The following is a 72,089-nucleotide window of genomic DNA, read 5'->3' as shown; positions in this document are numbered from 1 at the left end:
GTGATCACACAGTGAAGGTCAGTGTTATTCTTTTCTTGAAATTATAAACAGGAGCAGGTTATCTCCTATGAGGTAGGCTTGCAAGCATTTTCATTAATAACAAAAACCAGAAGATGTTAAGCAGGGGCGTGAAACAAGGTGTTAAACATTTACACTTTTCCTCCCACAACAAATTTTCTAGTGCCTCTTTTTTTCCAAAGTTACACCAAACATCACTGATAACAAGCTTAGACGCTAGAGAAGTAGGCTAATACGCATTTTACAGAGTAAAACATTATCTACATATATACACTGGGAAGAATTAGGCTCAATTAACTTCAAGCACTGCTTGCCAGCCTTCCTGCAACCAAGGCATAATATTTTTAAAATGACATATTTTAAGTTTGTGGATTTGAAGAAACATGTACCTCAGGCAAACATGCACAGAAAGTAGAGCACAACATCTCATCAGATTAGAGGACTCTATTACTGACTCCAATCACGTCTTCCTTCTGCTATGCCTTTTCTTAAGATAAACACCTGTGTTCCAGTCATAATGAGCCAAACAATTCCTAAATGTGACTTTATTCAAATCAAAGATGGTCTACAAAGAAGTTCAAGCTACTAGCATCATTTTTATGAGAATGTTTGATTCTTCAAGAGCCATATGACATATGAATGCGATGAACAGATCACAGAAAAACATTTTTTGTTAGTACATAAACACTGTGATTAGGAGTAAACTATTTATAATTTTCTTCCAAGCATTTCCAAACAAGTTTTACTGACAGAAGAGAATGAAGATGTAAAGATGAAAATTTCTTCTGAAATCATGTTAGGACTTAATATTTCTAATTTTCTCCTTGCTATTTATGAACAGAATTACATCTGTGAAAAATAACAAATTCATATTACATACTGCTTTCAGATCCTTCAGACTGAATTCTCTCAGGCATCCTACACTGCTTTGCTCAACATCACTGCAGTACACCGACAGCCCTGAGAAGACCAATTTTGTATATAATGGCACAGAGCAGTCAGTTAATTTTTTTTAATTGGGCACTAAATATCCCCATAGCTAGTTGTATCAGGATTAAAGGACTGAGGTTGGACATTCATCCCATAATGGTACACACACACAGCTTGACTTGTGTGGCATGCTGCTTAGCTGTTAGTGAGATATACCATCAATGCACTCCAGCTGCATAAGCCAATTCCATTTCAACACTATCAAGCAAATCCATTTTCACTGTCTTTGCATAAAGCAATGAGGGTGTCAGTTAATGTAAGATGTATTTCTGATTATTTCCTAAGAATACACATTACTGATTATCTTGGATAATATTTTCCTGCATTGCTTTATCAAAAGGTACTTGTCTGAATTGCAACTACCTATCATGCAAGGAATTACTTTATTTATTTACATTCATGTGATCACTGTTATGACTACATACACATATATAACGCATAAGTGCTTTTTTCAGCATAAAGGACACTATTAAATGTTATATATGTTACATGAAATACTTAATAATTGTGCTTTGTAGATGCTACAGAGCTGTTTTCCTTTCCCTAAGCAGAATCAAAAAGCTTAAATATATACTTACAAATACAGTACTGCTAATGCTTTTAAACAAATACTGTATAGCACAAAATATCTGCTGTTGGCTTCAGATGCAAGGATGAAGCCATTTTGCTTTTGTTTAAGATTGTTAAAGCTCGGGCTTACAAACGTAACCAGTTTTAAAATAATTAACTAATTTCCTAAAGGTCAATCCTGCCAAATGCTACTACACCGTTCCTGAGAATGTTAAGCTCGAGACATTTTTAAAGGACTGCACGAGAAAGCTTTATTACTGAGAAGTAATGCTTGGATGCTACTGTGATAATTTGTGAAACACATACACAGAAACACATCCATTCACAGTGTTTATACATTAAATTTTCACAGTGAAAGCACTACCACCTTGGAAACAATAGGGAGGCCAGTTCAAGTTTCACCTATTCCTGTGTTAGGCACATGCGTTATCACACAATCTTTTATCGCAGAGATACTGCAGGCCTCTGCTTCTGGCAGAACCCTTTCCTGCCTTTCCCACCTCACTGCAGTTTAATTTTTCTTGCTTACGTATTTCAAAGCTCAGGTACTCGTGCATCCTACTCTGAACACTACAGCTCATCTCAATCCACTTTCTTTGCCCAGACAGCCCCAGCTCAAGCTGTCCCTACAGTTATTTCCCTCTTCTAACATGGATTTAAATCTAACCTCACTAACTTCTGTGTAAATAGGATACTGACTGTATGGTAAGTGGAGATGGACAGCTTCTTCCTTCTGATACCCAAATTTCAGAAAAGAAGCTGCAGATATTCATGGATAGTTGTCCTTGTTCTCATTCGACTTCCTACCTAAGTGGAGCTGAGATACAGAAAGTTCAGTTTCTCCATTTATTACAGGCAGTAGGAAATTGCTCAGGTATGTCTGAGATCATAACCTCTATGCCCCTACGTTGCCTCAGCCAGAAGTAGGAAGTCTGTCTCTAAAAATAATGCCTGAACATTTAGTTGCTTCTACTGTTTCTCAAAGAAAAATAAATACACAAATAAAATCAACACTGCACCTCACCTCCCCAGTTTTGCACTATTGGTTTTGAACCCTGAAATTCTGATGCTGGCCTCTACCATTAAAATGATGGGAGTAGGTTTGTATTTTGGATATGAAGCACTATTTCAGCCCTCTGCGAGGCTGGAGGAAGATAAGAGAAAATATTAGATGAATGATCAATAATCCCTCCCTTCTTATTTATATTGCAGTAGAAGCACTTTACAGCCTTAGTCATGGGGGACTGACTGGCCTCCTACTGACACATGTCAATACATTTCAGTTTTAGAGTTGTAAGATTTGCCACATCCACATTCTCATATATGTAAAAACTTCTGATGATTTACCAGCAATCCACCACCACTCTCTCAAAGCACAATTAAAACCAAATGTTTTAAAAAACAAACAAAAAAAAAAAAAAAAAAAAAAAAAACACCACCACCAACAACAACAAAAACAGATTCTCACTTAACTTAGCTGGTACCTCAGAAGTTGTGTTACCCTGGACTAGGCATTGCTTTAGTAGGCAATTCCTAAATGTGGAAATCAGAATCATTGATGTTGGAACAGACCTCCAAGATCATCTAGTCCAACCACTGATGTCCAAATGCACTGTCCTTTGGGTCTAAAAAGTTCTAGTTCAACAGCAGATGCTAATAATCTTTTATTTTTAACCCCTAAATTCTGTTCTATTTTTGGAATAGGCAACTGTAAAAACACAAAGTTAATTCAATTCCAATTGCTATCACAAGAGACATTTCTAGACATAAACACAAGGCAAGGCTGTTTGTGCCCACTGCTGTTATTAGCATATGCTAGCATATTACCTACTGCTTGGAAGTGCCGAGTAACCTGTCATGCTGTGTACAATGCACAGGTGTACAAAACTAGGCTTTCTGCATATGATTCAAGTTCCTCTTCAAATTCTTTACTGTATATTCTGTATAAACCATATGCTATAGTTTACTGAGGAACAATGGATAGTTGCCAGAAGTGATAACTATAATTAAAAATTGTTAAATCAAAACTGTATAATACATTGTCTAAATATTCTCCCAGTGCATAATTTGAGATGTTTTCCAAAACCTAGATGCTGAGCCAAATCTGTAGCTTGATTCCATTCTCTGAAGATTAGAGTTTCGTGTTAACGTGTTTAGTTTGTCTACCAGACCAAGCAGCATGGCAGAAAAGGTAAATAACATGCATATTGTACAGATTTCTATTAATAACCTCACAGTTATAAATTAGGATTAGTTTTAAAGCAGCTGTGAAGATTTTCCATCACCGTTTGAGTCCTCTCACTGAAGGTTATTGTACAGATGCTTCACTGGAACACATTTAGCTATTGCCTCATGAAAAGTGTGGATAAGTACAGAGGGAAATAGTAAGAAATAAACAATGTATGGTCAGCAAGCCTGGTCTGTGAAATAGCTTACAGACCAGCTCAAAGCTTAATTGTGAATTAGTCCAGTTATGCAATATGGGGTTTTAAAGTTGGGCACCCCAACCATTTTGCAGCATTTTAAAAGTTTCTCTCTCAAGAGAGAAGCAGAGATCCAATCACTAATATTACTTTATTTCAGAGAAACTCTGTACTTTATTTCTGTACATTCTACTTTGAAAGAAGAGGGAGTATCCCACCTGAGACCGATAGTAACCAATGTTCTAATTAGTTAGGATTCTTTCATTGAAAATAGTTTTTCATTTTGAAAATGTCGTTTCTTTAGAAATCAAAGCTTCTTTTCAGAAGTGCATTACTTCCAAATAATTAAGGTCTGGCATGGATTAACTCAGAGTCTGATTAGCTGAGGGTCTAATGATTAAGGCACTTCCTGAGGATGTGGAAGATCCAGGTTCAAACCTGGTCTGCCTGATTCAGACTAGGAATTTAAAACCCTGTCTTTCAGAACCCCAGCAAGTAGTTCACCTTTTGGTACAGGAGGCCAACCCTTCCTGTATAAAAGGGTAATTTTTTTTTTTTTTGGTACAAAATAAAACTATGCCAATAGTAACCATTTGGATAGATTCATCCCTAGCCTTTCGTAGGCAACTGTAGCCTATTAAAAAACTTACGATAAGGCATCCATACGGTATGTATAAAGCTGTCACAAGATTCAGTTGCCTACATATGGGACTCCAGTGCCTTTTCAAATACTTTGGTATCCAAGACATGTTTCCTGCAAATATAACACAGACTTGCAGACCTAGAAGATGACCTGTGCCCATTGGGAATGGCAATGCGAGTCAGATGTGGAAGTTTAAGGCATCTCCAATGGCACTAGTTGCCTGCATTTAGTCAGCTAAATCCCACCCCATTCCCTATGCAACTCTGATTCAGGCAAGCCAGAAGCTTGAAGGTGCACTGCTTGTGTCCTCTATGACTGGAGTTAGTAAGTTGAATACAAGCTGTTCTGAGTGAGCCTTCTCTCAAATTCTTGTAGTCTCAGCTAATCAGTTAGAAAAACACTTTTTTTTTTTTTTTGAAATGCTGAAAACAACCATGGGACTATCAATCTGTTGGGTCAAGTAGATCTGGAGATTAGTGGTCTATATTGGTCTTCTAGCTTGGCTTTGTATAGACAAGGAGATTTAATAGCAATGCTCTGTTTCAGGGTAAGCTATTAAATAACGTTGAGGGAAGTTCTAAAGGAGAAATCAAACCTCTGTGCTGCAGATTTGTAAGTTTTCTAGTGCATCCAAAACACGTCTGGCTTTCAGGCCGCATGCATGCACTAATAACTGTGTTTCATTGCCTGACTGGCATCTCCACTCATCTTTCTCCAGGACAAAATTATCTAAATCAGTCTGGCCTTGAGGACAGAACTGCTGAGAGCTCTCTATGGGAATCTATGGTATAGATTACTACCATTTGTGTCATTCTATTTAATTTGCTATTTTTTTTCCTTACAACATGTGGGTAATAATCACAGCAAATTGATTCCCCTGAGCTACTACGACAATTAAAGCTATTTGGTTATTGCCACCTGCTTACTGTTCCCATTAATGTAATTTTCACTGCATTATTTTTTCCTTCCTTCCTGTTTCTCACCATAGTAAATTCTTTGCCCAGTCTTTTTACATTGCAATTAGTGTTAAAATGGTGTTGAGGACATCTTTTCATAAAGCTGATCATTCACATTATCATATACTGCTCTTCCTATGCAAATTTAGTTCTGAGAATTTTTGAAATTTAGTGGTTTTTAATACATATACTATTTAAGGAAAACAGGCACTTAATGACACCTACTTTTTAATAAGAATCTGTGCAGTTTTGCTGTTATTTAAATCTTGTAAGCAATGGTTTCCCCTTATCTTCATTATATTTACTAAATCACCTGCTACATGAAATATAGACATAGGAGAGTAAAATAGATACTGTGTTTGTGTGTGTTATTGCTGTCTTGTCAGGTATTTAACCTTTTCTTTCTTGGAGTATTTTTCCTTGCTCACCTATTTCTCTATTTGGCTATTGGATTTTTCCAATCTGCATTCTCAGCCAAACAATATGATATATATGACTTGTGTTGTAATCTTTCTTTTTTTACAAGATCAAAGCAACCAGCAATTTTTGGGGAGAAGAACAGCAGAAAGCAAGATAAAATCACGGACCAAATAAATAAAGATTGAAAGGGCAAGGATGAAATGAAGGCTTCGGTCCCAATTTTGTTAAGAAAATTTCAAGTTTTATTCTATACAGCAGGTGAAATAAGGGGAGATCGATCTATAACTGATTACATCTTCTAAAATGCAGTCCAGTAACACTTGGTCTTTCATTAACCTCCTTTAACTGCTATGTTGCTTTAAGTCAGATGCATTTTATGTAGCCTTGTTTCTCTGTACTGAACTACCAAGATGGTGAGGTTGCACACTGCAAGAACCTGGTGCTTCATTCTCCTGGTCACAAATAGCCAAATAACTTACTGACCAATTCTGACAGATTGAATAACTCGTTGCTGCATAAATACGAGCTAATAGTGTTTGTCATATTGCCGGTAGCAGTAAATGATAATAATAAATAAATAAAAACCATGAAAATAGCTTTGATTTTATTCGTTGTTATTATTCATTTCTCAGGCAGGCAAGGCAAGCTTGAACATGAAAAAACATAGACCTACAGCGTAAGCACAAATGTAGATCTAAGTAAACATCCTATAAACTGAATGTGGTTTTAGGCCACAAATTGCACCTGCAATAGGGAGAACAGACTCCAGTCCAATTCCAGGTACGTTCCTCAACAAACAGCAGAAAACTGATGTGTAAAAGAAGCAGGAGTCAACAACAAAAAAGTTCCTAATTTAGGAACAAATCTTAACCCTTTTTTATTGTTTGTTTGCTTTGATTATCTAATATGCTGGTAGATTTTAAACCAGGATAGAATTTCGAGACTTTGCAGATCATTTAAAAGCTTAAGGGATTATCAAACCAGTCATTTAAAATGACATTTTCACTGTGCAAATATTTGTCTATTAAATAGGCTGTATGGCACAAGACCTGATCAGCCTTGGCAGTATTACAGGTTCTTCATACACTGCAAACCCCACTGTTTCCTCATAAAGCTGTCAAGTCTCAGTTTAATGAAACATATATAAACTCAATGATGTTAGCCATGTCTCAGCAAGCTAATTCATTTTTTTTTTTCTTCTTCCCTTTCCTGTTCAGCTCCCCCTTATTAGGACTTTTATCAATTTATCCTTTTCGGAGCACCCCAGCAGGTCTGCTGCTGGCGCTGGGATATGAAATCAAAGAACCCATTTAGGTTTTGAACAGGCAAAACATTTACATATATAAAAATATCCTATCAGACCATCATTACATTAACTCACAGAGGATGGAAGATTAGGGAGCTTGAGTAAGAAGCATCTCTATAATGACCCTAGAACTGCTCCTTGAATTCCCATGAATTCTTCTATGCCTTCACTACTGTTGTCTGAGATGCATTCCTTCCCTGTGTTTGTAATTAGAGTTGTAATTTATTTCTTTTTCATACATACCACCAGACTTAGGGTCGGAAGGATGCCGAAGGTATAAACAGCTTTCAATAGTTTTGAGTAGAAACTCATTATTGTCAGTTTTAGGAAAAGCAAGTTATTTACCTGGTTTTGTGATATCCAGATCAGAATAGAGATTGCCACCATCTCCATTCTTTTCATCAGAAAAGAACATTTCTACCATAACTTTGCTTATTTGTATCCACCACTTTTTTCCAAACAAACAACCAAGTATCTTGTTATCACCACACAATATGTGATGCTCGCCCTCTGAAAACTTGTGACATTCTGCAATATTTCTTGCTGTTTCTGAACTGTCCCAAATCATGAAGGGGTTCTATAGAGTATTTCTACCAATGAACAAAATAGCTTATATCTGCCATTAATTACTTACAATAAAAAACAAAAACAAACAAACAAACAAAAAAAACCACCTTTTTCTGCACACAGAACAGCAAATAACCATCTGTAAACATTTTCCTGAGTTTCTGACTAAACATACTGATTGTTTCTGCCCAGTCCCATTCTCCACCCCATATTTGTTTTCCACAAATATTCTCACAAGCAGTTTATCTGGCACAAATTCTTTCTGAAACAAGCATCTTTAAGTGGCTATTGCAGAACAGATTTGAAAACCCAATTGCTAGTATTTGCAGTGGAAACATGATTTCAAACAAACAAGTTCATTCAACTGAAAAACATAAATACACTACATTTCAGTCATACAATGAAAACTTGAAAATTTGTGCACTGAATTTATGACAAATGCATTAAATTGTTTCCTTGAAGATTTCAAACAGACACATTTAAACATCTGAGGTACAATCAGTCTATTCCCAGAACAATTTGTAAGAAAATTTAAAAAAAAAAAAAAAAAAAAAAAAAAACAAACCCACGACACACAATAGATTAATTTTGTCAGGTTATTTATCCAGTCCCATTTCTGATTCTAGTTGAGTTTAAATACATCTGTAGCAAGTTTTGAAGTATAGGTAGAAAGTTTATCCAAAAGAAATTTGCATGCTATTTTTTTTTTTTTTCTGTGGCCCACTTGAACAAATGGCACTAGTCCACAGAGAGCAAATAAAAAACAAGCTGCATACTGAGGCCAAAATGAGAACCTGGATGGTCTAGCGCTATAGGTATCAGGTAAGAGGGCTAGTAGTAATGTTCAGAGAGAATTGAAATTCATCTTGCTTTTCTGACAGAAGCATTATATTTGAGCACAAATAAAATAAATAAATTAAAAAAAAAAAAAAAAAAAAAAAAAAGAGCTAGCAATAAGCCTTCCCTCATTTTCCTTTACTCTTTAGGAGGTTACTTTGATGGGAATTAGACAGCCCCCTGCAGGAAGCTCTTTAGTTCTTGTTAAGTCTTCTCACAGCATGTTTGGTGAAAAAAAAGGCTTGTGTTTGATGCTGTTCATCACTCTAGCTGCTGATTTTCTCAGGTTAAGAAACATCAGTCTGTTTGCACCACTTTCAAGGGCTGCCAAAGTGAAGATCTCATATGGGTTCCAAGTTTCTTGCTGCTGTGTTACAGCACATCCCCTTAGGCAAGCGTGCGTGTCAAGGCTGAACAAGTTTCACACATCAAATGCTCATTTGAGGATCTTTAGTAGGTGAAACTGCTCTTTCTAAAAGTGATTGCGTATGCTTGTGCTAACATTGATTTAACTGCATTTCTAGATTGTATTTGGAAATCATAAATGAGATCTTTTCCCCTTTTGAATGTGCTGTTATGACAAGCGCGACAGGATCTGCTCCTAACTCCTGCCCTGCAATACAGGCAGAATAGGACATTCTCTCCCCCATTTTTCCCCCAGTGTCTACAATGAATAGGAGTGCAGGTATGCCCAATGTACAAATTAATAATTTAACACTACAATGCAATGCTTCACTAAGCATTAACATGAACCTTTACATGCCATTCTTTCCTATGCTATATAATAGCATGTCAGCATTTTGTCCCCTGCAATCTGCTGAGGTATAAGCAGGAGCCAGGAATCCAAGCTGCCATTCCCCTGCCTATTTCAGTAAGCCACACTTCCTCCTGCTCAAGCTGTAACTGTGTTTACCTCTCAGTTCTTCCCTCCAGCTTTTCCTGTATGGAGTCAACTGAGTTTGTTCCCTGACCTCTTCTTCACTTGGTCTCTGGTTATAAGTCTGTTCAAATAAAATGAGTCTCTTGAAGACTGTAATTACCAAATGAACCTTTGCCTCTTTGCTACTTTTACTTCCTTTCACACTTCTGAAAATTACGGGGAGCTGATAAAGTCTGAATCACTTTTATTGCTTATCAGGGGTTAAAAAAATATTTCACAGTTAATAAGACTATCACCTCCTTTTGGTTCCCTATTTCTCTCCCTTTACTCAAGCTGTCTTTGTATTAGGTGAAAAGCTATTCTAAAGCTGTCCTTTATGTCTACCAGATCCTATTATGTCTACGCACAAAGGCAGAACTTTAGTGAACCTGGATCTCTTCCCTTCCTGTTCAAGGTCTGCTCTACTGTTGTTACTGAATTTGGTATGTTATCATTGTACACGCATATATAGGAGTGATTTCCTGCTGGGAAGGGCTTATCACATCTCCTCCTGGCAAAGTCAATGGAAGGCTTTTCTTTAGCACACCTTTATGAAGGCTTTGCCTGCAAGGCCCCAAGGATCCCAGCTTCGTGTTTGCAATGGCTGCACATGCAGTTAATTAGGGCACTGCGACATCTGTGCAGTGTCCATCTGGCAGAAAAAGATTTAACCACAACGTACTAACTTTCAGCAGTGCCCTCAGCTCCTGTACTGAGAAACATTTCAATCTCGTCGTGGCTTAGAAGGCACTTTCCTCAACCCCTAACCTTTCCACTGGATGAATTTATACAACATAACTGAAAGAGTAGCCTTCAAGTATCTGCTCATCTCTGCTCATAAGCACAGCTATATCTCTTCCAATATCTGCAATTCAGCAACATTTTGATCCATGGTTATCCTCAGCACCCAAATGTTAAGTAGCATTAAGAATCTGAGTCAGAAACATCAGTCTTCAGTGGCTTTGTGACCAGCTGGTCTCATATGTCTCATATTTTTCTCTGGAGAACTTTTGGTTCAGTGTTTCATCTTTCTGTTTGTTCCAATCAACTAATACAAAAACAGAACATGATCTAGCATGCAGGCACAGGTCACTGTCATTGGCCAGATCTATCTACCTGATGACTAATTAATTCCTTCTATTTATGTATGCCTGGGAAATAAACATATTTTGTGATGAAGTAGGTATTATCACCAATACAAAGAAAATACTACACGAAAGCCCATGGACCCCCCATGAATACATACTGATTTCACACACATTTTCCACACATTTCTATTGGCTCTGCTTGAGACCACATATTAAAACCCACCAATCTTCCCAGTACAGACTGATGAAAGCCTCAGCAGAAACAGCTGCATTTCACATGTGGTTTAAGTTAATGTCTCATCCTGAAAGTTTAACTCTAGCTGGCCATGCTGCTTTTCTAATATTCACAATCCTCTTTAGCTTCACATTAGAAGCAAGGCACTCCCTCCCAAAAGCACAGAAGAATACAGTGAGGTTGGTAGCACTTCATTTCTGGAGTGTCCAAACCCACTTTTTTTTTTATTGCACATAACATGAAAAGTCATCTATGTTTGATATCCTGTAAACACATAAAACAGTCACATAGCACTTTTAAACAGCATAAACAAACACAGATCTGTCCACACAGTAATATTTCTTTTCAATAAAAATGAAGCATTACCAAAGCTAAGTAGGACTACATATTTTTCAGCTGAAGTCTACTATTAAAAAGAAAAAGGAGCAACAAAATATATCTTATAGTCATTCTTCCTAAATAGGCCAGAAGAAAAAAAAATAAATCCCAGTTATTTACTAGAAGCTGGAACATAAACAATAGCCCATCGTAACCCAGGCAGTCCCTAACGTTGCAAACCCAAGTACAGAAGGCCCTTCTTCCACCACCGCCCCCAACTTAGAATTACGTTAACGACCAGTAATAAACAATTTTACACTGCTGAGCCTACATGTGTGTGTGTGTATATATATATAGTCTCTCCCACACGAGCAATTAATAGATATAGACACCTACTATTTTTTCTTGGTAATACACACTTCAGATCATGGGATTCTTCTCTGCAGGTGACCTCACTGCAAGTCGTGCTAGCATCTTGCAGAATAAAACACAGTAGTGTTCAAGCAGTAACACAGGTTTATGTGCATGGCAGTACACAACACTCTGTGGTTTGGCCAATGCATTGATCACAGGAAAAAGCTTACAACAGACCTTCTTGAATATGCTCATTGTTAAGTTTAATGCAGTGATGTTGAGCAGACTCTCAGGAGAACCAGTCCACCACCAATGGCAGCAACAAGAGTCCCTGCATCAAGATTATCTACTCCAGTTTCTTCAGCCCTATAACTTCATTTGTTTAGCGGGAAGCCCTCCCAGTCTCTATTTGCAAGAGCAGGGACAAGAACCATCAAATGCCGTTCATGATTTTAGCTATATTCTTTTCAAGCTGAAATGACAGGTCTTATCACGTGAGAGAAGCTGACTTTCCAGTGAGCACAACACGCCCATCACACCTAATGCGTAAGAGTTCATTTCAGAAAAGTTGCAAAACTTTTCTTCCCTAATATTGTCAATAATATGATAAAACAAATTCCTAAACTGAGTGCAGATGAACAGTGGAATCAGAGGATAAGAAAGCATTTCCCAACTTTATAAAGCCCCCAGAAGACAGAAGCACCAGCCCACAGCACTGTCAAACACATTCCACAGAGCAGGGCTCAGTCAGACAATTAATAAGAACATGTTTCATTGCACATTAATCTGTGCAATACAGGCACCCACCATTACTAGAGCTCTCCTAGTATTTGCAGATAGCCAGCCATCTTATATGAGTGCTTTACAAATCCTAAGAAAATATAGAAGCAACTTCAGGTTAAATATTGTACAAGTTGTAATAACAGCAAGCAGATAATGAGAGCAGAAGGAAGCCTAGTCTCAAAACTTCTCTACTACAATCATACTGATGCCTGCTTATGTGGGTTTTGGTTCTTTGTCCTTACTCTCTCAAAGAACTGGTGCAAGCCACTCCATTGAACACCATGTGCTGGTGTATGTTGTACCTCTGCTAGAAGGGTCTGACAGTACAGTGACTCCAGAAAGCTTTCTGTAGTACAGACTGAACCCTTCATAAAGTTCAAAACTACTTCAAGAATCATGATGGGAAGTGGTTACAGTACTCCAGATTGCCTGGGTATTTTCAAATTTATTTGCCATTAAATCAGAAAATACTTAGTGAAAAATGTGATTTCCTCCCATGCCCTTTCTCACCCCATTCTTCCCACCAACTTACCTCCCCCTGGTCCCAGCAGCTGTCCATTTGGGCAAGTCTCTAGGCACAGAGCAGAATTGCAGGCAAACCAGGCAGTGCTTCCCCATGATTCTCTATGAGCTCCTGACAAATCTGCCACCTGTCTTTGATAACCTTGATGGCTTTTTTATTCCACTAATTTGCCAAAGTTTTTTTGAGTGTTTTGTAGTCGATAGAGTGAATGGATAACACAAGTGGCAAAAGGTCACAGCTGACAGTTACTTGACTCCTTGATGAGCAGAGAAAAAGAACTTAAGAAAAACATTTTATTTTTTTCTCTGTCCCTTCTCTACTGTGGAAGAATGGATTAGGTCAGGCTCATAACATCTTCCCCTTCTCCCTTCCCATAAAGGTGTGTAATAACTGAAGGCAGTCAACCTTAAAGCCCAGGAAAACAGAATACCTGATTCACAACCCAGGAGTACTTACGCATACTAAAACTAACACTGTTGCACACAGTGGAATTGCACTAGGATTAAACCAGCAGAGCCCCAAGGTCAGCCAGTACCACCACACTATGAGACACATTTCCCTGGAAACCAAGAATAGGACAGGTCATTTCCCTAAGCTGTCAAAATCTACTTTATTGCTCTTTTAACAGACAAAACAACAAACAAAAAGAAAAAAAGTACTGTGACTAAGCCTTCCCAATGGACTTTTGCAAGCAAAAGAAGGAAGGCAAAAAGAGGAAGAGGTCACAAAAGTGCATGTAATTAACATAATCAGTGTAGGAGTGGTATCAGCAAATTAAAAATAGAGAGTCTGTATCACCCAGACTGCATGCCCAGGGCAGTACTATGAAGAACAACAAGATATGAGAAGTGCCCTTTGGACAAAAGAAGGTGAGATGACAGGATTTCCAGCCAACAAAGAATGTATACATATAGTTTATCCAAAAATCCTTCAATTGGATTTCAATCATTAATAGCTGACATCAACATTTTGCATATATGGTATGCACAGGTAAATTCTAAGGACATTCAAAGTGTCCCCCCCATCCCCCCCTCCCGTTATCTTACTTGCATATTGCCATTTCCAGAGGCAATATTCTGTGGGGATAATTCAGAGATCTCTCAAAAGACAGTGACTAAATTCCTACTTCTTCCAAGGCTGCATTACTTCTGTCCCTCACAGCCATTTGGTAAAGCAAAGTTTTGGGATGAAGAGTAACCCCAGACTTGGAAACAAGGCAAATGATTTATCAATATATATGAGCACCATGGACTTATCACGTGGAGTCATTTGCAATACTAAAAACATTTAGAACCAAGCAAGACTTCACTGATTTATTTTCCTTTCTTATTTATTTCTGCCTAGCCATTGATGAGCTATCTGAAGAACACTATTATGTATTTTTAGTTGTTGTTGTACAAAGACTTAATGGCATTTACTTTGTAAACTAGAGTTATTGGAATTGTGAAGTTGTGTTTACACTATATCCACTCATTACAATATACTGCAAAGCATGATTCCTTTGTTTGAAATGAGCCCTTGAAAACTATCAAAAGGAACTCTTTAGAAAATCTTAACCTCTGCAGAAATCTAGTGCAAAGAAAAATTCTAAAAATATCTGAAAAACTCTTCTCTCCTGTGCTATTTTCCATAGTAAATCAAAAAACTTTGTCAAAGAGGAAAACAGAACTAACGTATATCATTAAAAAGTGACCAGATGCCTTCACAGGACTCATGAAAATCAAGGCTCACTGAGAAAGGTAAGTTTCAAGAAACTTTGCATTTTCCAGGAGATGGCAAGGAGAAAAAAATTGCATCCAAATAGGAGAGAATCACTTCAGCAGTTAGTTTTGACTTCTTGAGCTTAGCTTCAGCTGTGGTGCTGTCTCCACCTGCACACCCTCTGCCCATTGCTCTGGGAGCCCCACTAAACTCAAGGCCAGGCCCCCTCCTTGCTTGGACTACACCACAGGTGTAACTGTGCACATACCCACCACTTTTGGGCCCATCAAGTGCGAGGTTATGGCAGAGCAAAGATGACTTTTCCCTCGAAGTTGTGATCTCCCCCGAGGCATGGCTGGTAGGATTTAAAACAACCCCTGTATTCTTGGTTTACCACATCAGAAACAAATTAAATTAGCAGCTCAATAAGCTTGGTTATAAACTGTACTTGCTGAACCTTTCTTGTCACAGTGGCAGAGGCCTCCGGGAGAGCCAGCTGAGTAATGCTTCAGCCCTCCTTGCTGACCGCTCTGCACCCATCAAATATGGGAGGTACTCCCTCCGCCAGCAGTAAGACAAATTTCCCTTTGCCCACTTTACTCCATAGGATGGATAGCTGTTCCCATTCTTTCCAATCTGCCAAAAATCTAAAATTTCACCTCTGCATTTTCATATTTGTTCTTATTCAAAAATTCACTAAAGAACAGTATTATTGCAGACAGTACTGCTAATGATTTCACCTGCAAAGTCACCTTTCCACTTCCATCATAGAGAAAGACTTCTCTCGGCCACCCAAAAGCTTTGTATTCAGTTTTGTCACACATCCCGAATCTGTGAGCAAGCTGCAAAATTCAAAACCTAAACATACAGCCTTGAACCACAACATTTTGTGTTTTCCAAGGTCCCATAGACTGGGAAATAAGCCAGTCCTCATTACTATCATGTCAGAGGCCAAGTTTGGGAGACCGAAGGATTAAAAGAGAGCCGAGTTCCTTTATTAGCCTGACTTCTATGAGAAAGAGAAGGTCTCTGGTCCTGGCAGGATACCCAGCACCAGAGCACGCAGTGCATGGCAGCCTGGGGATGGAGCCGCTTCCTCCCCCTTCTCCCTGCACAGCAAAGACAACAAACTCCCTCCCGCTTTGCGTATTGCAATCTACCATTTCAAACAGAGTCCTTTGCTTTTTATCCTAAAGTGGCACTTGTTAAAGGAGCTGTGACCACTCAGGCTATTTCCTTTGAGGATGATAACACTGCTGCAGAAGCTTCATTATTATGCTAATCGAGCACAGTCTGAGCAGCTTTCATAACTGCCACATTAAATCATCCACCAAGGGGAGGCCTCAAGAGCCATTTACATTGCACTGTATGCATATTAATGAAGGCACTAGCTGCAGAATTGTTTTTGAAGCAATACTCAGGTAGAAAGGGGGAAAAAAAAAAAAAAAAAGGACATTATTTTGAATGTCAGAAAAGCTAGAGATGGTTAAACTTCACAAAGGTTTTGCAAGTTCAGTGGTGAGGTTTGGTTCTGATGTCTGCAATTAGGGCTGAATAAAACAACAGAGCAGAAAAGTGCAGCAGCTGCAGTTGTGAAAGGGGTCTCTGTGACAGACTGCAATGGCTCCAAAATATCTGTGCTGTACAATGCACACTCTCGGTCCTCAGCCATATAAATAGAGGAGTCCTTGCCTTATTCCCTCCTCCTCCTGCTCCATCCCCTCCTCTTGTCTCAGGACACACCACTTGTGATACACCCAGAGAAGATAATGCTACTAGGAAATGAGATAAAGAACAGTACCTAATAGCATGCCTTCAGAATAATTCAAACACATCCATCAAGACCAAAGGAATAAAAGCAAACAAGTGACATTTAGAGTGATCTTGGGCTGACAGCTGAATACAGATACACTTTTCCCAAAAGATAAACCACCTGGAAGCCACCACAGATGAAGGTGGATGATACAGGCAGACAGGTTAGGCTGAAGAAATAGCAGGAGCAATAATCACAGCAGTTCACCTGCCCTGACACAGTCACATTGCTTTTTTTCACATGTTATAGAAAATGTGCATTCTGAAGAGGCAGTGTAAAGGCAGAGCAGTGGCATTAGTTGCAAGAATGGAGAGCTTTTCCCACTCCTTTAAGAAAACTACATAAAGAAAAACGCTCTATGGAAAATGAGGATGATGCTGGCATTGTTACTGAAACAAAGTCATGACTTTTTTTTTTATCAGATCTATCATAGCTTTGTTTAGACAGGTAGACATATTTTAAAATGATTTATAGGTGAATATTATGTGCAGTGAGGAAAGAGCACACACTTTGGAAATCTGGCATCCCAGGAAATGTTTTATTTTATGATTCAAGCCATGCACTCTCTTCCATCACCATATTCTGTAATATCAACAATCCACTTCCCTATCTCCCTCCTGCTTCTCTCTTACTCTCTTCCCCAGACACCTACTCCCCAGGCCCAAACAATGCTTGACAGCAATCTTTCATGTCTTCAGAACATCACCTTCAAGCACTCTCTCCCTCCCCACCTCTTTGTTCCAAAGGGATTAGATAAGAGAAATGCAGCATTTACAAGAGCAAGAATTCACCTGGAACCAGTAAAGAACAACCTTTCTGCACGGGTATGAAGTGTTTAACCACAGTCTCAGCTGAAACCCAAGAACATTTCAACAAGATACCTTTTTTTGAATGACGAGACATTTGTGTGTTATTGCTGTAATGGCCACAGTAAACCTTGCATATTACATATGTGCAAAAGGTTGATACAAAGCCAATAACACGACCTTCCAAGTAAGTCTTCACAAGCCCTAACTGGCTAAGAAAAGAGTAGAACTACCAAAAGTCTGCAACATTTTCCTCTGTCTTAAGAGCAAAGAATGACTTGAGGTGGAGGGTACCTTCAAAATAATGATGTACCAAAAAGGCAAAGCTCTGTACCAACTTATTACAGTGCTGAAGAAAAGAAGACACTTTGCTGTATCCCTATCTTCCCCACCATAAAAGAAACTATTCTGTACTCCAATCTTTAATTGGCTTTTAAAGAGCCACAAATGTCTCTTCCTTATCTTATTTTCCAGTTTAATTTTTTTTTTCTTCCCAACTGATTTTTTTGTACAACGTATCACTCAGAAATAATGCTCACGTTCTCATAATAGCTTCCCTCCCTACAGAAAGCTATAATGTTTCAGTTTGCCATTTTTGAGATTTTTCCTTTAAATCCTACCTTTGCTATCTCAGTTCCAGCGCTTGTATTGTGAGCACCATATCATCACAAGGAACTCGACAGATCTAAGTCTGAATGGACTCTTGAATATTTCAATGCTATTTTAGATTTTGGGTCTCACTAGGTTAAACTAAATAATAGGGTATAATCCTAAAGCAGAGTAATTTGAGATTTGCCAAACCCAGTCTGCTATAGATGCTTTTCTAAACAAATTAGGCAGATAAACTGGCACATGGATATTATAACATCCATCATTCATGACTCTCTTAGGATATTTTAAAATACCAAACAAAAATACGGGAATCTAGTCTATGCTTCCTTCCCCCTCCCCAGAAAAGATAAGACAATATTTACAGGTATCCTATCATTCAAAAAGCAGTATTTATCTGATCCTATGCTGGGACAGAACAATATAATGCAATTACATAAATACACTCACAAAATTAATGAAAATATAACCTTCATTCTAATATGATATACAATTATAGATTTTTGTACTCCTAAAACATGCCAACAAAACATAAGCAATGTTTTGAGTGACTGCAATGTCAAGAGCTTAGCTTAGCAAATGGATAAAATATGTAGCATTTAAGGTTTCTAATCTCAAACCATGTACATACACTGCATTTTGCTTGCTTTTTGCATGCCTTACTATCATTTCTGCACAATTAGCTGTTCAGCTTCAAGAGCTTCTCAGTACAGACTGACTCCTTCTATATGTTTATATAGTATCTCTCAATAGCACAACGGGGCTCACTCCTTAATGAGGTCTTTGCGAACTACACTGCTGTTACTGCTGCTGTTAATGATCATGCATATCATTTGCACGTAGCAAAGAGGCACATGGTTGCATCGGATACATGAATACTTTACATGTGATAATTTCACAAGCTAATTTTCTTTCATTACATAAGCAAGGCAAATGTGTATTGGAAATATATTTGCTTAGCTGCTCTATGAAAGGAATTATTTTGTGTTGTAAGCAAATTAAGGAATCCCAGCCTTTGAAATATGAACAAATGGCAAGAAGAGACAGGAATTCCATTAGCTAATAAGAAAAAGAGTGAACTCAGCTAGGTAAAGTTAATATTCAGGATTCCAGCATTCGGTAGATATCCAGAGAGCTCTGGATGGTTTTGATTTTATAAAAAAGTCATTAAAGTCTTCATTCCTGATCTTTGAAAGCCTAACATTAAATTAAGCCTATATATGTGGTTTTGCTGGAGGGGTAGGATGGGAATAGTACTACTGTATGTATTTGCAAATATATTATCGACATAGAGTACATTCCCCACTTTTGATATCCAAGGATTCAACTTCATTGCTAGTCTGTGAATCACAAGTTCCAAAACCACTGTCTATTTCATTTTAAGCACTCTTATCCAAACCATTCAATGTCTATTAGATTACTGCAATGTGAGGCTGTGCCCTGTATAATTTCCAATGTCTGTTTTAAAAATAATTTATATCCTTCCACTTCCCAGAGTTGTTCTGCATCCCATTACTGCATCTTCCTGGAGGGATTTCTCTGCAAAGTGGAGTTAGGACAGATTTTGCTGTTGTCACTGCAAAGTTACTCTCTCAGGCACCACAACCACTGGAGTTAACTCAGCTAGCTGGAAACATCATCACAGAGGATTCAGGGGAGGCCACTGCCAGTGGCCCACCAGACTGGACAGTAAATATCCAAGACAACATGAGTCCATGGGTAAGGCTGAACATCCACTGGGTCCTGCTTTCTTTCATGAGACTATATGACAGCAGTAGGGCCAAGATATTCTCTGGAAGCTACTTTTGATTCTCAGTTAGACTAACCACTTGGTGGTTAAGACAGAAAAAAAGGAACTCTATCCTTTATTACAGGAAAACCATTCAAACTTTTCAAGACTGTAGGTGACAGTTTTGGAGCTCCAATTCCATAGCAGTTCATATTTCAGATATCAGCCACCCTCATGTCTGGCAGGCAATGGTGGGAGAGGATAAACCTCCCCTTTCAGTCTGGGGACATCAGTCATTAAAAGCCAACAAAGACACTAGCCCCTTGAAGCTGAAAATCTGCAAGTTGCTCTCTCTGACGGAGGCTGCTGGGGATGCCACAGGCAGAAAGGCAGCCTTGGAGGAGGAAATTGTTCTCCTTTCTTACTATCTGTAGCTCAAGGCCATCAACTAGACATCTTGAGAGGAATATATAGACTGTGTTTACCTTAAAATACAACCCTTCTTGTAGCTCTCTAGTTTGGTGCTTCCAGATAGAATGTTGGGGGTTGTTTGTTTAAATGATGTAGTTCAAATTGACTGTTTCCTTCTATCACTAATTAATCATCAGAGCAAATCAGTTGGCACCTAGACTTCTTGAATGTCGTGTAAATGCTGAGCATGACATTGGCAATGTTCAAAGGAAAATCTGTATATATACATGGAGCAAACCAAATACCCGGGTTAGAGAAACGGGCATGTGTGTAACAACACTTCCCAATTTTGAAAAGTGAGTTATTTCTCTGCAGGGACAGCTTAATACAATAGAGTGCATAGACCTGGACCTCTGCCAGCACCTGTCTGTTTGGGAATTTCATCCACTTAAATAAGCTGCTGCTCTCTGGATCTCAATTAACCAGACAAGCTGGTGCAATTGCAGAGAACTCAAAAATAAGAGAGAGAAGATTTCACAGATTCTCCATCTGTAGGCCTTCTGTAAGCATGACACATACAAATAGAACTTAATATTGTAGGTGACATCCTTAAAATTATGACTTACACTGAGGCAACGAGAAGCTAGTAGAGAAACATCAGCATGAGGCCCCAGAACAAATGTTATTTTTCATGGCTTACTTCAATCATTGTCATCAGAAGTCAGCATCTATACAGTGCACCTTATTGATACAACAGCTCTAGTGGAATCTGAGGTCTGCCAGAACTGCTAACTGCTCCAGGACTTAACCCCAGCTCCAAGTGGGCAGAAGGGTTCACCAGCATGAATCTAATTATAGGATAGAGCCCTACATTTATACAATGACAATTTGACTAGCAGAATATAGCTACATCAAAAGGCTTGGACAGCACAGTAAATCATGAGAACCTAATTCTCACTTCGGAAGAGTCTTGTATGACTGTAAAGGAATGGAACCAATAGCTCCTAAAACAAAAAAACAAACAAACAAAAACAATAAAACCCCACAGCATTGGTGAGGTAATCGTATTTTTTCCCACATATTTTCCAACCTCACTATAGAATTCCAGAGCAGAGATGAAAGTTGCCAGTAAATTCTTTCAGCTCACACAAATAACCAAGAGATTCCTACTTAATGTTACTAGATTGTTCACATTTAGTTTTTAATAATGACATAAAACACTGCTGCTCTTCTCCATAAAGCAGCCTGTCATTTACCAGACTCTTTATCTGTCTGATCTATTGGGAACGTATGCTCTTAGAATGGGGTCTTTCAGAGTGCGTTGGTAGTACTCCCTGAACAATGAAGCTGTTAACCAAGTTGTGGCTTTTAGGCTTCATCATCATAATGCAGTATTTGTGTTTTCTTTACAGTGTATTTTTAGGAAACTGTTGTCAAAAATTGATATTGCTTGCAGTGATAGCAAAATTAATATAATATTTTTTACATTTTCCGTCTGGTGATAAACAAGAAATTTTGAATCTATTTTGTAATCTTTTGTTTGTTTGAATCTATTTTGTAATCTATTTTAATGAATGTCAAAAATACATTTTTTTTTTTTTTTTTTAAGAATATCTAAGAGGTGGCAGGGAGGACTGAGGATTTTAAAAGTGCAAATCAGTGTGTTATACACTTTTTTTTTTTTTTCCAAAGCAAGTTACTGCAAATAAGAGAAAAAACATCTGGTGATTTACACTGCTCATAAAACAATTCATGTCATTTTTACTACACCAATCACTTTCCAACATACTTAGAAGATGACTGAAGACGTTTTAACCAGGTGTAAATTTACTGGTAAAATAACCATAAATGGAAGATACATATAAGCTTGGACCTACTACTACTGTCAGGAGAGTTTAATCAACTCCTACTGATTCCTTGGACTCTTATCTATAGGAAACCACAACTCATAAAAGACATGCAAACGTGGAAGACAGTATCAGTGTGAAAGGTAAACAAATAAGCATCAAAGCCAAACTGGCATATAATAAGAATATAATAACTACAAGACTGAAGATGGCAAGACAAAATAATTGCAGATTCCATACCCCAATACTGCTTTATTTGATAGGTTTATTCTTGACCCAATAATTTTTAATCTAGGCAACTTTCTCTACTATGCTGATTATTATAAGATGGGTATTAAAAAGACATATATGATACTGTACAGAACACAGATTTAGTTTGCAAGGCACTATAAATACTTTGCAATGGCTAGTCCAGTTCAGATCTTTGCCCAGATTTCACATTTATTTTCCAAGGACTTGATTATAAAAATTCAGTCTGGGGGTGGAATTAAGCATGAAAAGTTTAAGTTAACAAAAATAAAACTTAGCTAAGTTTTAAGTAACTTTCTCACTTGTGACAGGAACTAGGGGCAATCACATTCACTGGCAGTGCTGCCCCCACCATACTAATACCTGTTTCAAGACACAAGACACGTATCAGAAAAGATCTTTAAATATATCTTTAAAGAGAGATGAACTTCCTTAAAGAGTAGTACTGTATTCATTCTCTCTTGCGGTTTGTTCCAAATTAATATACATTCAATGTTAATATTATTACACATGATATTATATTAATACACATTCAACATTCATACACCATGGCTGTACACTTATACTCATCCCATGGAAGCAGGTCACATTAGATTATTGTGCTCAATGACATGACATAACCTGATTCACGCTGTAGATCTTCACTGGTAGACTGCGGTCAGGGTTAAATAAATTGTATCAGTATTATTTGTGTGATCAATTGACTGCGAGGTCTAATATGGCTAAAGTACAACAGAATATGTGAATGTTCCAGACATAGGGCATTTCTTTGAAATCAATGACTGCTTGAAAGGTTTGATAAGTAGAGGCTTTGGGCTATTAATACCAGCTGGTCATTAAGTCCACACAAATTGTTATAGCCTTTATAACCTTTTCTTATCTAAAGAAAACAATTAAACACTTTAATTACATTAGAGGGATGACAGAAGATAATTGGAGTTATCAGGAAATTATGTAGTCCTGTTAATGTAAGTTACTATGTCATATCCATTGCTTACCAATGTACTTACCATCTAGATAAAGTAAAAGTAACTCTTCAATTAGGCCCATATCCAAACCACATAGAATGGAAAAATACAAACTAAGTAACACAAAGCCAAACGAAATATGGTATTAAACTAGTATTTTATAATCTTCTAAGAATAGATCTGTAGAGAGGACACAGTGAGGGAGTCTGTATTTAAAAGATGCAGTTACCACATGTGGAACATATTCAATTTCTATACCTTTATTTTAAAATAGTGAAGTACATAGAAGCATAGGGAAATTTGTTTTTATTGCTTCATTGATCTAGCACCTCTTATGTAAAAATAGTAGTACCAGTAGAGGACAGCCTACCAACAGAATGCTCTTTGTATTATTTAATAAAATGTTATCCTCTTTAGATCTTTTCTGGGGATGTGTATCTTAGAAAACTCCTACTTCTGAAACATGGGGACCCCTCCTCTATATTTTAGTAATTAATTCTTTATAGGAATCAGGTTATTATAGAGAAATTTGCACAGGACTACGACTGGGTCTAAAGGGGTACTTTTTACAGTGTGATTTCTGACTGTTTCCGCTATGAAGAAAATGTGTAGGAAGGTACTCCTTCACATTTTGCTGCCATTCTTTTCCTGCATAAACTGATGAGGCTGAACAGCAGGCACAACAGCAGTTGCAATATTTCCCAGGGAATTCCTGGTCATGATGTGCCAGCATATTGGACTTTGAAGATTTACTGTTTTGCTATTAAGGGAAATATGTAAGAAAATATTTACAAGTGGTCATTAGGGCTAAATGATATCCTTATCCTGTGCAGGTACACAGGGAATTAAAGAACTTCCATAATGAGAACAGATGTAAGGCTGTGAGCTTACGCAGGAATAGTCAGCTGGACAAGGGAAGGATGAAGAATTATATGGCAAATACAAAAAATGGGCTATGGTTTGTAGAAAGTGGAATGTGAATCGCCCTTAACACAGACAGTTGCACTGGGATATATAAACAGAAACATGCTGAAATAATGTTATCTAGCCTTTTCTCACCTTTCTGAGGTTTCAGATATATATTTCACCTGACTCTGTCTAGGTTTTGTCCTTGTACTAAAAAAAAAAAGGACACGAGATTGATGTTCCATAGTGTCTAGATGATCCACATGATCCAAAAGGAAAGACTGGTCTGCAAGAGCTGCAAGAGCCAATTTATGCAGAGAACAGGTTACATTATCAATTACAGAAGTGATACAAATGAGATTGCCATGTCTACTGTAGACAAAATTTAATCTATACTGATAAAACCTCAGGTTGAACTGAAACATGGGAACAGATTGTGAAGATGTCTGACAGAGTGTGAAAGCAGCAGCAGGCACAGATGATCCTGCTTTGAAGGGAGACAGGAACAGCACTAGGTGATCACAATACTACCCACATGACTTAATGACATTTTTTTTCCCCTATAGAATTCCACTTCAGTTCCCCATTGTATTGCTAGGAACTGAATGCCTACAAGTTTTTATATTTTTTCAGATTACCCAGACATTTACCCCATCTTTTCTAAGTTTGCCATTTCACACAGATTGCATAAACAGGTTTGTTTCCACTGACTTCAGAGGACTTAATTGCCATTTGTACAGATATAAACCCAGCCAGAGTTAGATCTAAAGGGCTTCATTTATTTTTCCACAGAACTTGGCACATTGCTTGTAAACATAACAGCTCCATCTATTACAGCAGAGTGAATTCAACTGCCCTGATACCCGGAGTTTCTTCCTACAGATAGGCACACATGTAGCTAGTTGTAGTAATATTACATGCCATGAGAAGTCAGAACTGTTGGCCTGGTTTTAGGTGAGTAGTTCACAAAAGAGCTATAATCCATGAATTAAAAATTCTCTGCTCCATACCTTTAGGAAGTTTGGTTATGGCTGCACAGTCTCAGATGGTTGCATTCAAAAATAGTCACAAGCTGTTCACGAGGCAAATGCTAAATAAATCTTTAGAGCAAAGCTGCTACTGTGGAAAAAATCTCATGTCTATCGGAGAGTTCTAAATTTACCCTAATATTCCAACCTTAGTCCACTCATAACAAGCGTTGCCTGCATGTCAAGCATCGCTTCACCCTGATAATCTGCTCACTTGCTTTTTAGATTATTTTCCCCCAGGATACATCATCTGTACAGTGTTGTTTTTTTTGTGTGTGTGTTTTTTTTTTTTTTCCACACGGTCTCTGTGCAAATGTGGTCTTGGGGATGAATCCACCATATTAAACAACTGCAACCAGTTCTGGTCTACATGACAAGATATACTGGACAAAGTGGTGCTATATGGGAAGAATTATTTGAATGTCTAAAAGGTTATAGCTCACTAGGGAAAGTAGGAAAGCAGACAATGACCACAGTATCATTGATGATATTGAGAAAGCAAGACAGTATTAAAATCATCTCCTTATCACGGCTGTCTGTTCTTAAACCAGCCATTAAAAATACTCAATATGGGTGTTTAATAAAACATACAGCTTCCAGACTCCTTTTTGTTAACAGGTTTTGGTGTTTCTGCCCAAATCATACTTTTGGCCTCAGATATGGCCTTATACTACTATCCAGCTTTGCAAAGGGATGGTTTATCAGGACTCAATGCACACATACAGGACCCTGTATAAATTCCACTTAATTTAATGAAGAAACTCAGAGCATATTCACAGGATATTTTATGAAACTGACTGTGCTGCATGTTGGAAAATCAAATCTGATGTTCACAGAAGGGCAGGCTGAGAACTGTGTCTTAATCTTACACATTTTGTTTTTATTTGCAAGGAAAAACATCCTGCATGCAAAGCATCTACAGGAAGAACTGCTTAAATTAATGGTAACAAATCAGACACTAAAATAAAAGTGAAATAGTGCAGTCAATAGAGCACCTATAGTCATGGCAGACAGCATATCGGGACTTTTTGCTATTTTTAAGACTATTTAAAACACCAGCTTTCAGACATTTTTGTTTTATAACGCATCTCAGGAAAATATGTTTCATATGAATTAATGGTTATTAAACCACTGCTACAACACTTCAGTTTGCGTCAGCATTTTCACAGTGAACCCTGTAGTGCTAGATCTGTAACTTGTCCATAAAAATTTGCCCAAGGCAGGAACCTGACATAAAAGCTAACATAGGTACAATATTTTAAGCTGGGGAGGACTAGCCATTTTAAAGTTATAGAAATAAAATTAATGATAACTGAGTTTAGTCACTTTCTTAAATCATTAAATGCATAACGAATACCCAGTGTAATAAAACAACTATTCATAATGTCATCATACTCTTCAGTGATATTTTAAGACATGCTCATTATGTAAACATGGCATCTCCATCATTTAAGGTGGTCTTGTAGTTATTTTCAAATCTTCAGCCAGTTGCTTCTCAAATAGACGTACAGAACACACACCTTTCATGTGGAGGTGTTAGTATTTCCACTTGCACACAGAGACTTGACAAAAATCAGGAAATGTGTGTCAAGGAGAAAAATCAACTTTCCACCCTAAATCCTCAGCCTTTACACCAATCAGAAGAAAAAAAAAATAAAATCTAATCTCTCCATCAGAATGAATTTGCACTCAGGAGCTGAGTGCATTTTTTTTTTCCTCTCTCTTTCAGATTTTTAAGACCAGCAATAGCAACAATCACCTCTGTAATACCTGGTCTAGAAGCCAGTTCAAAAAATATTCTAAGATCAATTCCACATCATCATAGGCATCCTTTCAGCAATAACATTACAGAATTTAAATGGAGATTATTCTGAGCCCACATCTTTTAGAAGAGCATGAGCACTGGTGATTGTGCTATGAACCTGAACTGAATGTTGATATGCAGCGAATATATTTGTGTTTTGTCTGGGAGGGACTGTGTATCTTAATGACAATAAAAGCAGTTAGAAAATCAGTTTGCTTCCTCATTCCACAGTTTATGACTTTGAAGGGAAAAATATCATCTCCTAAAAAAATTTGCAAAACACACCAAACTAAAATATGAAAAAGACTATTCTATTAATGGAGAGATGCTAGCACATTGTTAAATGACTAACATCAGGAAGAAAAGGAGAAAAGAACATCATACAAAGCTGTTCCATTAATCTCAATAAAGGTAGAAAACCTTGAAATCTACCAAATCCAGTCTTGAAGTCAACTTTAGCAGAGGGTTCTGGACCCATTAACTGGACCCATTAACAAAGTAAAGTTACTTTTGTAATTCTAATGTGTGCAGTCTAGGTTGCAATAGTTTTGATACTGGCCATTTAGATAAGGCAAAAGAGGATGCTTTAATAATAATGTACCTATAAAAATAATATTGCTATTGAAGTGTTTTAGAACATACAACAACATGAAGAGTACACTAATGTATATTGTTCAAAAAAATAATCAAGACAAAGTAAATTGTTGGGGATGTAAGTGGTTCTCTATTGTGCCTTAACAATTTTTTCTTTTTTTTTTGCTTTAAGTATTAAAGTATCACTTCAGTAAAACTACCACATCACATCCAATATCTATCGTGCAGATATAAAAATATCTATATTATTAATTACCTTAAAAAGTGATTTTTTTTTTCTCATTTCCTTCATCTTTCAAGCAACAGAAATTTCACATTTTAAATTAGCATAGTCAAAAGATATTAAGTCTGCCATGGAGAGGCATGAAGATACCTTTCTAAACTTCCAGTCCTCATTTATATGTTAGTTTCTTACATCATTGGAAAATCACTGTACATTGTAATATAATGGAGTAACCTATATATAGTCTCATTCTATACAATTATAAGCTCAGACTCCATTCTCCTTGATCCTCCCCTTCAGCAGAAAGATGAATTGAGGCTCAATTAGAAAGGTGCCCCTAGAGACAAGACACACAGAGATCCTTTCAGACACTTAGAACAGCTGATGCATACATTTATTTTCTCAGTAGTCGGGGGTGGTACTGTCTTTTATCATTTTTTGAGAGGCCTAGGAAATTGTAGTTTTAAACAGCCAAATTAATCAATGTACTGACAACTCTTTCTATCAAGCCTTCTCTTCACTTATCTAAGTTCATTTCCAGATATTAAAATCTAATTTTAGTATGAACATCAACCTCAGAGCTCTTCTGGGACACCAAAAGCCACTGTGGCAACATCCCATCAATACTGCATTTCTAGCCCATGAACCTGAATCAGTCTATGAAAAGAAAATACTTGCTGGTTAAGACAGACTGGGAAACAACATGCCTTGGAGGAGGAAGGGGAGGCACTTGGCGTTATTGAGAGGGAACAGCTTTACAGTAACATTTCCTAATCTTGGGGAGTGCTTAGATACCATGACGCTGTATGCCATAAGACCAATATGGGACCTAACCAGAGATGTGTATATGCAGGTATGTTTGTCATTTATTTCTACATATTAAACTTTTCTCACATTCTTTTTTGAGTATTATTTTGGATACTTGTAAAGACTTCTCTTGAAGTCTAAATGCTTATTTTTGAAGATGTCTATGATGAGGCTTCCCAAGGAATATCCTGAAGAGAATCCCTATCTTCTAGAGCATTTCTGAGGGTAGTTCACTCAAATTCTGTTGCCAGTTTCTGTTCATCTACAAAACCTCTTTATTTTAGCAATGACATTGTTTGTGAGGTTTTGTACCTTGAGCCCTCTCAGCACGAAGCAGCTGGAGAGGGAGTAAGAATCTCACCTTTGATCAGTAACACAGATCAGCTCTGATGGATGCCTTTAGGTTCAGGTTTCTCACCAGGCTTGGCCCAGGATCACCTGACAGATTATCTCTTGTTAAATCACTCCAATTTGCAACAGGACATTCATCTTCTTGGTCACTCCTGACACTGCTGCGTGCATCAGACCCCAGTAAACATTGCCACTGCACCAAAACTACTGAAACATGAGATTCCAGAGAGCTCAGTAATCAATGCAAAGTGACTACACTAAGAAAACTTCCATTTTTCTCTGAACGTCTTTACTGCCATATTGCTCTATAGCAGCCACATTCATACTTCGGTACTGGTCTTGCAATTCCTTGTGTATGGCTGGTTTAGGACAACCCGTGACATGATTGATAAAATCCCACCTTACAGCAAAATAGATTCCAAATAATCATGGAATCACAGAATATCCCCAGTTGGAGGGGACCCACAAGGATCATCAAGTCCAACTCCTGGTTTCACACAGGACCACACTGATATCATACCATGTGCCTGAGAGCACTGTCCAAATGCTGCTCAACCTCCAGCAGGCTCGGTGCCATGACTACTGCCCAGGGGAGCCTGTGCCAGTGCCCAACCACCCTCTGGGTGCAGAACCTTTTCGTAACACCCAACCTGACCCTCCCCTGTCCCAGCTCCATGCCGTTCCCCCGGGTCCTGTTGCTGTCCCCAGAGAGCAGAGCTTAGCGCCCATCCCTCCACTCCCCCGGTGAGGGAGCTGCAGGCCGCCATGAGGCCTCCCCTCAGCCTGCTCTGCTCTGGACTGAACAAACCAAGGGACCTCAGCCGCTCCTCATTGTTCTTACCCTCCAGATCCTTCACCATCCTTGTAGCCCTCCTGTGGATGCTACCTCATAGTTTTGAGTCTTGTTTTGGGCACCACAGCATAAACTGCACACAGTGCTCAAGAGGAGGCCACCCCAGCACAGCACAGGGCAGAATAGAGCAGGAAAGCAGGCCAAGGGGCGCCGCGCCATGCCTGCTCAGCTCGCTGCCGTGCCTCTGGTAAACGTCCCTGCCGATAAGCAAGGCAGCATATGGCCCCGGTGCTGGGTGCTGGAACCACAATGCCTGCATGGCAGAGGCCTCCATGTGTAGCACTTAGGCCAGAGGTGGTTCAAACAGTCTGTGATCATTTGCAAAGCTGTTCTTGTCAAAATACTTCAGATAAAAAAGTCTGAACATTCACAGCAGAATTTACTTTGTCGTGCTGAACTGTTACAGTACTCAAGTGAGTGTGGGAAAAAAAAAAAAAAAAAAAAAAAAAGGTAAGATGGAAACGGATCCTGAAATAAACTGTGATTCTCTGTCAGAGTCAATACTACAGGAAAAAAACGAACAGACAAAAACCTTCCTGCAGTCTCAAAGGATACAACAAATGGAAACAATTCCACAGGAGGTTCCACAGAATTTTATTTCCACTGAACCATACGTTGCAGCAGCCTCGCCCTCCCCTGTGCATTCAGGATCAGAAACTTTGTGCAAATTGAAGGCATATAAATCAAATCTTAAAACCAGCCAGTCCCTAGGTTGCTTGGCTCACTGAGGTTTGGAAATTTCACACATCCATCCACATAACATGTTCTGACAGAAATAGCATTACTATACCTTAATATTTAGGATTTGAAAATGCAATTCCATATCACTCAACCTATCATTTCCACATACATTCACTCTCAAGTGTAAACGCTTAATGAAACAGACCTGGGAAATGTTTACCTTACATCTATAAAGCTGAAAGCAAACCTAAAGTGCACTGTGACAAATCAAGCTAAAAAGGATGCATCAGCCAAAGGGCAGCTGAAGCAAATTATTCAGATTATCTATTGGTTCAGTATTTCCTACATGCAAGTCATTGAAACTGTTTGTATGAAAACAGTAAGATTATAAACAAACTGACAGAAAGTATCTGTTGGCCAATCTTTCTCAGTGGAAATTTAATTTATATTATTATTATTATTTACTCTGAAGTATCTAAGTATATCTGAGTCTCTATATCACTGCAAACCACACAGCTTTCTAAAAACACCCACAAAAAAAAAAAAAAAAAAAAAAACAAACCACGTTTCTAACACCTGCCTACAAATCATGCTGATCTCCAAGGTGCTATGCCTCTGGATGACTGCCTACAAATCATGCTGATCTCCAAGGTGCTATGCCTCTGGATGACTTTGTCCAAACTGAAGGAGCCCGAACTTAAATGGTTTTCAAGGCAACTTCACACGCACAGGATAAGAAAGTCATGAGTACAAAACCAGGAAAGTAATTACACCTCTGGATTTGTTGGCTTGAGTTTTAGTTTTGTAGGAAAGCTAATGTATGAAGGGTTAGAAGAAAATAAAAGCACTAAATCAAATGCATGGGAGAGGAAATTGCATCTAGGATGTTGCAGAAAATGCTCAGCAGGTGGGAGGAATGAAGCTTTAGGACTATCTGCCTATTTAAGACCTGGATTCAGTACTACATCCCTGTCTGACAAAGCATCTCAGCACAGGCATAAAGCTAATCCTATGCCTAAATTCCATGGAAGACAAGATAGATTTTTTAAGCTGTCAATCAATAGCGAAGCTAAAGGCTTTGAGTTCAAATACCCTAATGCTTACCTGCAGATAGTCTGACTCCCATAAGAGAGAACAATTTTCTGTAGCATACCTCACTACTTGAAGAAAACAGTTATTACAGTTTTTCCAACCCTGAAGTTATGTATTTAAATCCCAAGCTAGATATATAAATAATAAAGCTAAATGATTTTCAGACATGCTGGGTACCCACTGATTCTAATGATAGCAGTAGATGGTCAGATCCTCTTGAAAGAAAGTTTGTTTATATACCCACATATGAATGAAGATGCTTGACTTCCAGATGGAAACTGCCTTAAGATCTTCCAAGAGCAAACAAGAATTGTTTTTATTGCATGCAGTACACCACTGAACAGGGATTATGGCTCTGAGGGATCCTCAAGCAGCACATTGCACAGGAAGGGCAGTGCTTTTGTTTACAGTGTGGCCCATGGTTTCTGCATTACAAAAAGGTGAGAGCTTGAAATCTGGCAATGGAGAAGTTGCTATAGACTTTGGTCTGAACGTTTCAGAGGGTCATTTGACCCTTCAGGTCTGTTTCTGAGGTGGTAGGGGGAAGAATAACTTGTGTGAAACCTCTTTTTGTCAACTTCTTGAAGTTTGACAGGTACAAGACTCCAGTGATTAAGCACTAATCCATACAACATTGATCGCTATCTCCAGAACCTTATTTTGTCAATGTATTCAGTGGTGAAAGCAAAATTCTGTATGGCACTTTGGGTGAAATCTTTTTGCAGTGTCTGGGATACAGCTGAGGGGAGAGAAACTGCTCATTGGCTCTCACACTATTAAAACAATGTGTGCAACAAAATCTGTCAACCATGTGAAACATTAAACAGTCTCTAATATCAATTACCAATTAAGAGCTGACAAATGAATTTTTGCAATTAGCAGTCCAATGAAATTACAGTCTGCTGGTAAGAGAACAATTTCACCTCTTTTGCTGTGCTTATTGTCACAGACCATTCTCAAGTAAGGACAAAGAAACCTAATTGTTTGAGCAGGAAAGCCACTGAAAAAAGCAGGAGGGAAACATTCTTCATGGGATTTCTAGATGTTGTTTCCAGCTTTGTTACTTTACAGGATCATCATATGTCCCAGTGCCATAGTGTAAGCAACTTGATGGGTAAAATCGTATTTGCAAATCAGGAAAGGAAACAATTCATATTCCTGGCAGAGTTTAAATACCTGGTCATTACTTTCAGGAAATGCAAATTGCTCATAAGGACACAGCTTTTTCAATAAGTTGTTTATTTAACTGTTTAATGGATATTCTTGTCACACTAGGCCAAGAGAAGTTGCATCGAAACCTTTGCCACATCACCTGGTGCTATTTTATACTTAAAGAAATTTGGTGCACAACTCATTGTATCATGATGTATTATTAAGTGTCATTCCACGATATGAGATAATCCATCTGAAAAAAATCCTTTGGGCTCAAAGGAAATTGAATAACTTACATTTCTGCATGAACAGAAGTGTAGGGGGGGGAGGGTAAAGGAGTTGCCATTTGAGAAACAAACAGTACAAAGAAGCTTAATTATTTCTCTTTCCCTTTTTCTCCTCATAGAGATTTCTAACTGTGTTGTATTTAGGTATCAAATGTAAGGCCTTTCTCCTGCTCAGTGTCTTGATTTCCCACCATTCACGCTGCAAGTCCTGGAAAGTCATAAAACAGAGAAAGTTTCTGTTAAGAATCTGATCATGTTAGTCAGACCATTTCGCCTTGGGGTTGCATACATTATATCCAACTATGAGAGCCACTAACAGAAGGGATGAAGGAATCTTTCCTCACTTCCCATCCCTTTCCCCACTACTTCTGTACTAGGCCAGTCTGCTTTCCCAAATCAGTTTGTGTGCATTTAAACTAAATGCAGATTGATGCAGTATGTTGAAGTAACTGAAACTCCCCTTTGGGGGGGGAGGGGGAGAAGGAAAAAAGAAAGAGGAAAAATTCTATTTATCCAAAACAATACAAACCTATTCTTATGGGTACAAACAGTAATTGGTAAAACAACTTTTGTAACCTAATATATCAAAACCAGCAATGGCGTTTGGCATGGGCTTGGCAGCTTTAGTTCAGAAACAGCCTAAGCTGGAAGAAGTACGCACCTATAACATGCATAATGGCCACTACTGCTCTATGTTGAAATAATTTATGAATACCAAGAGGGCTAGATTCAGCAACCAAGGTTCTGGAAAAGGCACGTTAAAATATATTTTATAACTTCCTTAATTCTTTTATTTCTTTAGCCCTGTATACCTTCCTTTGGTCATTTTTCACGTATTTTACAAGCCCCAGGCAAACTATCCACATCAAACAGGCAGTTCCTGAACAGAAAATGGAGTCAAAGAAATACCTGTACACTTGGATAAAGAAAACATTTTCCTGCTACATCATATGAAAACAAAGCACACAAACAAAAACATCTGTTGAATTTGACATACTTAAAACATGTCACTAACATAGAATTTCTAACCAGCATTTCTCTAGAATGTCTCACAACTCACATCTCAGAAAGCAGCTCGTTTGATGGAATAAAAAAGAAAAAAAAAAAGCAACATACATTTTAATAGGTGATGGTTAATTCATTACTTTGATAGCAATGGCCTGACCTCTGTTGCACAAGATAGCAAAGGGATTTTTGAAAGCAACTAAACTTAATTATTTTTAGTTTACTAAGCACATAAGATAGCAGTAGGATTTTTAAAACTGGCAAAATTAACAGCTCTAACAGCTCTCTTTTAATTATTTTCAACTAAGTAGCCAACTAAGGATGTATATTTAGAAGCACATAAAATGAATTAGGCTAATTATTATCCCCTTAATGTTAGTAGGATGCCCCTTCTTAATTCATGTGAGAGCTACTGAAAAACATCACTTCAGATGTTGATTTTCCCTGGCTGACCATGCAGTGGGGAGCTCAGAATGAACCTGGAATAAATGAGTAGAAGAGTTGAGGTGCATGCCAGTCAGAGAAGCAAATGCAAGCTGTGATGCAGTTAATGCTTTTCTAGAGAAACCATATTCTCATGGAGGTTGCTGATAACTCCACGGCAATTGTTCAGTGTCTTGGCCTTGCTGCAGAGTTTCTAAACCTAGCATTTTCCTTTGGGGAACCAACAGTATCATTAAGTTTCTTAATGCAGGCATACCATTTGCAGGTTGGGCATTACATTCCATTTTGATCTTTGCATTATTCTTCCCACAGCACATCTCTGGGTAAAATCAATGGGTATTTTTCCCATTAGCAAACAAGTAGGTATTAGGTTGATGAATTATAACATGCATGCAATAGGACAGTTCATGAATTCTACTTTAATTGGTCCATAAGCCCAGATACGTGCACAATTATCTTACCCACTGTATGTATTTATCAGACAATATATGTTCTAATACAGTAGTACAATGCCATCTTCCTAAACACACACCTTGACCTATGTGAATATCTCAAGCCAAACCCAGGAGTCCGTCCTTGCTGGCATACCCTGGCCTTCATTCATATTCCTACCACCATCACTCAGAATTTGGGCTGAAGAGAATTCAGCAGTGCCCTTCAAAACTCCTTCAGAAGAGCAGGTACGTGAGATGTACTTGTGAGTAATGAGCAGCACATTGCTTGGGGCAGTGAGCTGCATCTTGTTCACATGCATCTAGAGGAATTCACAACTTCTAATGAGGTCTTTATTTCTGTTCTCAATTTTATCCCAAGCACATATAGGTCCCTTGAAGAGCCAGAGCGAAAGACAGAGATTCAAGGAGAGCTCCTAAGCAGCGGTCACACTGTGACCTGTCTGAAGGCTTACCAGTTCATTTCAAAGGGCATAAAGGGGACCTTTATTCTTTGAAGTGCAGCTCCCCATGGTGTTTCTTCCCATAAAGAGCAAAACATATGTCATAAAACTTTATGCTCAAACTTACAGGAATCTGGCTGAGGGCCTGAGAGTGCAAGGAAACTAATTAGTTTAAACCACCCCCTGGCTCCCCTGTTACCTCCCATCCAAACAGTAGTGAACCCAACAGAAGTTAAGACTTCAATGAAAGTACAGCCAGACCACAGGACATCTGTTTTCCTTTACATAGTTTTACACACACACACACACACAAAAAAAGAAACAAAAAAACAAAAAACAAAAAACAACAAAAAAAAAAAAAAAAAACAAAAAAACAAAAAAAAACAAAAACAACCAGCCCTAACCAGACCACACCTTTCTAATATATAAGAATTCATCAGTGCTACATGGGGAAAAAAAAAATTTCATTTTTACTGAGGAATCAGTAACACAATATTTATATATATACCTGTATATACTATTAAAGTACATGCAGTATTTCAGCACTACTTTCCACAGTATTCAGCAACATTACAAGCACTTAACTAGAAGAGAAAAAAGGTCAGAACAGCAGCAGCTTGCAGCCTAGCCAAGGGCAAAAATCAGAGACCTTCTGCTCACAGCAATTGAGGCAGACTTTTACATGCGCATGGGAAGGACACTGTGGTCAGGTATTGCAAAAATAATTGATTCTAACAAGAGATGTTACTGCAACGCTATGCTGTAAAATGCTATGCTGAGGGGGTTACTGATGAAGGCAGGCACAAATCCAACAATCTGCCTGCCCAAACTGTGCTATTAAGTTATGATAATGCTGACATTTCCACTGGCTAAGAAAGACAAAGTTAAAGAGATTGACTGTATACCCTCACCTAACTATGTGGCTGTACAGCCTGAAAAATTAAATTCTATTTTCTGTAAGCATAGAACAGGATACTCCGGCTGACAGCGCAGAAGCTATCGCCCATGAATGCAGTGGGTCTCCTAACATGTCCAACACAATAGTTATTGGGGTGAGGGGGAAGAGAAGATGGGCTGACTGTTCTTCCCATCTCCTTTCCCCAAGCTCTTTTCTCTCTTATTTTACTCTTTGTGAATGAGCTGGTAGGGCTGCTTTGGTAGCTTCAGAAGCATTTTTACAAACTGAGATATCCACACAAATTAGCTTCTTCCTCTCTTCCTGACGAGCTTGACTCATTTTCCAGCATGGTGCAACTAGATTTCCCCTATGCTGAGATCTCCCAGATGCAGACAGCTAATTACCTAAGTGCCTTGTGGGCTATAAAAGCAGCAGAGAGACCACGTACTGTGCCATAACTGGGTCTGTCACTCCTGTCCAGAGGAACCTAGCTGGAAAACAAAGCCTAACATGTCTCTGTACTAGTCCCACCTTTGCGCATGATCATCCCAACTCCTGAACCTCAAGCACTTTTCTAAGCAAACAAAAACAAAACAAAACAACAACAAAAAAAAGAATAAACTGAAGAAACTGTGTTTGAATATGATCAATATCTAGCACAGTCAAACCTTGTCCTGGCTAGCTGCTTTTTGGTGACAGCTCCTTTAATCAGAAGAGCAAGGAAATGATGACTAAGAACAGTTGCTAAGAGACCTATGGAAGAAAACTTTATCTGCTGTTTTCAACTGCTTTCGGTTCTGGAAAGCTTTCTGTTTTCTCTGGATAGCTGTATCAAATGAAGAAGAGGCCTGGTTTGGTCATGTACTATAGGCACCGATAATACCTCTGTGCATGACTTGATGATCATGAGTAAGATCTCACATGATGCTGTTAAATTTCTCAGAACTGAGACCCAGTGATGCCAGCAATCACCTAGCGTAATGTGCAGAGACCTCTGCAGAGATGAGAGCTTTGAGATTGTTTTGGACAGGCACCAAAAAGCAGATCCCATTACTCAATTAGAAAATCCAAGCTTGCCTATGCAAATCCATATTCTTGTATCATATTTGTTTTACACACAGATGGAGTCACAGAAACCCATGTGACCACTTTAATTAGCAAGGGTTATTGACATAAACATTTGTGGGCTCAAGACCTGAGAGCACAAATAACCAGATCCTCTCATACAGCCTTTTTTTTTGTATCATTTGGGGGGAAGGAAGAGTAATTTGCGAAGTAATACACTTATTGTGCTGTGATTTGAATTTGCATAATAAAAGCATTTGCTTTTTAGAGCGTATATTAATCCTTAGAAGGGAGAGAAAGTGAATGTTCTAATATAATTCAAGATAGCTAGACATAGTTCCATTATTTTAATTTACATTTTATTGGGTTTTTGCTTTGGTAAAGAAACACATGTTATAACTAATCACAGTTCTAATTACTGCCTGATTCTATCTTTTATTACTGCTAAAATTTCTATTAAGGGAATGAAAGAAACTAATAGGATCATTAAAAGATCAATAGGAAATATTGCTTACATAGAAGTTGCATTGTATAAACTTCAACTCAACAGTTATGATCAAAAGAATTCATTGGAAACAGAGAATAACGCATTCATTCCACTTAGGAAAGAACGTGAACTGATTTAAAGGCTATCCACAAGAAGAATTCTTATAATTTCATTCCTCTGAGAGCAATAGGAAAACTAAAAACACAACAAAAAATTGATAATCTTTTCATCTCCACACCTCTAATATTCTTTGTATAGAGTCTGGATATCTTTAAAATGTATCATTAAGATCTGGGGTGCACACAACTGTCCTGAATATAAGCAACATTGGAACATGACTCGCTTTAAATTGTAGCCTCATGGACAAGGTTCTGATTCTCATAATGTTGGTCAGGTACATCTCATTGGCTCTCCAGAATATCTCCATCCTCTTTTTATCTTAGTTTTGGTAGAAAAATAATTATTTCATCTAAAGACACTGTGCCTGAAGTAGTTCATCCAGCATGAATGCAATACATAAAATTATCAGTACAATCAGTGTCTTTTCACATCTGAGAACACTTAAGCTTGAAGTCTTTTTTATCTTTTTCCTAAAAATGTACAGGTGTAGTAATGTAAGTAAAATGGAATTACAGAAGGATAACTTCTGTACATGTTTAGTAGTACTTCTGATACTTTTTAAAAACTCAAATTCCACAACAATTTCATATCTAAATGCAAAATTTAACAAGTAGCTGATATGGACAACCAGTGGACAGCAGCCCCAGACCCATATTATCAAGTCTCAGAGCATCTAAGGTGCAACTTAGGTTTCAACATTTGAAAGCACGGTTCACAAAGATGCAGTACCTGTCCCATGATACCAAACAAAGCAAGGAGTACCAGCTGGGCACAAATATATGAGTGGTGCAGATGCTCAAAATTAATACCAAGGAATTTCTTTCTCTCTCTCTCTCTCTGTCTCTCTGTATTTTCTGGTTCTCTGGTGAGCTCTGCTATGTCGTGTTTCTTCCAAATTATATGAAAAATCAACTTTGTCAAGGATGGAAAAGAACAGAATTCAAAACAAACAAACACAGTGATCAAAATATTTCAGCCCCCGGAAGTCAACCCTTCTCTCCCAGTCATTTGCTGTGATTGCTTCTTTCTTTTTCATTCAAGCCAAAATGTCTTCTTGCTGCCCTCCCTTATCTTGATTCAGTAAGAAAAGCATTATAAGAGAAATGTATTTGAGAACTCTGACACCATCCAAACTAGTCAGTCTCATCATAATCATGCCCTAGATTAAAGATTTCAGAGTACACTATGAGGTAGATTTCAAAGCCTTCTTTATAAAAACACCATGAGTTATGGCTCACCACATTTCAGCATGGCAATATTTTAAGAGATATTTTATAGCTGTCTGCCAAGGTACCTTTCACCAGCTCAGCCAGTTAACTCAGCAATCGATGGGCAGTTGACCTGGTTGCACGTTGGCCATGTCAGAGAACTGCACTATCTCTATGGAGATTCAGTTCTGAACAAGGTTTTTGAGGTAAAGCAGAGTGTCACATGAATGTAGCTCGATTTCCGTGTAGGTCAGCTGAAATCAAAAGGTGCCAGTACAGATGCTGTAGGTCTGTGTAGAGCCAATTTGTAAGTGCCTTCCTGGGAGCCAGAGTATTGGTAAACAGCACAGAAGCACCTGATTGTACCAAAGTAGCTGGAGAGAATATTACATTTGATCCAGCTGCAGTAGCACCTGCATATTTAAACATTTTTATGAGAGAGAATACTTTAAGAATGTGAAGAAACTCACATTTGGTCCCTATAGGAACCAAAGAGGAGGCAGCAGGGTCTGAACTGAATTTAAGAGCCCCTGTTTCTATGCAGTGTTGTGCAGGCAGCCCTGGAGAACATTCATGAGAGCCTTGTTCGATGTTTTTTATTCAATCTTTCTCACTATCTATTGTTTCCTGGTTTACCCCAGGTAATGGAAACTTGGCTACACAGAATTTTCCTTAAAAAAGGAAAACAGACAAAAAATCACAAAACTACTCAATATACAAATTTAGTAGACTGAGAAAGTTCAAGTACTCTATGGGTGAAATGGACTAAGATAGCAACAGCATTGGCAGCAATAGAAATAGAAGCCCTTTTGTTTCTGTAAACTGAGAGTACTGGCATTTTCTGCTGTTTTTAAAGAGACAGCATTACATGGATGCTGAAAGCCTGTACTCATAATTTACAAAAGTATAACCAAATGGGGGGGTGATATTCAACAGAAAACTTGATTTCAAGTGGATAAAAACTGATATGAAATGAGAACTGATTTTCTCTAATAAACTACTGTTATTGTTATTCTTTTTTAATTGCTTATTTATTTATTGTTTATATATATATTTATTTATTTATGATATAAACGGCTTCTTCCTGATTCACACAAATAGTTATGAAAACAGAGGTCTTCCTGCTCAAAGTAGAAACAATAATTTAAGTTAAAGACCTCAAATATTCTCAAAAATATACTTTATATGGCCTAGTATGCAAGCAATAATGCATATTTCAGATAAGCAAGTCACATTCATGCAGAAGTGGCACACAGCAGAAGAATCCTAAATCATCACATCCTCAAAAGCAAATAATAAAATGTATAAGACCACACAGAAAGTGAAAGAAGATATTCAGGTCACAAACCTACCGGACTGAAAGCTTAGAGTGAGTGAAAAGTAGAAAAAGCATTTGATTTTTTTTTTTTTGGCTCCCTTTTTAAAATAAGGTAAAATATTCCAAAATATAGTACACATGCATCATTGGGATATATAGAATTGTGTGCTTTTTCACTTTAAAAATTTGCCTGCATGAACACTGTAATGATGTAGATGCTTTTGTCTACACTGGGAGTATTTTCATCTTAAAAAAAAAAAAAAAAAAAAAAAAAGATAAATAAATCATTGTGAGCATTTACTGAATTTCAGGTAAATTTCTATTTGAATTTCAAAACGATTGTTGTGTTCTTAGCTGAATGATTGCCATTTCCTGAATGCCACATGACTGATGATCAGCAAAGCAATATTCAAAATTATATTTTGCAGTAAACTATACTTCTCAGAAGTCAAAGGGATAGTTTTCACAAAGCTGTGATTGGAATCATCCTTTATATATTTTTACACCATGGTCCTTCCTCTTGTAGCATACTGCATATTATCAAGCAGACTCATGCAAAATACAGACAATTACGAGAATCAGCCACAAGTAACCTGAATCCTGTAAAAAAAAGTTCATTGGAAAACTAATTAGTTTGAAAACAAAGACGAGAACTTTAACAGTGTCAGAACATCTCTTTTGGCCAACCACAACACTTGAAAACTGAAACAGAGTGCTGTCATTTAAAATTTATGCACTTTGCTTATCCTGTGCTCCAAAGGGACCTTTTACAGTTAAAACTACATGCCGAAGATAATACAGTGGGACGCATTTTACAGCTGTAAGACTTTTCATCAAAGGAAAATAATATAAGTATAATGCATGCTTGGCAATAAGGCATCAGCAGGTGTGAATGCAATTCAGCGAAGACTACCCTGAAAGCGTTTATCTCTGCGGTTATGCTTACTCTTTCCGTGCAGAATCTGGTCCTTGTGACACTGCCCCCTGTTGATAAGAACGGAGCAAATGAGTGGCTCCTGTATGCAACTGACACATCTGTTTTCTTCTATTGTCGCTGTACCTTCTTCCTTTTGAGGATTCAGTTGCCTGGAACTAAGCTAAGATCTGGTATCAATCAAACCAGTGGACTAATTTACCCCAATAAGAACTATTAAGATTTTTGGGGGTGAGGGTAAGGCAACACCCTACTATACTTTTACAGTGGTCTTCATCTGCTAACATTTTACCATTGTCTAAATAGTACTTCTATAAATCACTGCTTCTTCTAAAAACAAGAAGTATACATGCGTGTCATATGAAGAGTTAAATTGACAACTAAACTTCAGGCTCATTGCATTTCCTGGCATTTGCAGGATCACCTCACCAGGCTCTTAATAGTTACAAATAACATACTGATGGTATTGTTTTATGACAAAAAGCTAAAGATTTCTTGGCCATCTGCTTTCAGCTTTTCTAGCTAGCTGTTACCTCTGCTCTTGCTTTCTCTTTCACATCTGGATTATTAAGGGATTTCCCCTGACATACTGATTTCATGCACTGCCTATCATTTTGCCCTCTTGCCTGATCCTACCATATGCCATGTTCAGTAGCAAAAGTCCACAGGTACAAACAATGCACCAACACTTTACTGGCATAAACTGGCACCCATTATAAAAAATGGCCTAAAGGAGGAAGCCGGTAATATTTCACTTCAGGCTGTGTTTAAATTTTTGCAATTAAAAAAGCTACATAAGGAGACACTGAGATTAAAATTGTGCATGACATTGTCCAAGATTCATCTGTCACAATGTAAGCCACAAGAGTTTTAATTTCTGGGAGATGCTTGTGGTTGAGCAGGTAAAAATACTTCTGTGTGTGTGTGTGTTTTGATTTGTTTGTTTAAGTGTATGTGAATTGCAGAGACAATATTTTTAAAAGAAAATGTTTCACAAGAGCGAATAATATATTTTAACTACACACATTTTGCATGCAGAGCCCAAATGTTTTACATGGTTTCAATGATCTGCACTGTAACAGCTTAAACAAAGACGATCACATGGGCTTAATAAAGTCAGCGGTAATAAAAAAGAAAAGCTTTACTTTAAGAGGAAAATATTTATATTGGAAGCAATAATTATATAGTATTTTCATCCCCAAAAGTGCTTTTTAAGTGTCATCTGGTGGTTTGCTCAAAAGACCGAGAGCCAGAATTGAATTTCTTCTCCCCACTGCCACTGACTTGCTGTGTGGCCTTGGAGCAATCACTTATTGTCGGATTCTCAGCAATGCCAGGCACCCATCCCAGTACCGCTGAAAAATCAGACCGTCAGTCTCCTTGGGCCTCATTTTCTCCACCTGTAAAATTAGTTTAGTTACTCTATTTTGCAGGGCTGTCAGGAGCATTAATGAGTATTTGTAGGACGTCTGGAGACCCTCAGATAAGAGAGTGCTACAGTAACCTGGCTTTATTTATTGCACTATAAGATACTTCCCATGCCAAAGAACTGGAGTTACTCCCTGAGGTGAAGCAGAGCTGCCTTAAAGCATAAAAAATAGGAAATGGAATAAAAGTGAAGGAATAGCATTTCCCAGCTCTTATTAGTGATGACTGTGCCCTACCAGCCATATTGCAACAGCTCCTAAGAGCTGCCGCAGGAAGCAGGAACAAAGCGTAACCCCTTGCTCCCTTCTTCTCATTTGCCATCTCCAGCCTCAATCACTCTTGGTCGCTACAGAACAGCAGCACTGAGTTTGGCAGCTGCTGTTCTGCAACCACTTCATATTACTCTTAACAAAAAACACCCTGTTTGTTTCCTTGGTGTTCCTCAGGCCAACCCATGGAGCCACCACATTCTCTGTATTTAGCCTTTGCAGCCACTTGGGAAGCTGGCCCATCTCTTTACCATCTGAATATGAAACACCTGACTGGACACAGGTAAGAAGCCTCTAGATGCTATTATAATATTAATAAATTTAGTTGGTGGAGTCCTTCTCAGCAAGACCCCTTTCCTCCCTGCCTCAGGTTCCTCTGTAGTAATTAACACCTGTTCCAGGTAATGAGCTGCAGAAATTGGGAGTGAACCTCTTCCCACTCTTGACAAAACAAAAGAGGAAACACACCAGTACATCAAAGTTGAGAGCAGAAAGAGCAAACTTAATACCTGCCATTTCCACCATAGGTCTGCCAGAGATGAGATATTCTGCTGAGAAACATGGTACATTGGAGTTTTGTTTCTTCAAGACCTCACAAAGAAACACAGTTTTCCAGAAAAATAATTTAAAAATATATAATAATAATAATAATAATAATAATAATAATAATAATAATAATAATAATAATAAATAACAAAACAAACAAAAAAAGAAGGATAAAAAAGGGGAAAAAAGTTTTCAAAAAGACAGTCATACTCTAGGAAGAAGCTACAGCTAACTGCCCAGTACGGACTCCTCCAAGAACCCCTGCTGTATGGATAAGGCAGACTGGGAAAAGGACTACATAACAAAGCTAAATGCAAACTAATTAAAATGCAAATTGCACACAAGGGCTGATTGAATGCTCTGGATCAATTTTCATTGTCGTCACTATAGCAGAGCCAGAGAACTTCAAAGGGTTCATACCAGATTCTGCAAGACATGTAGGAATTAGGTTCCAAAACCACCTTTCCTAAATCCTCTATTCTCTCAGGCAGATTTGGTATGCAGTTACAGAGTCTGCATAGCCAAGTCCTTACGCAGTATGGAAACTAGAATTGCTCTGTTCTCCTGCTCTTCCTCCAGGCATAGAAAGGCAACTGAAGTGTTTAAGCCTACTTCCAACCACCATTTTTTTTCTAAGTTTTAATTCCCCTTTTCCTGCTCTGTAAGGTTCAAGCATTTTATTCCCATGTCCAAAGGACCTAACCTTTTATCCTGAGCTTTTACTAAATTTTCAGTTCTTGGTAACTACCCAAGTTAACTTCCGCCTTGCCCTGAGCAGCTGATAAATCCTCTCACACCCAGGATCTCAACTTTACAGTCTGTTTATTTTACTTGACAGCAAAACCTTCTGAGTTTAACTTCTGGTGCCCAACCTATATATCTGGAAAAGTTTGTAGTGGAGAATTGGTTTCCACAGCAGTTATGGAGGTTATTCAATCTTTTTCATGACAGTTTAATAGTCATATACACACCTCTGTATTATTCTGATATCTTTAAGCTCGTGATTCCTCCAAAAGAACTGAAATGTTAAATATCCCAATTATTTAGCACAAGATCTTTTGTATACCAGAAAATGTATCTGAAACCACAGTGACTTGAGATGACTTTAATAAAAGGGGTACTCAAGGCTTCCGTGGCTTTGATCTTCATTTCCAAGAAGGCCCTTACTGAGTTCTCAAAGAGTAACAAGAGAGTATGTGGAATATAGATGTGTCTTATGCTCAGTTTAAGGAGTCCTTACACAAATGTGAGGAGTTTCTCTGCCTGGTAAAACAAACAAACAAACAAACAAAAAAAAAAAACAACAGTGTGACAAGGTGGAAGAGTAGTCTTTTCTCCAAAAATTTATGAAAGGTCTACTATACTGTTTCACCAGCACCTCCCAGCAAGTCAGCGAAATTGCTGTAGACATATGCTCATCTTTCAGTACACAGCATCAAATATATACCGCCCTCAGAAGTTATTTGTCTTAAAACCTCTTATGCTATTTTTCCCCCCATCTAATTTCATTCTTCAGAGAACGTAACTTGAAAAGGCCTTTTGCGGGATATTCTTGGAAATTTACAACATTTTGTTATGTGCTGTTATGCTTGCTGTTTCAGTTTGATGGATGGTATTGATATGCTCAAGAATATCAGCAATGAAAGAGTCAGTATGACAGGTAGAATCAGCAAAAGCTTTAAAATGTAGTATTTCTCAAAGACAAAGCATGTAGTTTAATGTATACACAAAAATGTCCATCACACAGTGTGTAGACTAACAAACAGGCTTGATCTTTGAGAGGTGCCATGTCTTGGAGAGGTGCCACACGCTATCACTTCTAATAACCATCAATAAAAGGTCATTTACAAAAGATCATTTTGACAGGATCACTTATACATACAATGTAAAATATCCTCGTATTTGTATTCAAGATCAGCTACAACTCACTGTATGCAATCTGTTACTGGATAGTAACTTCAGAAAAAGAGTAATTTCTCTTTCATAACTCAGCTTTCTCGGGAACTTTGCCTAAAGAATGCAAATTAACAATGATGTCATTATTCTTAAAAATATATTTTCACAGACAATCATTTTGATGATAAATCCTGAAATCCCAGAGAACAGTACTACCTGTGCACTTGAAATTTCACTGTGATCTTATAACCTCAATTCACTCCCAAATGATCATAACATCACTTCTGGGAATTTCCTATTCCCATGGGCTGATTATTCATCCCTTAGCAGTGCTCAGAGTATGATAGCACAATTTGGTTAACATTCGTTCATATGAGCACTGTATTCTTTCCACAGCCATGCATTGGTTCAGCTTGTGAATCGAATTGGGTTGCAGTGGATTTTTTATTTGTTTGGTTGTTTTTTTGTTGTTGTTCTTGTTTGTTTTTTAAGAAGCTCAGCCACCATCTCCTCTCTCTGTTTCTTGAATTCACACTTGTGAGCATATAACCTCACACAGCACCTCCTGGTGAAGAATGAGACCATTTTGTTTGAAGACGGTAGAAATGCTGTGACTTCTCAGCTACAAGGTGGAATTTACTTGTGAAATTAATTTCACTTTGTTCCTTCCTGCTCTAAAGACACAGGTGAAGGGCTGGCTTCTTTCTTCACTCTGTCTTTATTTACACCACTTGGCTGTGGATAAAATGATACTAGCCCAAGATAGAAGAGAACAAAGGCCTCCTCCTGACCACAAAGATGTTGAAAAATTGTTTTTCCTTGTCTCTCTTTGAAGCATAATTCAGTTGATGTGTTAATTTCAGGAAGGTCGTATTTAAACTTATTTTTTTTGAACTGCTCAATGACCAGCTGGGAGGTGCAAGGCTATGATCACTGTAGCAACTATACAACAGATGAGTTCCTAGCACTGCCCATTAGGCTTTATGGATTCCTGCAAAGTGAGCTTTAAAAAAAAAAAATAACAAGGAAAGCAATTAAAAGACCCACACTACCATTTTAGCTTTCACAATGCGTTATATGATCCTCATTTTGGAGAGCTAGGGGAGAATAAAAACTCAGCCTTCTAGACCTTGGAAACAGGTGAGTGCATTAGACAGCTGGGCCTGTGAATCACACTGTCCCTCTATTTTTGCTAATAGCTGTGCTCAGTCTCAAACGCCAGCAGGGAACAGAAATTATCTCCGACGGGTACAAATTCGAACTTTTGCTGACACACAGAAACAGAGCAGAGAGAGCTGGACACTGACAAGCAGTTACTCAACATGGTTGTTTTACACCCTGCTTAATAGTTGTGACTTTCAAAATATGACACATCAGTGAAGAATAGTTAGGAGCAAATAATAAAATAAAATAAAATATAAAATAAAATATAAAATAAAATATAAAATAAAAAGGAAGCTCTGATATGTTTATTTTTGAAGCTAAAATTCCTTAGACCATGTGTTGTTTGAGAATTTTTCAAAACTGACTCAGGGATCCTGATCTCCCTTTGTAAGCACCCCCTGATTTGTATTCACTGGGGTTACACAAACAGAATCCCTGATCTGAATGTGTGTGCTGGAACCGCACATATATGAAAGTATATAAGGATAAAATACTGGCTTATTATACCTTACAATGTATCATTGATACTTCTAATGAAACCCACGTGTATTTTTTGTGCAACTTTCAGTATTGTTAAGGCCTTTTAATTATTCAAACCATAATTAAGAATATAGGAAGGCACCAATGAAGTTAAAACATGAGCAAACCACCTAGAAAAAGAAAACCTCACTCAGTGTTTGCCAATCAAACTGAAGCAATACCAAATCTATGTGTGTGATTTCAGAAATATCAATGTAGTGCTCAAGTTGATACTGCTTTGACAGTCTGATTATGTATATTGAAACACATACATATGACAGTGTTTAAGAACAGTTGCATTCCTCTAGTTGTTGCCAAAAGGACTGCATGTTTTGCCTTTTGTTTAACTTCATTCTAGAAGATAAAGCTCTGCAAGTAACAGCTCTGTGTTTTTCCTCTTTAATCTGTTATGCTGATCTCATATCAACACACCCCTAAAAAATTTAATTATAATGGAGCTCTGGTAATGATATCTGTGTTTTTGTTTCTTTATGTCTTTTTATGTATGCTAAGAAAGTTAAATCGGAGTTCCCACTACTCAGGTAAGAACTGAGCAAGACAGTAATGGAAGCACTGCCAGACTGTTATGCTAGAACTCATGAGATTCTTGAAACAAAAATGGTCCAATGCAATCAACAGAAGAGGAGCATTTTGTGGGATGAGACTAATTTACTTCTGAATGCTCTTCTCCTTCCATCTCCCACCACCCTATGGTCTCCGTCACCCAAATGCCTGCTGCATATACACCGCTTTTCCTAAATGAGGGTTGGGTGGGTTGTTGTGAGCTGCCTGTCCCATCAGCTGCCTGTTTAGAGGATTTGGAGATTATATATATCCTTGCCATTAAGTTCACTTTTTATTCCCCAATACCTACACAATTTTAAAGCAGTGGTCAGTAAGATATCTTGCTGATGCACTGAGAGCTATCTTTCTTTGTTCCCAATAACACTGCAGCCAAAACTATTCAGATTTTTTTTTTTTTCTCCCTACAATCATTCAGATTTTTCTTTTCCAACAGTTTCCTACATATCACATTTTGGATTTAACAAAATGTGGCACACACACGAGGTGTTTCATGACCATCCCAAACATCCACAGAACCTCCATGCCAGCACAATCAATTTGAGATTGTTACTGATTGTCATCACAGTGATCAGATTACTTGGGATCACACTCAGAGCTATAGAAAGGAGTCCTATACCATTACCATCATGAGTCCTATGCACAAGGAGTGTAACAACAGAGCAATATCATCTATATAAATCATGTATCTACTCCTATGCCATTGTGTATTCATGCATACCAAAAGGAAATGAATTCACCACAGATATAAGCAGGTGCAGGCATCTTTACTCGAGCAGTGGATTAGGCACCATGTGAAGGATTATACAGACATGTAAGGCAAAAATTGCATTGCTCATTTTAACTTATTCCTTGCTGTCGCTGAAAAAACAGGAGCTGTTTCAAGACAATTTGGCCTGAACCCTATTGTAATTGGTCATAGACTTTTTTAAAGGAAGAACTGAGTCACTTACAAAAGAAGAGAAAAAAAATCTCATCACAGAAAGCCATGCTGTAAATGCGTATGTTGTCAGTAAACAGCATACAGCTGCAGAGTAAGAGTGCCATACATTGCTTCTTTGAGTCAGCCAGCAGCGTATGCTAAATGCATACTGATTTAGGGCCTGATCCTTACAAGTACAGTACAAATTCAGATGCCAGATTTTAATTTGTAGATGATATAGAGAATGCTTGGGTGAACCAACCCAGAAAAAGGCAATTTGGAGTCCATAGGTAAAAGAATAGACAACATTAATATAAAGTGCAAGAGCCTTTTCTAAATTCAATGGGATTCTTCTGACTTCAGTAACCTTTGCAATGAGCCTTAAGACCACAAGTTATTAAAATATAGAACTTAATCAAGTAATTCTGCTTTCTTAATAATTTGATCTGCTTTATTCTTTCTATTTCTAGATAATGAGTGAATGAAGTGACAGAATTCCCTTTACTCTGCTATTAAAAGGAAATCTAAGCCATATATATATATATATTATTATTTTGCTAAAGATTTAAGGGTGTAAATATGTAATTTCCTAAGACCAATCAACAGAAGTGGCAAAACGTTTCCCTTGCTTTCCAGACTGTTGGTCAAGCAAACGATTTCTATGCGTTCCTCTGTGATATTCAGCTTTACCATGTGCTTATGTAGGAACATCAGAAAACTAAGAGAACTGGTATCAGGTTTAGTTATGCCTTGATTCATCCAGGTACACCTAGACTTGTACCGAAACAGGGTTTGCATGCAACAACTACCATGAAGGAAAATCATTTCCTCATTTGTATACTTTTTTTTTTTTCTCAACCTGCAAGAGTATCATGCATACATGTATATTTCATCTACAAAATGTACTGAAAGAGATACTCAACTATTCTAACAGTGAGAATAATACATTGGATATCACTGTAGTAGTTTCTACATGTCTGTTTCTTCTACTCTTTCTGTAGCCAATATTTTCTCTGGACCCAGACACTATATATCTACCACACTGGAACTGTGATGTCAATTGTAGATGAATAGATGTTAATGTAATAAAATAACAGTAATGTAATAAAATAAGAATAAAGGCTGCTGATTCACATTGCTGACTTGATTTGTAAATATAGGATCCAATTAATTCTGACCCAGTGATATTTCAGGGAGATTTTGTGCAGCATAGATTTAGTTTCAACAACATCTACTTCCACATTACAAATATAAATGTGACAAACGCTCATTTATCACAGTGATAGACATCATATAGACACTTACTCATAGCAGAATGGAATGGCTCAGGATTGGGACCAGGAATTGAATTACCTTCAGGTATTACAGTGTGCCGTAGTAAAAAGTACCCAGAGAAACATTACAACTCACAGGGAAAAGCCTTACATCTGGGAGGACTGATACACTGGAGTTGTTTCATACCATCATCAAATCAGAGAACCATAGAACTGTTTGGGTCATTAAGGTCCCTTCCAACTATTTATCTATAGCTCCAACCCCTTGCCATGGGCAGGGACACCTTCCACCAGACCAGGTTGCCCAAATCCCAACCAGCCTGGCCTTAAACACTTCCATGGGTAGGGCATCTACAAGAACTACCAGGAGCACCTCTTCCCATCTAGTCCCTTCAAATATGACAAAGATGTAATAATACCTAAAAGATTCACTAGGAAGAGGCACACTCAGTATTGAAATAGTTGAAGTTATCATAAAATCATTAAGATTGGAAAACATTTCCAAGATCACCAGTTCCAACGATCACCCTACTACCAATGTCACCCACTGAACCACGTCCCTAAGCACCAGGTCAAAAAGGGGGAACTCTTGCTTGTACAAGAAAGGCCATTTTCCAAAAACATTAATTGTGCTGTTATGCCCAAAATAACCATTTCTATTTGAAGATGGCAACACAATGTGCTCATGCCAAAACTCCACTTTTGATACCTCTGCAGCATTTGCAGGGAACCCACATGTTCATGGCTGATGTTCAAAAGCCTCAACCTCTGCTTGAACTTTTGGTCCTGTATTCTGAAAGTTGCTAGCAAAAACAACTACTTCCACTTTTAGAAATAGGTTCACTGGTTTTAAAACAACTATAAAAATATGAGTGATCAAAGATGAACTTTTTAAAAAAAGAAATTTCTTAAGCAGATAGACAGTTGTTTCAGACTGAAGAATTCAAAGCTTTGTAAATCTTATATGCACCAAGGAAAATCCCAGGAAGTTGGATGTATATTCTGTTCATCGCGTATATTTGTATTAACATATATTTCTAAGTATAATAGGCAATATGAATTTTACAAATAGAAACAACGAATAATCAAAAAAAAAAGAAGAGATGGCTATACATCACTGGCACATAATTTAATGATATGATGGATTGCTGTCTTTCATGGGAATTTCAAGACTTTCTCAGCAGTAAAGTAAGATAGTTGGTAAACATAATATATTTCATGAATCAGAATTTGAAGGACTAATCCACATGGATTTAAAAATCACGTTAGGATTTTCCCTCCCAAGCAGAGCTCGTTTCTTTACCTTTTTTTTTTTTTTTTTTTTTTTCCCCCATGGATTCTGAAACAAAACATTATGAGCTTGCATCTCCAAATGATGTGTTAACCCTCCAGGGCTTTTCCAGAAAGTACTGCAAGATCACAAGAGCAAAGTGTGCAGGCCAGAGGAACTTGGCAAGCTCTCTCATGAGGCTATGGAGACTGGAACAAGTGCAAATATTAATGGACTTCACATACCCTTAAAGAATGTACAATCAGAAGTTCATCTACAGCTGAAAATCAGAACTCAAGAAAAAGCAGTGAAGGCATCACCAGCAACAAGATCCTTATATATTTGTAATAATAACAACAACAACCATAATAATTCTCTGCTTCATATAAAGGAGATTTTCTTTTCAATATTTTTTCTGTAGGAGAAAAACAAAATGCAGTTCATTTACTTTGTACTCTGACAAACAGAGCTATGCTTAAATATGTCACGTGGAGCACCAGCCTTCTTTTATTTATTTATCATTTAGGAAAAAAAAAATAAAATCACATTCACATATGTTGAAGATAGACAAGGACACTTGACAGGAGACCTGTGCCAGTACCACTGGGAGACACTCTCAGGCTAGGGATGAAGGACACAGAGCCAGGCAGAAACAAGAATTTCCTAGACCATTAGTTGTTAGAGTGTTTTAGTGACATGGCAGAGTTTAGTAATTCAGCAGGACTGACAGAAGACTTAACTAAGCCTTCTCTCTCGCACACAGTCTTTCTAGTTCTAGTCTTCATTTATTCATTTTAATACTGACAAGAAAAGGATCAGCAATCCTGAATTTCCTGGTGCTTTTTACAAAATCCTGACTGAAACTGACAGTCCGGGCTGCCTCCATTTAACCCCAAGAGGATTTGCAACCATTTTGTGAAACTTTTTGAAGTCTGTGTCAAAAGTTCTCAGGAACTCTGTCAAACTGCATTCCTTAAAGAACAAAAGCAGTGCAATATTTCACACATATTCATTTACCTTCAGAAATCTCAAAGGCTGACTTCTACATCCTTAAAGTATTTTAACTCTGTCTTACTGACCACACTGATTACAGGATTTGAGGCAAGCAACACCAGCTTTCTGTGAAAATTCACCTCTACTGTATATTAAAGGAAACAGCACAGAGCTTAGAAGTATATATGGCTGTAATCACTGTAGAGAAAAGAATCAAATATCTTTAAAGATGGAATATGGTAACTTTCCTAGACAAACTCAGACTGTATTTTTGAAGATCCACAAACCTCTATACCTCGATAAATTATGCTATAAAATATTAGGTCCTGAAGACATAAAGCCAATTTTACTCAATTTAGTACAGGTATTTTTTAAATTCCAGCCAAATAATGACCATCACTAGGAATCAATGGGAATTTTAAGGCATCTTTATTAGCAGCTATTCATACACATACTCTGCTATAAATCTCCTCCTTCCTATTCTCCCATAAGTGTCAAGTTTTGAACACTTTCTCATATGAAATGATATTAAGAACAATAGAAGTGGGAATGAGGACATTAAGCTCATACATTTCAGGTGAGGAAGAGAGGGTGGAGACTGGCAGCAAACCAAAAGCCACCCACTGGTAAATCCAGGCTTAATATTCAAAGCAAGTTTTTACTAGCATCATTTAATTTAAATTGGAATCCTTTTTAATTACAGGAGAATTTCCTTGAGACTTCTTACATGGCTCTATTTTTAGAGTGAATATCAGCCATTGTGGCAAACAGTTTTGCATTCTTGAAGTGGTGTCATGAGGATGTGCATATCTCCAAGACATGGGTTACAATTCAGACAGTGGCTTGGGGAAATCCTGCTCTTATTTTGAACGTCCTCAAGCTCTGATCCCTCCCTCCTTTTAGGCCCTAAACAACCAGTCCTGTTCTGTTCATCTGATCCCAAAACAAGTAGTTCCTAATCGGAAAAAAAAAAAAAAAAAAAAAAAAAAAAAGTATAATTTACTTTTGCTGTTGTCTTTAATTAAATGTATTCCACTCTCGTGCTGGCACTCACTCTGAACCTTTTGCTATGCAAATTTCAAGGCTAACTTCTATTCAGAGAACAACAAGTGTACACTTGAGAATGAGTTGGCATCTTTTCAGCACTACTTGTGTTTAAGAGCACTCTCAGGTGTTTGTTATCCTTCACAACAGCCTCTTCCTTTTCCAATTAGCATAATTAGAGAACTACCAGAAGAGAAAATGCTTTGTTTCTTTTTATCCACAGTGGATCATATAAGGCTGTATTTCATTCTGCAAAGTAAAGCCTCTAATTTCATGCCCCAGGCAGCCTGACTACACGTATTTGTCTGGTCTTTGCATTTTGCAGACATTCCTAATGTAGCTATCAGCTCAAGTTCATGCACCTCCAGAAGATCACCCACTCTGCTGGTGCTGTTGCAATTCTATACAATGGAGCATTTCAGGGGCTGTATCTTGACATCTTTAAGTGAGAGAAAGGGTCACTGTTGTTACAGATGAATCAAAATTAGCCCCCAAGACTAAGAATGCTGTGTGCCTGTGTCAATTATTGAGATCAGTTCCAAATCAGCCTGGAAGGTTTTAGACTGTTTCTGAAACACCAGAGAGAAGGACGATCAATCACTCTTATTGCACAGCATGATGCAAGTTCATTCACAGGTTTGTGATTATCCGCTCCATCCTGAATACAAGAGGAATTTATATCAATTATTACTATTCAGAAAAGAAGGTAAGTTGCTTCCTCTGCCTTCATTTCCAGGAAGGAAAAAGCTACACAGTAGCTTTGCCTACCACACACTAAGTAAAACATACCTACATGTATATGCGCTGGGGAGAAGGAATGACAGAAAATTGGAAGAAAAAGGAAAAAAATAAAAGTAACAAAAGTAACAACAATTACTTTTGTTGGGCTTCCTCCTCATACCTGTAAGGGTGAGTCAGAAATGGGAGTTTCATACTGCCTCAGCACTGTGCTCAGCTGCAAATTCAGCTGAGTATGCAATTGTAGATTGGACCAAGTACTGGATTGCTGGATCAGCTCTAATAACATGAATTACTTTCTCTAATCACTGCTTATTCATAGAGACATCCATTGTGAAAAAGAGATTAACCTGCTAGGAAGCACAAGCAGTTGTTTATGGGTGTAGAACAGTTCCTTGTAGTCCAGCTAATTGTAAATGATTTTAAACTGAAGTCTGAATTCTATTATTTGCATTCCCCAAAATATTTCAAACGTTTAGTTTATTAGTTAATTCAGTTATTAGTTAATTCAAATCCACTCCTTTAAAGACAGTATGTTGCCAGAGTTTGTATTATGAGAAAATTGGGGAGTGTGTGTGGGAGGGTGGAAGTGTAACAAAGTATGATTTTGGGAAGTGATCTTCCCCTAAAAAATAGGGCAGATAAAATGCAAAGTAGAGAAAGATCTTTTTCTTTTTCCAAGATTGCTAAAAAATGCCATTTTGGTCAACTTGAAATTTATCCACAGATTCACCTGCAATTTACATTGGAGATTCTGATAAATGCGCGTGCATGTGTATGTATATACATATATATACATACATATACACATATATATGGGCAATAAAGACTTAGATTTACATCACCAGCAGAAGAGACAACAGTCCTGCATTCTGTTCGCTAGGTTACTGTTCATCCAAGCTCAACTTTAAATTTGACCTAAATAGAGAACACCTGAAAATAAGTTCCACACCCATAAGAAAGAAGAAAACACTGAACTTTGGCTTCCCACATCAATTGTGAGTATTCTTAACACAGAACTAGGAAGAAAAGGGCACTATTTATTTCATAGACTTGCAACTTACTTCATCAATGTTTCCCACATACTGAGGCAAGTTCCACATACCATTGTGTTATACGCAAAGTGGAACCCCAAAGTTTCTATGTTTACAGCAGCCGCGAAGTCATATATATGAAGGGTCAAAACAGTCAATGCAATCCTTGTAGAAATTACTGGAACCGGCTCAGCTATTTCACAAAAACCCTCCAGGTCCAAATACAGACTTAGCAGCTTTCCCCATGGCACCCATGTAGTTCCCTGCAGCAGTTCCAGGAGAGCCAGCCTGCAGCCCTGTGCAGAGCCTGGGACAGTATGTTTCAACCCATTTGGCAGCATGCCTGTCCCATTTCCCCCTATTTGGTTTCAACACAAAGATTCATGCCCCTGTGCAACAATGTGACAAGGCATGGAGAGGCCTGAGCACTCCCACTGCCATCAGGGCTGAGGCACGGATTTAGAGTATAATACCAAGAGCATTCAAAGAAATGAAATCGAGACCCTGTCAGGTAATGAAACTCAGAAAAATCCTCAGCACAGAAAAATTGCTTTCACAACATCCAAGCCCACTAAATAAAATAAAAAATTTGAAATGAAACAGGGGACTCTGGAATGACCTTCAGAGCTGCAATCTTCAATTCTGTCAGATAGGCAGAGCAGCAAATCCCAGAAAGATTGTCTATATGTGGAAAATGTCCCTTTTGCAGGCAAAGAGTGTCAGCAAGAGGGTCCCCAAAAGAGGCAATGGTCTTTATTTATTTATTTATTTTTTTGTCAAACACCTTGCATTATTCCTATATATGAGCTAAAAGACAAAGAAAACCATGTAGTATACTACAATTAGGAAACACTGCTAAAGGGTCTTCCAGACATGATGAATCTTCCAAGATGATTGCAAAATATCATACAGTGATATCAAAGGTTTACACATAGTAATCCTTAAGAAATCAGGATCTTCACTTCCATTCTGCTAAAGCACTATACTGTTGCTTGTACTACTCAAATGAATTTAGCTCTAGTTGTGTCAATGTGCACTTTTTGACAGGTACATACTCAGGTCCGTCTCTTTCTGCCTTGTCCCCTCACCTCAACAATTTCTTTACTACCCAGAGAAAAATTAGTGCCTTCACTTCTCTGCAAATTTCTATGCTTAGCACAGGCATAGTTATTTTTTTTAACAGCTTAAGGTTTTTTTTTTTTTTTTTTTTTTTTTTTACAGTTTTCACCTAAGACAAAAATGCAACCCATAATTTGCCTGAGATCTTCTTCAGTCATACAAAGAGATGTGAAAATAGTACAAATACACAGGAAAATCAGAACTAAGGCATGTATAGTGTTTTGCTGATATATGCTTACTACACAAACATAGGAGGACAGCTGATTCAGGCCTTTGAAAACTTTTTAGCAAATACTTAAACTTGAGGACTCTCGAACTGCCCATTTAGTGCTTATTAAAGCATCTATATTGTTTCAAAAATAGGCAACCATGACAGTATTTGGTGACAAACACTTTCTCCCCTCCAAGAAATAAAGAGGCATTTAAGTTAGCAGAGTTTGACCTCAGTTGCATTATCTGCACATGCAGTAAAATCGTTTTATAAAACCAGTATAAAGCAAAAGCGAGTCCTTGAGTTTACATTACAAGATGGTGGGTAACACCAGGCTTGCTTTTGCTCATGATAAAGAAAGTGATGGTTGATTTCAATTCAGAATTGAAGTATAGTAAAATAATAAGAGAAGAGCTCAATCCATCACTATGACATGTTTTGGTGGTTTAAAATTATGTTATGGAGACCATGGGTCTGATTCTTCTCTCATTTACATGAACTGTAATAACTAGGCTACAGCACACTTCAGCTGATAGGATTGTCTTGATGTTCTGCCAGTAGAACTCCAGAGTTAAACCACTGATCTGAGTTGGATTACTACTAATACATAATCATAACAAGATGAGACTTAGTAGATTTGTAAAAATAGTATCCTCTTCTGTATATATAATTCTGTATATAAATCCTCAGCTTTCACTATAAGATTTCAAATACATTACATATGTGCCCTTTACAGGTAGCCTTTTGTATTGTGTTTTTATAATACAAAGCTACTTCAAGTGGATTTTTTTTGGGTATTATTCTTAATACATATGCATGCATGCAAGAATTGTAGCAATTCCATTTATCTGAACCATGAATGAATAGTATATCGAGTATATATTTATGAGCAGTAGTATGGACTTATAGCATGGACATGTGAATTATAGAACCATAATACTAAATTTTCAAAAAAAGCTCTTGCAGAGGGAAATAATTCCTATGCACTTAGAGTGGCTGAATTTCTAACCTAAGTCTATCCATCACTTTCAAGATGATTTCAAAATAAGCAGATGATCTAGTTCTTGGCACAAATGTTTTTTTATGCCAACAATTATCTAAAATTTCAGAAGTTATCAAAACTTTTGGAAATGGTAGGATTTCAGTTTTCTTTACCTTCTACTGTGTTAAAGAAACTTAAAGGGCATTTCAGAAAGCATCTTTACAAAACGCAATATCCCTCTGCAGAGGCCAACATATAGATCTCAGTCTGGCTGGATGACTGTCAGTATCAATCTTTTGTTCCGCTGTACAATACTTTTTCTTGACCAGAAATTTTGATGAGCCCCTTCAGGCTACTAACAGTATTGCTGTACCATAAGAATCAAACAATATTCCCACTTTTTTAGACCAAAGATTATCCAGGCCATGCTGTCAAATCTCCCATAATGGATAATCAGAGAAACGCATAAGATTAAGACAATATAGTGTATATTCTCCCATATTTGGCAGCCAACAGTTGAGGTACTTTGTAAACTGGACACCACCTCTAGATTATTTATTTAAAGAATTAAAGACAAATATATTCTTTAATAGCGTATTATGGTTTTAGTATTAGAATCACCACTGTAACTGAAGTTTTTCTGTGAATTTCAACCTCTAGTCAAGTGATGACTTGAGAATCAAAGATTTCATCAAGCTAATTGTATGTTACGTTCCCACAGCCTACTTTTATTTTAACAAAGTGGGTGTCAATTGTCTCTCTCTGTAGCCAACAGAAAGAGAAAATCATGTCCCAACACAGATTGAGGACAGTAAGTTTACCTTTTGTTCTAGCTCCTGTTATAGAAATAATCTTTGTGTATTGCCTGAGATAAACAGGAATGGTGTGTAAGAATTCCTTTCCAAAGAAACCTTGTTTGTATCATCATCTCTCTAAAAAGAGAAACAAACAAACAAAACACACACACACAAAAAGTAGAGCCCTCCCTCCCTTCCCTCCCCCCCCCATACACCTTTTTTTAGAAAAAGAAATATCCAATGTTTTTCAGGCCAGCTTCATGATTTTTTTCATGATTACACAGGGCTGACAGTACAATATCTCATGATTTATTCTGCTTGCATACTATCTGTCTCAGTCTTCTTTCTCTCATTCTGTTTTTTTCTTTTTTTTTTTTTCTGAATGACTGATAAAACTTAAAGGTCTTCAGCAGCTGCCTATAAATAAAATTCATCATTTTACTATCCCACTGTAAAGTACTCTCGGGTGCAGGATTGTATCATTCCAGGGCAAAGAACTTTATAATCAATATTCCCAGAGCTTAAGAGTACTGATTTATAGCCAACAAAACTCATCCTAAACATAATACGAAGTAATATGGCTTGTTGTTCCAATATATTTAGGAAGAAATATGTTTCTCTGGTGGCATGCATGCACTGTGGTGCCACAACTTTAAGTCAGAAAATGACAGTCAGCTAGAAAGCTTATGAAAATAAGTCTTATTTGCTAACAAAAACAACAACAAACGAGAAACACCCCTACACAGAGAAAACCTCATCAAAATCTTGAAAAGGGGGAGATTTGTTTGTAAATGTGAACTTCCAAAAATATTTGAAAGAGCTTTAAAGGTTGTTTTTCATCCATTTCCTCAAAAACACTACATATATAGAAAAGATTTTGGAATACCTAATTGGGAAGTCTACCTTTGTGAAACCCTCATTACCCATGCAATGTTTTTTTGATATGAATCACTTGACACCTTAAACAGCCGGAAAAAAAAAAAAAATAATGTGGAATTTCAGTCACTGGAAAAACATTATTTCATTTTAAACTAGGGAGAAGAAAGAAGAGAAAGCAACAAAATTATTTTCTGGTGGTCCTTGGATAAACCAATAAGAGAAGATAGTGAGTTCAGTTGTGAAACTAACGTATGTAAAATCAGAGAGCCACTGAGGTTGGTAAAGACCCTTAAGATCATCAAGTCCACTCATCAACCTAACACTACCGAGTGCACTACTATGTAGATAGAGTTGGCAGATTTCATCCTTTCCAGTTCAGTGCTGTGTAATTCCAGAGAAGGTAATGCATTTTCTCAAGAAACTCTAATAGATTTTGTCATATTGGCTTTCTGAACCAAAGGATCATGTTGTGGACAGACGAAGGCCAATGAGAGTAATCTGCCTCAGGAACAGTACTAGAGGCAGACAGGGAAGAATATTCTCACAACCACATTTAACCAATGTTCTGTGCTTTGAGATATTCCATGCTCATGAGTAGAGACCATAGAACACACTCTTCTCACTGTACTGTAAACTTGGGGTATCTGAAGCCAGCATTGCTGCATTCCTCTAGAATTAACCAGAACTGCCTCATTAAAATAAAATACACATATGCTGGACAGGTTCCAGTTTATCACCCAAGTGCTAGAGGAGTGAAACAAACAGAGGCATTCCTGAGAAATATTCCATACTAAACTGGTTTCCCAGCATGGTCCCTGCAGCAAAGCCCACATAAAACAGCCAGTTTCTAATGACTCACACAGTAACTAGTTAACTAGAATCACACGTTAACTAGTCAAGCATTATTTTTGGTACACAAAAGATTTTCCTATTTTACAACCATCTTCACTGAGGAAGGGTGTGCAATGAACTCCAACAGCAAATTCTTCAAGCCCCCAGCACCGTATCTTTGGCATGGGATTGACAGTAAACAGAGAATAAAAGTTGCTAAGAGATAAACTTCTCAGCTATTTAACTGCCAAATATTTAGTGCCCGAGGGCTAACTTCATACTACTGACAAGCTTCTTTTTCTCCAAAACTGCAGCTCTGTAGAATGTTTCTGTGTGATAAAATAAGAACGCAAATACAAACCTCAATAGTAGACCACTGAGAAAAGTGATACTGGAACTGAAACACTGTGTTCTTAGATTTTAACTCTGTGATTCTCATTTATTCACCTTTATGTTCTCAATACCTTCTATGGTAATAAATGAGTCCATGTTCTAATAATGTACTATTCCTGAAATTTTGACCACTAAAACACTGAAGCTTACACATCCTGAGTAAAGAACAGGGAAGAGAGGACCTCTAGTAACAGAAATTTATTTACTGTTACCGTTTTGGATTGAAGTGTTTTGTTTTCCTTTTTTTTTTTTTTTTTTTTTTTCTTTCTGGTACACAGTATCACTCATAACAAGAAGCCAATAATTATCAGTGTTTCTTTTGCTTGTTTGTTTAAGCGGGTCCATAATGCACCTTCCCATTCTGAGGCCAGTGAGAGCAAACAAAGCTAACATAGTATCCTATGACTTTTTTGAGCCTAATACATTTTCCAGCAGTAGTAATTCCTGTATACAAAACTCACTCTAAATAGCTATAGATTTTCTTGTCTCGGTTATCATTTTCAGATCACTCAGAACTAGTCCATGAACTGCTATGGTCCATAAAACTGAAATTGAAGATCACTTATCTGAAGTTGTGTATAAATTTTATTGGTTACTGGGAAGCTGACAGAAAATTTCTGGAGAATTTATTTCCTGGGTTAACCTCTGTGTTGTCCTGTCTCTGGCTCATGGATCCTTGTGTTCAGTACTATAGTGAGATGGTCAATCAGCTCGCATCCTGCAGTTTTCTTTACCTTAGTGGAACAAAACTAGTCCATCATTTATGACCAACTCCTACTTCCTCTGGTTGCCATTAATACAAGGTGCGCATACACATTGATGAGCTGTGAAGAAAATCAGTGCCCATCTCCCTGCCACAAATGAGGTCTTGGGAAACAGACTGTCATTGAGAAACATTCCTACTTCGATTTTCTTTCCTTTCCTAAAAGTATGTTTCTTTTCTCCCTCACTTACTTGGTGTTTCATCCACCTAAACTATTCTACGCAAAGCCACCTGGTGGTGTTTCTTTCTTATGTCTCCTTAATCATATATGGAAATGTTCAGTGTTATCAAAGGTAAAAGGTTTCTTTACCGCCCTAAAAAGTGCACATCCTCCCTGGGCTATGGATAAAAAATAGTAAACCAAAAGCAAACAAAATCTTTATGAAACTGGGAATGGTGCTGCACAGAGAGTCCAGTAAAAAGAGAAATCAAGAGCAGCAAGTGTGTTTTTTAAATCTTCATGCATGTTGATACAATACTGTGCATGTTGAACATAAGCTAAATGCAAGAATCCTACTGTAGAGCTAGGAGGGCTCAAATCACTTCATATCAAAAGTATTGACCTTTACCAAATTCTGAAAAACATCCAGTTTGAATTGTAAAAATGAGATTTTATATTAGTGATAACAACGAATTTTAATGATTAATAGAAAAATTTTCATTCCCCCCCCCTATAATTTTCCTGTATCCACTTTTTAAGTATGCATGCTGAATACTCAGCTTGTCAGATTATATAATAATAAATGGCATGTAATAACAGCACAGCACTCAAATATCAACAGAAAATGGCCAACAGGACTAAAAACATCTAAACACAGAAAACATCAAGGAGCAGATACTAAGCATAAGTTACTTAGTATAACTATTAAAAACAATAGTGCAATACTAATTTATGAGAATTAGTATATTCTCATACCATATGAGAATCTACAGGGAGGGAGAAATAGTGGTGGAAATTAAAATATTTAGACAAGCAACAGAATTAATCTAAAGTTTTGGGATCCTCATGGAATCCTGCAGAAAATGTGAGAAGATGTTGAGCTTCCCATCTGTGTTGACTAAATGTTTTCTTAGATTTGATGCTTGGGTGAGATATGTATATAAATACATCAGTGTACCATCATTGCAGGCACAGGTACAGTTGCTGGTGTTTGTTTTTTGTTTAAAGGTGTGGTGATGCTGGGCCTTTAATAGTAAAATAGTGGACTGAAGACAGCATGATATGAAACTACACAAAATCTCATTGAAATTGTTTTATATTTATATCAAAATAATCAAAATGCTCTTCAGCTGCATTTGCAAATTCTATTTTCAGCAGCTACTGAGATTCAGCAATTTCTACGTGTTGCCTTTGGGCATCAGTTGGAAACATAAATAAAGTGCCTGTGAAGGTTTTCTGTATGTATTTATGTCTATAAAATTCAAATTTGTGTGGATCACCCAGAAACTGTGTTTCTAGTTATTTTATTTGTCCACATCCTTTAGTAATCATCAACAATTCTTGGATGTATTTCACAGCAGTATGAGACCACTTCAGACAGGTAGGTGGCTACACCAGCCTAGTGTGGCAAAGAATCCCCTCCCCGTGAAATCGTCCACGTTGCTTATTTCTAGTGTTCATCTCCTGAAGCTTTATTTCCATAAACAATATTCAGAACTGCACAATGTTATTTGTACCATTTTTGTACTCTACTACAAAATTCTGTTTCCTGATATTTTATTTGAGATTAAAGAGGTCAGCCATCTTACTGAAAGTTAAATGGCACTTGTGTCTCTAACTCCACTTAGCTCAGATTTTTCGAAGGACCAAATCAACAAAAAAGCTTTATTTAAGAAAACAAACACAAAAACTTTTGTGCCCTTCTTGATCAACGAATACAAGAAATAAAATAAAATTTAAAAAAAAAAATAAAAAAATATATCTTGCATATGTCAGTGTATTATATGGTCTAAAAAAATGCATTTTCTTTTCCTTTCTTTCCTTTGCATTTTCTCCACTAATGAGCTGTATCAGAGTGTCCTGTAAATTACATTTCAACGGGAACCCCCTTATGTAAAGGAGTCGTCAGTGGCTTAAAGGCAAGGAAAAAGAAGATATTTTTATGATATTTCAAATTTTGTCCTTGACCCCAATCATTGTTAAAACAAATTGGTTAAAGTCACAACAGAAAGCAAATGTTGATTTGCATCAGCTATGTATCACAAACACTAGTCTAATTTCAGGGGGAAAGGGTAAACGTAAATATTTAAGAAACAAAAATTGACTACTGACTTGAAAGCTAACAGCCTATATTAATCACCTAAAAGCAAATCCTACAATAGATGCAGAATTCTCCCCAAATTTTAAAACTGTATTGGAGCTGCAGTAGAATTGACCAGTTCAAAGTGCTGTTAACTATCTGTGATAATACTCTTGCTTTACTTTGTCAACACAGAGTGAAATAATGAAGCACTTAAATATATTTTCTCTGGCTTTTTTTGGTATGCCAGTAAATTTTTCAGACTTACCAACTAGACTGTTTCCAATTTTGTTACGTAACTGAATACCTTGATAAAAATTCAGTCTTTTTAAATCAGGGATCAAACAAGTAAGCACCTCTTAATACACAACAACAACAAACAAAAGTCTGAAGAGTCACTTTCTTTTCACTTCATTAGCTCATAACTATTTAGCCTTCACATGAGAAAAACCTTACCGTGGCAGAGATTTTTCTTTGTATTAACCTCCTCCATTTCTTCCTAATCTTGCATTCAAGTTGTATGTAAATTGATAGCATTCCTCAATGTCACAAACTATCCCAGAGACAGTAAAGTTGACAGGATTAAAAGATGTCTGTGATTAAACTACCTAGAAAAATAATTTAGAAGATTATTACATCAGCCTCCATACCTAAAAGAAGAATGCCTGCCACTGTGTGCCCAAGGTTAGGAAATCGTATTATTGAATACTTGCCCAGTATACAGTTTTAAAGCTTTTTTGAGGCACCAGGAGATGATCCACATGGATCTTTGGCCTGATGAAGCTGGAAAGTTTATACTTTCCTTTAGGAATGATTTAAAAAGCATTTTGTATTTACTTATTATTTCAGAGTAGAGAAATAGGATTTCATTTGTCTTTACATCTAGTTCTGTTCACCTCTTAGCTTTTGCGAGTATGATTTGAAATGAGAAATAATTTCAAGTAGATTTTTCATGCTGGCCCCATTTTCAATCACTTTGCAGAGGTATGGGGCTCTAATCTAACATCTGAAATGAACAAAGGAGCTTTGTGATGGTCAATTCCAGCAGAAAAGCAACCTTGGCATTTTTGAAAATAGCACATTATCAGAGAATATGCTGAAAGTTTGTCTGTGAAGACACTCTGAAACAAAACTTTTTATATCACCGTGTTTTTAAGAAGATTCAAAGCACACTAAAGTCAATAGAAAGATTCACATGGATCTTAGGAGGCTTTGAATCATACACCAAACTGCTCTTTCATTATACTTTCATCCAATACAGTGAAACAAAACCTACAAATCAATATACTTCTATAAACATAGTGGTACAAGTATAGATTAAAAAGAGTAATAACATGAAAAACCAGGATACACAGACATGAGCAACAAAAATATTATTTCTCCCTGGGGTTAATTATCTTTGCACAGTTCAAAAAGGTAATCTCTTTGAATTATATTGGTTCCAAGAATGATTACTTAATTCTGACATTTTACGGTAGGACATTTATGAATAGCAATTAATGTATGAAATAGTTACAGCAAAATTAAATCTACTCAACATTTTCCACTTCCTCTAAAACACAACATTTTGCATATCATTTATTAAATTAATAAATATTTTATCAAAATTAAGAATCTGATATTTTCTCCATTATCTCTGCAAAATGTATGCATTTCTGTATAGAACTATTTAGAAATGGAAATGGTCTTTCTTTGGGCTTTAATAAGCTTTTGGTGGTACTTATATGCCTCAAGCCAGATGAGTTTGGATTAAGCAGCTTTGGCCTGAGTTCACTCAAATTGACTGTGAAGATCAGCAGATGTATGTACCTTTATGCATTTTTATTTTTTTTCTGAGGGAAGGCTATATGCGGACTCATGTTCTGACCTACAAACTAGACCTACATCTTCATCTGTCTCATTATTTTTTAAATGTTTATGTTTCTTTAAATATTAGTTATTTGTTGAAAGTAGAATACTGCCCTAGTGGGGGACAATGCACAAACTCATAGACTAAATGCAAAATTTCACCGTATGAAAGGTGAACAGACATCTAGACAATTTTGAAAATAGAAACTATTAAAAAAAAAAAAATGTGGCTCTGTCTGTAGGATAAAAAGTAAACTGCTGTCTCATATCCCCCAGGAAAGAAGGCAGGAAGTTCAGATGCCCTTAAACTGCTGAAATGGTGTTGAAATAAATACTACCCAAATTGCAGCTATTACAGGTAACCTGTTGTAAGAAGTTGTCTTCTTAAACCAAGACTCAGTAGGTCCTGTTTCTTGGAGTACAAGAGCAATTTTGAAAAATAATCAGAATCTTATCAGAAGAGGTGTAGCATTTCTCAACAAGCTGAACTGAAGAAACAGTAATAAAATATGACTTTTAAAAATCATGTCATGCAGAGCTTTGATCATCATACTGCAGTAGCCTTTTCCTAATGGTTCCTTCATTAACATCAGTGTTATTTCAAAAGGAAGAAAAACCTTTGTTTATACTGACTTTTAAGCTAGCATTTGAGGAGTGTTTTATTTATTTATTTATTTATTTTGATAGCTTCAGTAGGGACACAAGGATCCTCAGACCATGTCTAAAATCCACACCTAAAATCCACAACCAATTTCCTACAAGTAGTTTCAATATAGCACAGCTGAAACTCTCAGTGTTATAGATACCTATGTGCTCTAAACCTCTGACATACATTTGAGACATTCTTCTCAGATAGGCTTCCAAAATGGGGAATCTCCAAGGCACTACCAGACCAACTTCAGCTTCAACAATGCTGTTTCAATACTCCAGAATGAATGTAGAAACTCATTTTGTGGGCATTCTCAGTCTTCTAATATTTGAAATGCCACAAAACAGCATGCTCAACAGAAATTCAACACAGCATTTGCAGTCAATGTAGAACAGGAAAGCAAAACCGATATCCACACTTAACCAGCAAGAAAATTTCAGCTAGCACCAGACAACAGAAGTTAATCACCATCCGCTTGGTTTTAGTTTTTGTCTCAAGGCCCATCCACTCCATCCTCATATATACTGTCCTGATTCAGTCAGCAATGATCTGCAGCATTTCACAGCGTTTTCAAGTATTTGCTGTTGAGTCATTCCAACTCTCCTCCCTACACATACAAACACACACACAGGTCACCACATCCAGTAACGTCATTACTTGGTCTTTTCTGGAAGGAAATAAACCCTTCGTTGTTTATGTATAATTCAAGAACTAGCCATTCTAAATTACACAGACTGCAGGGTTGCCTTTTTGAGCAGATCTCTATTTTACAGTAGGAAATTGATGGATAGCAAATAATGTTCCACAAAATAGTTGCAACAAAAATTAGCCCTTTCCCATCTGCTAAATAATTACATGAAAGTGGCAGTGGAGAAGTGAGTTACATAAGCACCCTCTTTCAAAGAATAACTGCCTTCTCTTCCCCACTACTTCGTGTCTTGTTGTCCTCTAACCATTCACTCTTTCTGCCTGATACTATTTCCTAAGCACAGTATCAGTGTATTTGTTCCTGAAAAAGCCTACTAAAAGAAATTAGAAGTTTATCAGGTATTTGTTGTTAAAATTGCTCCCATAAGTGAATAAAAATATATTTATTTCTGCTATCTTCCAAAATGCAAGATAGAATCAGCAAAAGATCTAGTGACTCCTTCGCACTGTATGAGTTAAAATCTTTCACTGCGTAAATTAATAGTGAAGACTTCTTTGCATACCTCTTTCATATGAGTAAATTTATTTCTTTTACAGGTTTATATTCTAGCTTAAAAGGGAATTCACAATTTACAGTCCTTACACAAACTGAAGGAAGCATAGTCATTCAGTTTTATAGCTAAACCATGAGACTGCTATTCAGGAAATTATTCTCAAACACGTCTATTTGGGGACTATGCTTGTATCTCAGCAGACTTAACTGTATATAATAGTAAGGACAGGAATGTTGAAACTAAGAAGAAAGAAAAAGAATTTAAAGACTCAGAGTAAACACAGTAGTAATTGCACATGCGTTTGGGAATTCTCTCTGTAAGGATGAGAAGCTGCATTTCAATAGAAAGAAATAATGATAAGCTTGTCTGTGAAAAATGAAGAATCGTTAATGTAATAACTGAGCAGGTGTTGCAAAGTTAATTAGGAAATCTCCTAAATGTTCCCACAAAAATGAAATAGTCCATTGTATGTAGAGAAAAAAATCACGTTTCAAAGAGAGCTGGAATTTTGCCTTGCAGTTATTCACAACACTGCAGTTTTCTCTGACCAGTTTTCAGACCAGAGGCCATAATGTCCAGCAAGAGTGAGGAGTTCCTTCTTCACTGTATTTAAGAGATTTCAATAAGATAACCAAAGGAAATTAGGAAGAATAGTATTTTCATGAAAAACACTTTTCAATTACTTTTGTAGCCAAATAACATTGCTGCCGTATTCACACTATTCCAAGGTTATTACCTAGACTAAGCAAAATGAACATAGTATTAGAAGTTAATTGGAAGTGGAAAATTGGAAAGTTCTACATAGCAGTTGTTGTATAAGTAGAAATACATAGAATGTAGGGTATAGCTGTTTCCTGAAGGCCACTGTAATGACAGATACTGCTCAGAAAGTACATGGTAGGTTCACTGTTTACAGATCAAGCAGAAACCAGTGCCAAGTACATTTGAAAATTATACTCATAATGCAACAGAGCCATTAGCATCTGCTAATCATGCCATAAATAAAGAAGCTTCCCTTTTCATTTTCTGTTACCAAATTCCAGCAAAGGGCTGTTTATATGATTTAACAGAAGGCAACCAGTAAAAATGGTTAAAAGATGTTCTTTATCCAAATCTAAGATGAAGGCTCAAGTATTTTTTGATTGCTGAAGTTGTTCTTTAGTGCTTTGACATGCCTCATTTTAGCCATGTTTAAAAAAATCTTAAAGCTTGTTCCTGTGTATTCTTCTTCTCACTTTATTTCAGTTGTATACCCATATCCCTAGAGTTTTACAATGCATACTGTGTTCCAAATTCTGCACAGGAACCAGGTACCAAAAGAGGAAACTAATGTCTGGCTTGTTTGGTTACATGAGGCTACAAATTAAAGTAGATAGGAAAGGAGAAGACAACAGTAAGAATCAAGTGACACTTATAGACTAAGCTATAGACTGATGTGGTCTAAGATGTATGAATACAGCTTTGCTCTATATAGTCAAAAACAACTTGAGGACTATTATATTGACTACAACAGAAGCCCTCCACCTCTTAATTAAAGTCATAAAACCAAAAATATTTTGGAGTTTTGAAGGTGAAGCTTATTTGAACACATTAGAAGAAACTTTCCATAAGGAAAACAAGGTTTGAAAAACCTTTGGTTTTGATCTCCTGGACTATTATAAACAAAACTTCATGATACAAAGTCAGTGTTAGCAGCAGAATTAATGCTTCTGATGACTCAGGAAATACCCTCAGGAAATGTCCCAAATATTTAAGAAACCATGCCAGCAAATTTTCAAAGATAGCTACAGAATCCGAGTACCCTGTCCTCATTGCACAGTCACAGAAGAGCTGCATTTGGAAGGGACCTCTGGAGATAATCAAGGTGCAGACCCTCTGCTCAAGCAGGGCCAGCTACAGTAGTTTGCACCTTGTTCAGTTTGGTTTTAAATACCACCAAAGATGGAGATTACACTACCTCTCTTAGCAACTTGTTCCGGTGTGCAATCACCCCAACAATAAAAATGGTTTTGGTGTTTTTTGGTGTTGCTGTTGTTTTCATCTTCAGTTTCTGCCCATTGCTTCTCTACTTGTCACTGGTCACCACTAAGAGTCCATATTCTACACACTCTTCCATCAGATATCTTCAAAAGAAAGGTGAGATTTCATCCCCTTCTCTTCTCCAGGCTAAACTATGCCAGCTATCTCAGCTTCTTACAATATGAGAGATTGTCCAGTCCCTCAATTAACAAAAGGCCATTTGAAATATATATATACATATTTATGTATATATATGTGTATATATATATGCATAGATAAAAGAATCTGGTTTGAAGACTATTCATTTTAGCATGATGCATGTTAAAAACATTTTGTGCCTTTCATCATAAAAACAGCTGCACAATATTTGCTACCTCTTTTACTTTAATGCTCCAATTTAAGATTACATAGATCCTGGTCTGGAATGTGTGGAAATGGGAAATGCTAGGGATATAAAGGATTACCAATCCCCTTTAATTTATGCTTTCAAATGCTTAACACAGAGCTGTAATTGCAGTCTTAATCACATGTGTTCTGTGTGCTCATTGAATACAGAGGTCTTCATGTGTCAACTAGCACCCAGTAAAGCTGCAGGGATTTTTTTCCACTTTAATGTATTCATGTTAACATGTAAAAAGATCCATTTTAAAGACTCTGAAAAAAAATAGTAAGTGACAGCTTCAACTAAAACTGTCAAAAACAAGTGCATATAAAATTCCAGCTTGCCACTAATGGCAGGGTACTTTTTTGTTTTGCCTTCAAATACTTAAAAAAAAAAAAAAAAAAAAAAAACTGCTCAAGGTGGGTGGCAAACCACTACTTTATGCCCTATGGATAAGTGTCACAAACGATGCCACCAGATAGATTAGCCAGGCAGGTCTGCTGAGAAGAGCTGAAAGTGAATGTCAATAATGTTAGTATTTTAAGATAGTTTTACTCTGGATTTTATGTCTATTTTATGTTGTCACTTGTAGTAGGAATAAGACTTACTTTACACAGTTAATTCTGTGTTTCATGAAATTTTATTTTGAATGTTTAAAATCCTCAAATACTAGAAGCATTTTGCACTTCTTGCTTCAATTTTAAACATATTTTCATGTGCTGTGCTGGTAATTTTGTCACCATCACTTACATAAAATTGAATAAATCATAAAGTAAAACACTACTTTCTAGGACTAAGAGTTGCAAAGGGTGATCCAAAGCTATTTTCAAACTGACACTTTCAAGCTTGCTGAGGTAACATTGCTCTGAACAAATCCACTAAACTTGAAAGGGTCTCAGCTAGATTTAAACATAACAATTAGGCCTTTTCAAATATAATATAAATGAATAGAAGGAATAGAAGATTGTCAGGACTTAAAATATGATTAATTAGAATAAGTCAATACCATTCCACCATTAACTATCCCTCTCCCCCCCCTTCGTATAAATAACACAAATCAACCTTCAAGAAAAGGCTAGGTTCAGTAGGTAAGATTCATCTCAACCATAGCAAGAAAACTCCACTGAAGATAGTGAAGCTGGGTGACTGCAAATACTTTTGGGAGATCAGAATATCATCCAGTATTTCCTGACCAGTTTAGTATCACAGTCCAAGGTAAAGAATTAAGAATAAAATCAGCATAATTAAAACAAAACCAACCAAAAAAAAAAATAAAAAAGCACATCAAGATATTTTTAATCATTAAAGTGGAAAAACATTATTTTAAGACATCAATAATTTATTTAGCAATACAATGTAAATATTGACCATGAATACTTAATATATGTGTGAACAACTTATGAACAGAAACAAAAATGAAAAATATTACAATTATGTTAGATACTCTCCTCTAAACCATCACCAAATCAATAGTAAATTCAGCAGTTAGAAACCAATTCTTTATGAAAACGCACTCCAGCTAGCAGCACATTTAAGTTTATTTTTGTTAAAGTGCACAGTTCTATCACAACAAAATATTTTGCAGTCGTATCAATTTCAATTTAATTTCTTCTGGAAATATTTTGAGATCTGGGCCTCTCTGTTCACCGTAGAAGAGGAAGAGACCAAAATATATAGTTCAGATTTGCAATCCACAATCAATTCCTTCAGTACAATTCTGTTTTACTGAAAGATCCTGGCCCCATCCATTTGCCTCCTGCACTTTAAATATTTATAATCCTTCTGTGTTTCTCCCTTCCTTCCCCTCAGTGGGACAGCAGATTTCTCTACCATCCCAGTGTACATCATTATTTACAGCTAAGTTTGTGCTGCTGAATTTGATGGCATTTTAACATCAGCTGGATAGGAAGTCAAGCAAGTTATTTATCTGAGTTTTATACCAAATGAGTCTTTACATTTCTTTAACCCCTGATATTTGCTGAAGCTATTGAAAGGGATTATGCAATGTCAAAAATTGAAGAGAGAAGTTCGTTTATACAACTGACTGCATAGTCCTAAATTTTGTCATGTTCCTTGTAGCTCAAGAGCAACCCTGTGAAAGAGAATAAAATGGTAGCACTTCCTTCCCTATTTGTGGCAGTGCCAGGGCATGCTCCACAGCCAAGATCTAAGCATTCTCTTCAATTCTGTTGCTTTGACAACAAGACTTACATGCTAACACCTCAATATTTTTAACTTCAAGATGACACCTGAGCTGAAGTGCTGCCAGCAGAGAAATCATTGCCAAAAATCATTTGGCCCACAAGACCTCTCTCAATCACCAGGAGCAGGAAGAAGGCAGCTTGCAGGAGATGGTTCTTTGATACTTCCTTCCCAAACATAAAGCTAGAGTTATCCATGTCATTGCTATCCGTGTCACTCCTCCAGAGTAGGGGATTATGTACTTCTTGCAACACAGCTGAAAATATCCCAGGTTAGAAAAGGCAGAGGATATCTCAGCCTGTGATGGTGGAAGACTAGCAGATACTGAAAAACTTGTTTGTTTGGAATCCAGGAGGATTAACTGCTACCTTTGACAAGAGGGTGGAGAAAGAGAGATGATCCTGGCAGGTGTACTTCCCACCACCTCTATTTCATGTTGGGGACCAAAACTGAGAGAACAGTCATGTCTCTTATATATTCAGATAGTTCTGGTGGAAGAGAGATTTCTTTTATACAGCTGGAAAGATCAAAGTTAATTCTCCCTTGTCTCCCTCCCCATTCCTCTTGAGTTTAATTCCATTTATAGTTTCAGACGTGATCACACCATGTGCTTAAGTGTATCTCTGTATCTGTCTTTCTGCAGGTCTGTTCAATCATC

The sequence above is a fragment of the Anas acuta genome, chromosome 9, assembly GCF_963932015.1.
Source record: "Anas acuta chromosome 9, bAnaAcu1.1, whole genome shotgun sequence".
NCBI lineage: Eukaryota > Metazoa > Chordata > Aves > Anseriformes > Anatidae > Anas > Anas acuta.
This window is presented reverse-complemented; position numbering follows the sequence as displayed.